This window comes from Schistocerca cancellata, chromosome 6 (assembly GCF_023864275.1).
Source record: "Schistocerca cancellata isolate TAMUIC-IGC-003103 chromosome 6, iqSchCanc2.1, whole genome shotgun sequence".
Lineage (NCBI taxonomy): Eukaryota > Metazoa > Arthropoda > Insecta > Orthoptera > Acrididae > Schistocerca > Schistocerca cancellata.
The window spans coordinates 549,115,191-549,171,614 of record NC_064631.1 but is presented as its reverse complement, the minus strand read 5'-3'; the positions used below and the strand labels follow the sequence as shown (position 1 = coordinate 549,171,614).

Sequence of the window (56,424 nt, the reverse complement as noted above, 5' to 3'; positions counted from 1 at the left end):
CATACATATTACAGCATGTTCATAAGAAGAAGCATAAATTCTGGGAGGAGGGGGAGGAAGCAAGCTCTGCCCACTGATTCGCAACACACAGGCTGCTGAAGGGACAGGGACAGTGGCTGGAGAGGGCGGAGGGGGTGGGGGCAAGCCTTGCTAATGTCAAGCAGTGCTGGCAACACACTTGCGTTCACTCACATACAGTCTGTGCTTCAAGCGGTGCTGCCAGTGCCACCTATTAGCTGCCACCAAAACAACTGTTAGCTGCTACATATTGTACATCTTCAAAAGTAAGAACTGAGACAGGGAATCATAAAAGTTTACAAGATTCACCAAATCGAAATTGGTAGTTTAATGATGAATGATGGTGTTTGTTGTTACTAATTCCATATCAGTTCTCACAGACGATTTGAAATTAGAAATAACCTGTAGTAAACCTTACATTGTGGCAATAACAAGAGAATGAGTAAAATTTTTGAATGTTTACTCACATATGTAACCCTTATTGCACGAGGGCTTGCTGGAAAGTAAAGCCACCAAATTTTGTATGTGAAAATCCTTAAAGCTTTTTAAATAAATCTTTATTAACATTCTCCATCTCTGACAAACACATTTCTCCCAACAAAAGACCAATTTGTTGATATTGTCACTGTGGAATGACTGACTTTGTTGATAGAGCCACAACCTCATCTCTGCTGGCACTACTTCATCACTATGAAAGTGAAGTCCTTAAAGGTGTTTTTTAAGTTTTGAAAACGTGAAAATTGGATAGAGCAAGCTGTGACTGGATGGAGGATAACTGATGGCTGTGAGCCCAAGGCATTGGATTGTTGCAGATGTCATAGCACTCGTCTGTGGTCCGACATCGCCATGCAGAAGGAGAGGGCGCTCCATGCATGGACGGACTTTAAATTCAAACCTCAATTACAGCACACCACTTCTCACGCATCAACAGTTATGTTACACACCACCACGTTATATGGTATATTTCAGAGATCTCTAATGGCAGAGGGCTGCAAAAGTGTAGACATGAGGAATAAAGATATAGAATATTAATAATGTTGGTTTTATTTAAAAGCTTAAGAATTTTCACATAAAAATTTCAGAGGCATTACTTTTCAGCACACCCTCATATCAATTGCTCCCAATCAGTACCATTAAGTTCCTCACCTGTGCATAATGCAGTATTGTTGCTACTGTCTAAGTCAGCAGTATTAGAAATGATTTCATCTATCATGAGCCCAATGACACTGTCACGCCTTCAGTAATCTTCTTCCAGTTATTGGATCTTCTTGCAGTACACTTCCCACTCAACAATTACTGACAGAAGGGATTTACTTGCAATCTTAAACAGAATGTGTTTGGACATGTCCTCTGAAATGTTGCACTCCCTAAACAACTATTTTACTTTTGTCCTTGCCAGTTCAACTACACTCAAACCACAATTACAGGGTGGCAAAGAGACAACCTCGTGTCCTTTCTCTTTTGCCATTTTGTCAAGACAAGAAATTTTTAGCAGGTCTATGTTCTTGAATTAAAGCAACACAGCCTGCTTCCTCATGCTTTCATTATAAGCAACACATCCCTTGTGCAGCCACTCCAACATCCTCACTTTGGTATCATACGATGTGGGCAGTTTGTACACCTGTCTGTTTTGATATGAAGTGTTGCCCATGACTGACTTTTTGGAAAGATTTGCAAGAATCATGTTTGCAAATCACCTTTCAAAGTCTCCAGAATTCATTTAACCACAGTAAACATCTTTTGTTGATGTAGCCCAGTATTTTAGTTGGGCTTCCCTTACAAAAAACCCTTCCTCTCCTTAACACTTCCAATAATAAGTCTTTTAGAAGTGGTTCCCATCCCATTACAGCTACTTCATCATCCTTCCACCAAAATTTACCAAACATCATATTACTCTCTATCCAAGTATCATCCAGATATATATTATTTCTGTAACTCCTTCCTATCATGTTTCACTTCTGCAATGAAATATGACTGCCAATCAATAATGTCTCCATACTCCAGCAGTATACCTCTTATTATGCACTTTTTTCCATATGAATCCCACAGACAACAAAATATACCTCAAATTCAGCCAGATTCCTTGAATATTGCTCGTAGCAATCTTCTGCACCATGCAGAAGTCTTCGATTGTTTGTCTCAAGATACCCCTGTCACAGTTATCCCAGATGTTGCATTAAGTGGAAAAAAGTGGGGGTCAGAACATACAAATCCATTTTATGCAGAATGTTTACTTCTAGCAGCAAGGAGAGGTCCCCAGGTGAAAGATCAATTTTTTGAAATCACTTATACTGGTTGTGGCCTCAGGTATCACATGATGCAGCCACAATTCATTGAACAAAATAATGATGGCAATAATTGCTATGATGGCATAAAAAGAAGAAAAAGAAGAAGAGGAGGAGGGGGACATGTGACAGGACTCATGCCAACTACCTTCTGCACTCCACACAAGTATCTTAACCACCACTCTACACGGGGCTTTCTGAATAACTAACTACGTTATTGTTATTGCATCTTCAGTCACCTACTGAATAACAAATTCCTTTACATACACACACAAACAAAATAATTACTTTGAAGTATGTGTAATTCAGTAAAAGTGTTTCAAAGTGCTGTCAAATTGAAATTTACATCTTTCTGCTGGGAGTTTCTGGTGATTTTCTAGGATTTTGTAAAGATAATCTATATATTCTTTTCACAGAGCTGAAGTTTGCCACTGATTATGTCATTTTTCATCTTGTCAGCTGAGAGAGAGCACCTCTATTTTTGCTCTCCTGCTTACAACATTATTAATAATTTTCCTTGCTCAGTCCATAATGTACTACCCCTTACCCTTCTCCAAGGAGTAGGAGTAGTATCTGGCATTGCCTGCAATTGGCCAGGAACCACTTTCATGACTCATCAAGCTCTGTATTACCTGTCTATGGAACACAACATAGCACAACACTAACGTCAAAATGGCTACATAGGCCAAGTTCTGTGGATAAAGTGGAGAACGCGCCAGCCAGTCCCTAGTTTTTCTTCCCTTCATTGGAAATATCTCCTTCAAGAGAGCGAGGATTCTTAATAATTTTCACGTGAAAGTGGTTTTTCGTCCGCCTTCTAAGATTTAGGACTTGCTGGGATCTGTGAAGGATGATTTGTTACTGAGGAAGGTGGGGATTTACAAAACACTGTGTCAATGTGGTATGGCCTATATAGAACAGTCAACGCATACAGTGGAAGAGCATTGTACAGAACATCAATGATGCACGCGCCTACTGCAACCCAGTAAGTCTGTAATAGCGGAACATTGTATTTCTAACAGACATTCAATGGAGTGTGACAAAACTTCGATTTTGGCTACAGCAACAACTTTTTGGGACTCCATTATCAAAGAATCCATTGAAATACGCATTGCAGGAAATCTAATGAACCGTGACAGTGGTTACCAATTAAATAACGCATGGAATCCCATCATCTCTGAAATTTGCTTGAGATGAAGTTGCCAGAAGACTTCGATAGCAGTGGCCAGCGACAATACCGACAGCAGCTGAGTACTGCAGCTCCACCAGCAAGGGTGCTGTTGCTGGGCAGTGTGGCCCTTCTGTCTCCGCAACTGCAACGCATGAGCGGCAGTACTATCAACGCACTATATAAGACGGAGTGGAGAACATCTTCGTCAGTCCTCGTTCGGCTCACCTGAAGATGGCTGGCAGTTGTCCAGCTGAAATATCATGCAATGAACTTTACGACGACCAGCTGCAAGCCCGAAATCTTTTTGAACAACTGATTCTCCGGGAAATTTTCAAATTTTACAAATCTACATCCACACCCCCCTCACTCCCCCCAAAATAACACCTTAAGTTAAGATAAATTCAAATACAATAAAGCTAGTTTACTCCCTCTCACACTAGGGATACGCAATCTTACAAAACCGTACATAAACACTTTGAATTAGTGACATCTGAATATCAATTGATCAATTCTGATATTAATGCTGAGAAACCTAACTGTTGTTGTCTACCAATTTTGTAGGCAGTAAGCAAATATGTAACATCTGAATGCAAATCCACTTACAAGCCTATTTTTTCATACGCCTTACAGGATTCCGTATTTAAACGCTTACTGTTGACTCCTTGGAGACCCACCCAGGTATTAATCGTAGTGATCCACCATTCCCATAAGCATTATGAGAACTGTACATCCCATCTAGGCAGATCTGACTCCATATTTCTAGGAAGTGCTAATACAAACAAGGTGTGCAGGTGTCTTAGAGGCTGCCTGCTGCTAACTGTTGTATCTCAACAGCCATCCCCATCAATGGTACATCCCTCACATGGAAGTTGTTAAGTGATGATCCCAACTCAATGTGCTACATAATGGTCCACTGGCAAGCCAAAGTTTGTGGTAAAATGTAGCAGAACACTGACCGGATTCTCAGTACAAAAAGCTGGATTTGCCATACCTGAATTAAACAGTCACCAAACATGTTCCCCATGGCAGAACCAGTAGCCTACAAATGCTATGTATCACATACTATTACAGAAACATACTGCACACTGGCCGCTGGCCTATAAAAAGATGAGCCAGGCATTCTTCAGCACTTTAAGAGTCTGTGAAGTTCTGGGTGGATTATTAATAACGGTAGTAGCAAAGGCCACAACTCACTATATAGTTGACACATTCTTTATCAACAGGCATATAAACAAGACAAAGAGCTGCTAAGCTTTCGTACAATGTCCTGCTTCCAACAGCACACACATTCTCTGTCTCTATAATTTGGTGATAGCTGACTTAACAGAACAAAAGTATTAACAAAAGTAACACTCAATCTATGCTAGCCCTAAAGCTTCCATTTCAGTGCTGCTCAGTTCTGTATCAGGTTTGTATCTCTGGCAGTGTTATTTGTATGTTACAATTATACACAGCAGCATGGATACCTTTACTGACGAAGAGCTGGCTGCTGTGCACTGTGTGGTGAGCTTCCCTTAATGCAATGGAAGAGTGGTCCAAGCACACTATGCCAAGCTGTCCCCACAGTGATGGCAACCATTTCACAGTACTTTTGCATCTGAGGGTTGGTGCATTACTGTGTGTTTTGTACTGCACATCTTGATAATTGCATATTACAGCTTTTTCACTATTATGAAGCTATTTTCACAAAAAACAAACTAGGGTAACAAACTGAATAAACCATTATTGCATTATTATTCTAACATCCTACAGAGAATTAAGGGTCCTTGATATCAAAATACCGAAATTTTATTGGTGGAGTGTGGGTTCACTCTGTAGAAATGAACAAGATATACAAAAAAAGAGCGAGCTTTCTTCACTTTAATAGTACTCATCAGAGCTGCAGTCTAATTTAGTTGAATGCCACAGAGACACAATATGTGATCAAAAGTATTCGAACACCTGGCTGAAAATTACTTACAAGCTTGTGGCGCCCTCCATTGGTAATGTTGGAATTCAATATGGTGTTGGCCCACCCTTAGCCTCGATGACAGCTTCCACTCTCGCAGGCATGCATTCAATCAGGTGCTGGAAGGTTTCTTGGGGAATGGCAGCCCCTTCATCACGGAGTGCTGCACTGAGGAGAGGTACTGATGTCAGTAGGTGAGGCCTCGCACGAAGTCGGTGTTCCAAAACATCCCAAAGGTATTCTATACGATTCAGGTCAGAACACTGAGCAAACCAGTCCATTACAGGGATGTTATTGCCATGTAAGCACTCTGCCACAGTCCGTACACTATGAACAGGTGCTTGATTGTGTAGAAAGATACAATCGCCATCCCCGAATTGCTCATCATCAGTGGGAAGCAAGAAGATGCCTAAAACATCAATGTAGGCCTGTGGTGTGATACTGCCATGCGAAGCAACAAGAGGTGCAAGCCACCTCCACGAAAAAACATGACTACACCATGACACCACCACTCCTGAATTTTACTGTTAGCACTACACACACTGGCAGATGATGTTCACCGGGCATTCGCCATACTCACACCCTGCTATCGGATCGTCACTCCACACAACTTTTTCCACTGTTCAATTGTCTAATGTTTATGCTCCTTACACCAAGTGAGGCATCGTTTGGCATTTACCGATGTGGTATGTGGCTTATGACGAGCTGCTCAACCAGGAAATCCAAGTTTTCTCACCTCCCGCCTAACTGTCATAGGACTTGCAGTGGATCCTGATGCAGTTTGGAATTCCTGTGTGATGGTCTGGATAGATGTTTGCCTGTCACATAGTACAGCTCTCTTCAACTGCCGGCGGTCTCTGTCAGGCAACAGACAAGGTCAGCCTGTACGCTTCTGTGTTGTATGTGTCCTTTCACATTTTCCACTTCACTATTACATCGGAAACAGTGGACCTACGTATGTTTAGGAGTGTGGAAATCTTGCATACAGACGTATGATACAAGTGACACCTAGTCACCCGCCTATCACACAGTACGACTCTCTCTTCAACTGTCGGCGGTCTCCGTCAGGCAATAGACAAGGTCGGCCAGTGCACTTCTGTGCTGTACATATCCTTTCACATTTCCACTTCACTATCACATCAGAAACAGTGGACCTACAGATGTTTAGGTGTGTGGAAATCTCGCATACAGACGTATGATACAAGTGACACCCAATCACCTGACCACGTTTGAAGCCTGAGTTCCATGGAGTGCCCCATTCTGCTCTCAATATGTCTAATGACTACTAAGGTAGCCAATATGGAGTACCTGGCAGTAGGTGGCAACATAATGCACCTAATATGAGAAATGTATGTTTTTGGGGGTGTCTGGATACTTTTGATCACATCGTGTAGCTTTGTGCCTTGACTATACAACTGGCATATACAACAGAAGACAAATAACTAACCAGTCTGCACCTCTCTTTGTAATAAATACACAGAAATGGTTTCTTTCTTTTTTTTCTTGCAGGTTATGTTACAGATGACACTCTGATTTTTTTTCCATTTATGGACTAAGAGTGGAAAAATCTGCAACCATTTGGAAACAAACGATAGGATATTTTACAGAAATTTACAGCAACATCCCTTATCTCACCTGAAATTTGAAACCGTAAATGGCACTGAGACACCTAAATGTCTTCACTTTAACGACATATTTCATTAAACTTTTATTCTGAAACCCTCAGAAATTCTCATAGTATGTTGACTTAATTGAGTCAGTTTACATATTAAGATTCCAGATACTTTGTCCATTCCATTCTTTTTGAGATTTTTCTCATGTGTTTATACGTATTTTGAAAGTTTTTTCCATGTTTTTCTGCTCTACTATAGATCCTTGCTCCTTCAAATGTTCAAGTGTGTGAATTCCTAAGGGACCGAACATCTGAGGTCATTGGTCCCTTGACTTACACACTACTTCGACTAACTTATGCTAAGAACAACACACACACACCCATGCCCAAGGGAGGACTCGAACCTCCGATGGGAGGGGCCGCGCAATTTGTGACATGGCGCCTCAAACCACATGGCCCTTGCTCCTTCCATCTGCATCAATACAGAAAATTTTCCTTATCCCTAGCCAGAACCTATTCTCATATACTGTTCCTGCATTGTCCTTTGGCTCAAGGAATCCCCCAAATGGCATCACCACCAAATTACTCATCCCCAGCTGCCACCCTTCCTTCCACAATGACCTGGATCTGTTTGGATCTTGCCAGTCCTTAATCCTAACCAACATAGCCCTGTAAAAGCAAATAACTGAGGCCCAAATCATCTTGAAATATCTCTTTTTCCATCCATAAAATTCTGCTCTGCAATCCCAAATTCCTGTATCCCACTTCTCACATCAAAACTCTTGCCCTCCAGGAACTACAGCAACATGCACAACAGCAGCTCAAAAACTCTCCCACCTGTTCACCTCCTACTCCCACCTTGGACACCATTATCCACGAGCTCTATGACAGCCTCCATCCCTTCCCCAGATCTGTTGATACAGTGGCTGACGAATCCTGCCTTGCAGACCTGCTACATTCCCCCCCTGGAACTCATTCCCAACACCATACAGAATCTAGAACCTAAACAAATCCGAAACATAAGTCATGAAACTTTCCTCCAAAAGCCTTGGTTCTACAGATGATGATGTCTCCTGAGGTCTTACTTTTTGCCCAACTCCCAAATTCAATCATCTTGGACTTGTTAAAAATCGTGTCTCCTTCTCCTGCTCCCTACAGAGGAAACGTTTTTCACCACCAACCCTCCCAATCAAACTCAACCCACTACCAATGTCAAACCCTCCAGCCAATTGTGATCCACATCTATTGCCCCTAAATCACATCCTGTTAATATTCCAGGATTTCTTAACCTTAAATTTCCCTCGCCATCAATCCCCCAAACCCCTCTCAACACAGAAGCTAACTTTACATACACAGAAAGAACCATAATCCACAGCCTAAACACTTGTCCTGACCTTATAATTCTAATTGCCAAGAAAGGTACAACCACTATGATTTTGAACTGCAGGGATTATCTGGTAGAAGGACTTCGAGACCTGTCAGATTCATCCACCTGTAGGTGACCCTATTCCAGAACTTCAACAGGATCTCCATCTCTCCTCAAATCCTTGGCTTATCCCAGAACCTCACCCCTAAATATCTCTCTATCCTCACCCCTACCACGCTCCATACTGCTGCTTTCTACAATATTCTTAAAATCCACACACTCAACCACCAAGGACACACCATTTCCTCCACCGACTCCACTATTCCTGTTCCTTTAACCATACAGTGCCCTGCTTGTCACTACTGATGCCACCTCCCTTTACACTAACGTCCCTAATGCCCACGGCCTTCACACTATCTCTGAGTGACCGACTTAAGGTCAGTTCACACTGTCCATCAAGGTGTATTCACAGTATCCGTCATGTCAAGTCAATTTAAGTCATGTGATCACAACTCGTATTGCTGTCCTCAACTGGTTTTATGCGCAAAGTACACATACACAACACAGTAGCTTATATGTGTGGACACTGGAGTCCACATTGGTTAAAAATGACATTTATTAGACTCAAATGTTTTGCAGCTTGCAATGATAGCTTGTATTTTAGAGAAGGAAGACAGAAGTACAAAACAACACAAAGAAAGTGTGTGGGTCAAAAGAAGAAAATTATGTATGAGGGTAATCCCAAATCCCCTATTCTTTTTATAAGTACATAAACATGTTTACTTCTACAATGGTTTACATCAGTTTACAGCTTGAACATTTAGCTATTTTTCGACATAATCACCATTTCTGTTGATGTCATACCAGCACACCACCATGGTGTTCAGAAAGTTAGGAACCTCTTCTTCACCTCGTCGTAGGAGCTGAATTGCCTTCCGGCCAAATGTTCTTTTGACCTAGGGAACAGGTGATAGTCACTGGCCACCAAGTCAGGACTATAGGGGGGATGGGTGAATATGTTCCACTGAAACTGTTGCAGGAGAGCAATGGTTTGCTGAGCAATGTGTGGGCAAGCATTGTCATGGAGAATGTGTACGCCCTTGCTCATCATTCCTCTTCTCTGGTTCTGAATTGCCCATTTGAGTTTTTTCAGAGTCTCACAGTACTTGTCAGTGTTAATTGTGGTCCCAGTGGGTATAAAGTCAACCAACAATACTCCTTTCTGATCCCAAAAGACAGCTGTCATGACTTTATCGGCAGACTGTGTTTGAATTTCCGCGGCTTTGGCGAAGAAGGATGCCGCCACTGGCGCGATTGTTGCTTGGTCTCAGGTGTAAAGTGGTATGCCCAGGTTTCGTCACCCTTGACAATTGAGTCCAACAAGTTGTCCTGTTCAGTTGCAAGGTGGTGAAGAAATGCGCAGGAAGCATCAACTCATTGCTGCATATGGTCCTCAGTAAGCATGCGTGGCACCCATCTTGCGCACACCTTCCGGTAGTTTAATATTTCTGTTAAAATTCTGTGAGTGGTGCTTTGGGAAACCTCAGGAGCCAATGTGTAGGTGTCATCCAGAGTGATCCGCCGATCTTCATGCATGCTTTGTTCAACCTTCAACACTATATCCTCAGAAATTGACGGTTTACTGCTCCTTTGTTCGTCATCAATTTCAGTCCAACCAGCTGCAAACATTCTACACCACTTACGAACATTTTTGACATCCACGCATGACCCACCATACACTTTTGTCAATTGGCGATGGATTTCAATCAGAGCAGTGCCCTTTGCGTTCAAAAACTGAATAACTGCATGCAATTCACACTTGGCCATAACATCAACGGGAGTTCCATTCCCAACGGCTGCCAAGCTAAGACTGAGCGCCTCAGCATGGCGTGCGTATGTTTACACACAGCGCATGAAGCACTCTTAATAACAGTGAGACCAACTGCCACACAAACAGAGTTATGTACTTATAAAAAAATAGGAGACCTTACTTTTGGATTTCCCTCATAGTACAGGAGAGGAATTTCACACACCATGAAAGGGGCTCGAGGAAGAGGAAACTGCATCTTACATTTCAAAAAGTCAAAGTGTCACTTTTTTCATTTTTTACGTCAAACTGCAGCCAGAATTACTAAAAGAAACAGTGTTACGAGCTGCCATCACATCCAATGAAAAACTGGTTTGTTTAAGGTTAAGTTTGGTTGAAAGTCCAGTGCAAATTTTTGTGCTAAAGTCATAGCACCAATACCTTTCCCTTCAAGATTTAACGATTTCCTTCACGTCTTGTATTTGGCTTTTAACAGTTCAAGTGCCTTATTTGTTCTAGAATTACTAGTGAAACCACGTAAATATTGAACACTAATGCTTGCAAAACTATTTCACACACAATCCAGAGAGCTACTTAACAATAAATAAGCCTACCACGAACACATATCTAAACAAATAATTTGCAGTGTCTCAAGGTTTCAGTCAATTTCTTTAGCAAACACTACAAATGTCTGACATTAAAACAAATTCTGCCTACTAATCAATCTGATTCTACTCCCAGCATAGTGCAATCTATTTCATTGTAAAATGTTAAATACAGTACCGTATGAATAAAAATCCTCTCTATAAATGTAGTAGAGGGCCAGTAATTTAGTATGTTTATGTTGTATAATTCAGAATGCAACCCACTTAAAAAAAAACGAAATGAAACAATTTATAACAAATAATGAACAACAACTGATACCAGCCATGGAAATCAGGATGAACTGAACTATGGAGACCCGTGCGTGGTCATGTACTAGGTGGAAATGAGCTTGTGGGTCACGTGACAACAATGGATGGATGATGTCAACTGTGAGAACTTTCTTCCTGAGAAACCTTGACAGTGATGTGATGTGATGTGACAGGATGGGATTGCCACTATGGATGCTGCCATTTGAAATGCATTGCAGAATGTTTTGATGGGACAGGATGTGACACAACATGACGGCCTGTGTGAACTGGCCTTTAAGCTCATACTCTTTCTAATCACAGTTAATAGAATAGAATAGTCTGGATATTCTAAGAAAGATAGGCAAAACTTCCCCCGAGTAGTATCATGTGTTGTGGTTATATAACTGGAAGTGGCCCATATATACCACAAATTAATTTACGTAATCAAACATATTGATACATTAAGGCCAATTCACAATGTCAGTCACGGCACGGGAAGTCAATTTGTCACGTGATCTCAGCATGCATAACTGTCTTCAACTGTTCTTTTCGTGGGAATTGCAATCTTCGCAAGACGATTTTCCACTGCTTTTATGCGCAAAGTGCACATAAACAATGCGGAGGTCCACATTTGTACAAAAATGACATTTACTGGACTCAAGTGGTTTCCAGTTTGCAGGGATGGTTTATATATTAGAGAAGGGAGATAGAAGTGCAAAACAACACAAAGAAAGTGTGCGAGTCCAAAAAAGTGACATTACAGGATACAGAAGGGGAATTTCACACATTATTACATCAAATTGTACCTAGAATTACTAAAAGGAATACAGTGTTATGAGCTGCCATCACAATCCGTGAAAATTTCGTTTAATATAATAGAGGGAAAAATTCCACGTGGGAGAAATATATATAAAAAACAAATATGCTGTGACTTACCAAACGGGAAAGCACTGGTAGACAGACACAATAAAAAACACACAAACACACACACAAATTTCAAACTTTCGCAACCCAAGGTTGCTTCATCAGGAAAGAGGGAAGGAGAGGGAAAGACTAAAGTAAGTCTTTCTGCTCCCGGGATTGGAATGACTCCTTACCCTCTCCCTTAAATCCCACATCATTTCGTCTTTCCCTCTCCTTCCCTCTTTCCTGATTAAGCAACCCAAGGTTCAAGCTTTTGCAACCCAAGGTTGCGAAAGCTTGAAATTTGTGTGTGTATGTTTGTGTGTTTTTTATTGTGTCTATCTACCAGCACTTTCCCGTTTGGTAAGTCACATAATCTTTGTTTTTTATAAAATTCCGTTTAAGATTAACTTTGGTTGCTAGTTCAGTGCAAATTTTTGGGCATTAGCCATATCTCCCTCAATATCTTTCACTTCGAGATATACAGGTTTTCTTTACATGTTGCATTTGGCTTTTAGTAGTTCAAGTACCTTATTTGTACTGGGGTTAGCTAGTGAAACCACATAAATATTGACCACTAATGATTGTGAAACAGTCACACACACACACACACACACACACACACACAAAATAAGCCTGCCATGACCACATATCTGAACAAATAATTTGTAGTGTCTGAAGGTTTCAAGGAATTTCTTTATGTAGCACTAAAAACACCTAACATACAAACACCTACTAATCAATCTGATTCTACCCACAGTACTTATTTCACTTCAAGCTTCAGCCACGTTGCAATCCATTTCATTGTAAAATATTGAGTACGGTACTGGTATCTATAAAAATCCACTTTATAAATGTAGCAGAGAGCAAGTAATTCAGTATAATGATGTCATACAATGTACACTGCAGTCTCACTGTTACAATTAATTTGTTGTCATTTATTATAAATTTTAATAAAAGAAATAATGAAACTAAACAATTTATAGCAAGTAACAAACAACTGATATCAATCACAAAAACCACAGTGAATCTAGATATGGAGATCTGTTCCTGGTTGTGTATCATGAGGAAGTGAGCTTCTGGGTCACATGACCAGCAACAGATGGATGATGCCAGCCATCAAAATTTTCCTCCAGAGAAATCTTGATGGTACCATGATGGGATGGGACAGCCAATATGGATGCAGCCATTCGAAATATATTGCAGAATGTTTTGACAAGACGTGATGGCCAATGTGAATTGGCCTTTATTCCAAACCTACTAACTACTCTGTGGTCATCATGACCAATTATATCCTCAACCACAATTATTTGACCTTTGAAGGCATCACCTACAAACCAATCTGTGGTACAGCAATGGGCACCATCCTATGCCAACCTCTTCATGAGCTATCTAGAGAAATACTTCCTACCACCCAGTATCCCAAATCCCTTACTGGGTTAAGATTCATTGATGACACCTTCATGATCTGGATTCAGGGTGAGAATACCCTATCCACATTCCTCCAGAACCTCAACACCTTTCCCATTCGTTTCACCTGGTCTTCCTCAACCCACGAAGCCAACTTTGTCAATGCTTACCTCTACCTCAAAATGGCTACATCAGTGCCTCTGTCCATGTAAAATCCACCACCCACCAGCAACACCTCCACTTTGACAGCTGCCACCCATTCCATACCAAGAAGTTATTTCCATACAGCCTAGCCACATGTGACCGTCACATCTACAGTGACGAGCAGTCCCTCTCCAAATATACCAAGTGGCACTGAGGCCTTCAGACTGAAATTACCCTCCCTGTCTTGTACATAAACAGATCTCCCTCGCCTTATCTCCCCAGTCATCTACCACCTCGTAGAGTAACACTGCCTAGCCACAATGGAGCATTCGCCTAAAGACTCGGTACCACCCAGGACTGGAGCAACTAGTCACATTCTCCGCCATGGTTTCGACTACTACTCGTCCCACAGCGGTATTCCAGTGCCACCGAACCTAAGCAATATCCTCGTCCGCACCTACTCCACCCTTGCTACCAACTCCCTGCCTTGTAGATCGTAACACTGTAATAAACCTAGATGGAAGACCTGTATCATGCATCTTCTTGCCGCCGTCACCACCACCACTACCACCACCGCCTTCCCGCAACCTCCCTAGCCTCAACCTTCATTGGTCCCTGTTTATTCACCTATCCCTTCCCTACCCACTCTAGCACAACACAGCCTGCTGCTCTACCAAGCACCCACAGTCTTGTTCCCCTCTTCTACTTCTCTCCTTTTCCACCCCCCCCCCCCCCCACCCCCCCTGTATCTCACATCCCAACTGCAGCTATTTGCCCTACCAAGTCCCCCACCACAACTCTGTATGCTTCAACAAGCAGCACATTACTGTTCCCCACCCCAGCTTCATCCTCATCTCACTACCCAGGCTGCTATTCCTGTAATCTGCAATTGCTTACAGTATGGTCTCAGTGGCCAGAGACAGTGGTCTGGTGTGTGTGTGTGTGTGTGTGTGTGTGTGTGTTTACCTTAGAAGAAAGCCTTTTGGCTGAAAGCTCACATGTTTACCAGTCTACTAGTCTCTCTGTTGTGCCTATCTGACTCCATCATCCCTATAAGTTGGGCAGCAGTTTATCCTTTTCCTAATATTATCACAATATATGATTTAGTGTCATGCCAACATTTTATTAATAAGTATATAATCAATAGAGCTTAAAGTTAAAGACAAAGGGATTACTGAAAAAAGTAAAAATATTAAACACATTTATTTCAAGATACAATTCAGACAATAATTGACACACACAACTTAATGGTTTTTGCTTTCCTTTGCAGTCTGGAGTGCTTGAGTGATATACAATTTTGCAAGAGCCTGTGAGCAAAACTGAGATATGTGTTGACTATAAGTATTTATTTGGCCAGATACTATCATAGGATTGAGTCGCTGCGGCACAGGAATTGGCCTGAACAGTTTATTGATGTCTTCTTCAGGAAGAGGTGGCTCATTTTTACCTTGTCTGTTGGCATTTTCTTGTGCCTAAAGAGAAATGAAAGTAGTAAACATTACTTCATATTCAGTGAGACCAGTAGACTGTAGTTTAACTTATGAATAAAAATATTCTATAAAACAGATGTAATAGTAATAATAAAATAATAATTCATCCAGTGGAGAATGATATTTTATGATATATAACAAACAAAATAGGAAACACTTTTCAGCTCCTTCTAATGATAAATAGCAACATATTCAAAAAATTTATACAAAGGCCAACATAACAAAAGGGCATGAATATGTTCCTTTAGAGTGTCCTTTACACAGTTTGTAAGCAAGTCCATGAATTATTAACAGCGGCTGCATGGGGCCACAACAAACAGTTACTGACCAACTGTACCCCCTGTAATGTACAATATGTAACAAGCAAATAAAAGTGCACATTATAGAAGCCTTGGTACTCCATTCTTTGCAGATGGCTTGAATATTTTTGCTGTATTATGAGGAGTTGTCTGGAGGAGGAACATAACCTCAAGCATTAAAACCTCCCAGGCATAGTAGTTGCCATACTGGCAAATATTTGTGTACATTCTGTAGTCTAATTAAGAGGTACCAAAAAACTGTAATTATTTTTTTAAAAGCTATGTATTTTCAAATTATTTACAAAACAACTTTATCCCCTTCAGAATACTCTCCATTACAACTAATACATTTGTCCCTCCAGTACTTCCACTGTTCGAAACATTTTTGTAGTCATCTTCAGAAATGGCTGACAGCTCCTTCCTTGTTTTTTCTTGCCTCCTTCAATGTTGTCAATTCAGTGTCCTTTCATGCCCCTTTTCATATGTGCAGATAAGAAAAAGTCACACGGATCCAGGTCGGATTAGTAAGGTGTTTGGGGGCAGAGGAACCACGCCACTTTTAGACAAAACTGTGTAACAGTGATGGCTGTGTGTGGGCAGATGTGGTGTGGTGGCGAAAGAACCGGTCTCCTGCCTGCCAGAAATCAAGCTCCAAGATAACCCACTAATGTCTGACAGTGATCAACTGCGTGTCAACAGTCTTTTTTCAATATTTTCTTTGATTTGGGCAGTTGATGGATGTCCAGAACAAGGTTAGTCATCAATCGACATGTCGCTGTTTTTAAACTGAGCAAATTACTCATACACTTGAGTTTTTGCCACAGTGTCATTTTGGTAAGCTGTTTTCAACAATAAAACAGTTTCAGCAGCATTTTTACTGAGTAGAAAACACAATTTTGAGGCTGCACATTGTTCACTTAAACTTGCCATCATAAAAACTGAAACAAGAACGACACAACACTAGCAAAAACAATCACTGCAGATGAACAGAACAAGCCAGGTTGACAACACTGGTGAACTGGCTATGAGTTGCACTACACACGCCTAGCAGCAGAAATGCCTACTTCATAAGCTCCACCCACCGTAATGTTATTCCAGTTTTTTTGGGTACCCCCTCGTAAAATGACTGCCTCCATTCATCCTCTAATCAGGTGGGTCCCTCTCATTCTGGGGGTCATCCTCTTTAATGTTCCACAGTCTATCCTTACCTCCTCCCCATGAAGAGAACTATTAATACTGAAGGCTAGGATAATGTCATGTATCAGCAATACTAACATTGTGTTTCCTGAATCAAGCACAGATGTCTTTTAGGTCAGCATACTTCATACGAATAATGTGCAAACTTTACTTACCCTCTTTTGTAGATATCTGTTTTTATCCTGAATCTGCCTATTAACCTGTTGTTGGTAGCGATTGAACTTAATGGCCTCTTGATTCAATTCATCAACTCTGTCCATGAGGCAACGCAACTGGTTTTCCAGAACAGACCTAAATGAACACACAAACCACACTTTCAGCAAACAATTACTATGTAATTTATATGATATAATATCAAATGGCACAGTATTGTTCTGCTGCAGTAGCAGAGTTTTATTGAACTTAACATATCTTACGTTGGTCTTTAGTTTTGCACTGAACCTAAAGGCAACATGTGCCACTGAAATGATGCAGTTTAAGCTCTGCACAACAGTTTGGTTAGTGGATGTGGAGCAATGACACAAATGAACAAGAGTTTCTGAGTGGTGTCGCATCTAAATCTAAAATTATTTGAATTAATTTTAGATTGAGATGCAACATCACTCAGGAATTCTTGTTTAATTGCATGAATCTTTCCCATAAAAAAAATCACGCAGCATGGTAGTTTTAAGCTGTCAGTGTTACTTCCTGATTGACCTGATGAAATAATTTTTACTTAATCCACACTTGGTCTTCAGACTTGGTCATGAAAAGCTGTTACTAGCAGCTATGACTGAATAATTCGCAATTTTTGTATGCTGAGACAATGCTCCTGATACTCCTGATAGCAATGTCCTGTTGAGTAGTCCCCACCCGGAGATTCAAATGGGGAACTATTTTACCTCCGGAATATTTTACCCAAGAGGACGCCATCATCATTTAACGATACAGTAAAGCTGCATGACCTCGGGAAAAATTACGGCTGTAGTTTCTCCTTGCTTTCAGCTGTTTGCAGTACCAGCACAGCGAGGCCATTTTGATTAGTGTTACAAGGCCAGATCAGTCAATCATCCAGACTGTTGCCCCTGCAACTACTGAAAAGGCTGCTGCCCCTCTTCAGGAACCACAGGTTTGTCTGGCCTCTCAACAGATACCCCTCCGTTGTGGTTGCACCTACAGTACGGCTATATGTATCGCTGAGGCACGCAAGCCTCCCCACCAACGGCAAGGTCCATGGTTCATGGGAGGGGGGATGCTATGCTGAGACAAAGGGTCAGCATTACAATCAGAAAAAGGTTATTATTTCATTATTCATAACGTAACTATTGAAAACTATGGGCGTTAGCGGACAAAATCCATAAGTATAACTATTAATTACATGATTCGGAAGTAATCATGTTGGGGTACCCTAATAATAAATTTCCAAATTCTTGGATTGCCTTGTGTGGATCAATGATTTAGTAATTATCACCACCATCTTCACCATCACTGTCAGGTCACAGCTGATTTCCTGAGTGCTGGTGATGAGCCGCTTCCAACTTTTCTGTCCGTACAGCTCACCCTCACCGATCCTGTCCCAGATGACACCACTTTCGGTGAGGTCCTTCATAAGTATGTCAATCCATCTTCTCCTTCTCCATCCAACATATTGGGCATCAAATGGAAACAACAACTTAGCAGAACACCCACAAGCACACTATTAATCAATCATGCCACGATAACCAGAGAGATCAGTTCTTTAACCATTTACAGTCTTTTCAAGGAATTTCTTGGCTATTGTGATTTCTTCCATCTGTTTCAGATATAGCCCTGTGGAGATTTTCCAGTACAATTTGTTCCTTTCATTCCTTATCCTTTATTGTTCATGTCTCAGCACAGATTTTGATTATTCTCTCTGTAGGAGCACAAGTCTTAAAATGGGAATAGAGTAGGCCCTGGAAATAGTCTTACCTTATGTGGTATTTGGTTATCCTAAAGGAGGCATCTTAATTGTAAAACTGTACACCTTTGTGTGTATGGCTTGTAATGTCACCCTGATTTAAATTTTTACAAACTATCACACTGTCCAGATATGGGAAATGTACTTCTCCTGGGGTCTTCCATTCAGCTGTAACTCAAGGCTGTCCTCCTCTGCCTACTTTTGTAGCTACAGTCTTTGGTTCACTGACAGACCAAACTACTCAAAAGTGAATGTACCATATATTCAGTTTTCTTGGACTTCATTTGTCTCTCTCCAGGTAACACCACCATCAGCAAAAACCATTGCTTTCAATTCAGTTCCATACTATTTCTTTATCCATTTCATGATGTCACTCATCACAATGATGAAGAGCTGTGAAGACAAGGCAGTATCCTGTTGGACTCTACATTTGGTCTCAAATCACTCATTCACTATTTCCTACTCTAACACTGCTGATCCATCTTTTGTAGTGCATCTTCAGTTTCTTGGTCTATTTCTGTTATCTAGGAATATCCAGATCTTGGTACACCATTACAGGCTTTTCCATGTTTAGGAAAACTAGTGTGATGCTTTTATTATTTTCCAGATTTTTTTAAAGTGTTCTAGTTGCATCAATCTGATCAACTGTACCCCCATTTTTCCTAAACCTATGTACTGTTTGTTCTTCAGGGAAACATTCAATTACACTTGGATGTCTGTTTTCTATGATGATCTCCAAAATATTTAAACCATATGAAATCAATGCTATCTCTGTAATTTTGAAGTAGTTTACTATTACCTTTCTTGAATGATTGTATAATTACACCTCTGCTCCAATAGTCAGTGATCTTGTTTTCCCTCCAGATTGCACTCAACAACCTGTACAGCCAATGGATACCAATGTTCCTGCCACCTTGATCAGGTACACATGTAATTCATCAGCTCCACTAAATTTTCCTTTGCTCATTTTTCTCAGAGCTTCCTCTAGTTCCGAATGTACTTGGTGGTTTTCTCCATCCCTTCTGTTCTCTTAATACCCAACCTGAATTTCATTATCATTCAGGATGTTGTCCACGCCTCCATTCGAGAGTTGGTTGAAGTAATCCCCCATTACTGCTGAATATGTCATGTTTCTGACTACACTCCCATCTTTATCTTCAATTACTTTCATGATGTCCTTGTCTCACCACCCATAATTCTTTATTACTTTGTAGAGAAATTTCTTATTACCACTGCAGGCTTCTGTGAGTTACTGGTAAATTCGTCCTATCATTTGTTTTTCTTATCAGCTAAAACTCAAACAGTTTTCATTACATGCATTCTTGGGTTACTATTTTGATAAGTTCTTGATTCTTAGAGTATCCATTTGACGATTCACAAAAAGATGATGTACTATGACCAAGAACTGGTGATTTACTAAAATGCGTCCACTCCCTATCAAGATCCTCATTTTATAAATGCATCACTATTTTCTTAATAGATATCCTTACATCATTCAATCAACAAAGACAGCAGTGTGCTTGAAAATTTTGTCACAGTACAAATAAAATTCTGTGTGTGGGTCCCCGTAACTCCTTAAGTCGGGAGAGTGTGGAGGCCATGACATGAATTGCTGATGATGATCTCCACCTCGACCAATCCATCGGTTTTCCAACCTCCTGTTTAAGAAATGCCGAACATCATGATGGAAGTGCGGTGGAGCACCATCCTGTTGAAAGATGAAGTTGGCGCTGTCGGTCTCCAGTTGTGGAATGAGCCAATTTTCCAGCATGTCCAGATACATGTGTCCTGTAACGTTTTTTTCGCAGAAGAAAAAGGGGCCGTAAACTTTAAACCGTGAGATTACACAAAACACGTTAACTTTTGGTGAATTGCAAATTTGCTGCACGAATGCATGAGGATTCTCTACCGTTCAGATTCACACATTGTGTCTGTTCACTTCACCATTAAGAAAAAATGTTGCTTCATCACTGAAAACAAGTTTCGCACTGAATGCATCCTCTTCCATGAGCTGTTGCAACCGCGCCGAAAATTCAAAGCGTTTGACTTTGTCATCGGGTGTCAGGGCTTGTAGCAATTGTAAACGGTAAGGCTTCTGCTTTAGCCTTTTCCGTAAGAGTTTCCAAACCGTCGGCTGTGATACGTTTAGCTCCCTGCTTGCTTTATTCGTCGACTTCCGCGGGCTACGCGTGAAACTTACCCAAATGCGTTCAACCGTTTCTTCGCTCACTGCAGGCCGACCCGTTGATTTCCCCTTACAGAGGCACCCAGAAGCTTTAAACTGCGCATACCATCGCCGAATGGAGTTAGCAGTTGGTGGATCTTTGTTGAACTTCGTCCTGAAGTGTCGTTGCAGTGTTATGACTGACTGATGTGAGTGCATTTCAAGCACGACATACGCTTTCTCGGCTCCTGTCGCCATTTTGTCTCACTGCGCTCTCGAGCGCTCTGGCGGTAGAAACCTGTAGAGCGGCTTCAGCCGAACAAAACTTTATGAGTTTTTCTACGTATCTGTAGTGTGTCGTGACCATATGTCAATGAATGGAGCTACAGTGAATTTATGAAATCGCTTCAATCATTTGTAATAGCCCTGTACATTATGATTTTAGCAAATACTTGCAAAGTGTGTGTGTTTTATGTTTCAGGTTATGACTGAATGAGGTGGTGCATTGATTGGCACACTGGACTTGTATTCAGGAGAACAATGGTTCAAATCCATGTCTGGCATGGTCCCTTTGACAGTGCATGGCTGATTTCGTTCGCCATCCTTCTCTAACATGAGATTGTGTTGCATCCCTAATGACCTCGTTGTTGATGGGATGTTAAACACTAAGTTCCTCGTCCTCCTCAGGCTGCAAGTGGGGACTGTAATACGGCCAGTATACCTCACCATAAGCAGACGACTGCTGTACCAGTTGGAGCAACAACGTTAGTTGATGGCCAGAGACCAGTAGACAATACTGCTATTTTGTTTGGAGTTCTGCATCAATTACTATTTTTTTAACTGTGCAAAGAAACGAAATGATAACCTTTTGAAGTGTTCAGTTTTCATGTTGTACCTATTAGAGAAAATTCCCTGTTTGGGAAGATGGTGCAACTGTGATTAAGACCAACTCTTAAGTGCAATCTTTAATTATTATGATCACTGGGAAAAGTGGAAATGAATATTTTATTGGCACAGTGGTACAATTAAACTACACTGTCTGACAAGTTTATTTGGTAAACCATTACCATATCTCAAAGAAGCTTTAAGGAATATTTAATGAAAAATATTTCATATAATTATGGAAAATGAAACAACTACATTGTCTAGATAAAATTGAGGATAAAATACCAGTACACTCACAATTAAAAAGGGGATAGATGACTGCTTGACATGAAATAATGGGTGATCAAGTCACTCCGTGACACATTAAAATCTTACTACCAATATTTTGGGAAGAATTCTAGATGTCACACAATCTTAAAACATGAACCACACTTGCCTCATCATCCCGTAGGAGACCCATATAAGCTCTCCGGTGATCATATAAAACACAATTAATTAAAATGTCATCAACAGCTGTGTCCCACATCTGTACACACCAGTGGCTCCTCACAATGTAAAAGAAAGTGATATGTCAATGGGTAATGTCCAGCCTAAGTCTTGTAAGGGCTAGTTCTACAGCTCATCGTGATGGGAATGAGGTACGCCACTGTCACACTGAAGGTTTTACAGAACACAGCTTATTATTCCTCACTTTCAGCCACTGCGCTTCCCATCAATACACGGTCTTCTTGGTCACAAATGAGGTGAGATCCTGCAGGTGACTTAACAGCGCGCAGGAGGTGGGAGGGAGCAAGCTTCCTCGGCAGCCCTATCAGAGAGTTTGTTTCCCCAGAGTCCCTATATGCCCTGGAACCCAGCAAAAATTATTTCCTTGTCCTACCTATGCAAGAGAAGGGGAGTTTCCTGCACTTGTTGCACCATCCGATATGCTGGGTACATCTGACAAACAGCGTGAAGGGCACTGTGGGAATATGAGTACATATGGAATTTTTTGTCATGACATTGTCTCATCTGTTCTAGGCCCTAACAAGAGCAAACAATTCCCTAAGTTAAAAACAGTTGGTACATTATGCTATGGCAAATTGTGCGACTTCAAATGACGTAACAGGAACATCAGCACCAATTACATATGAAACAATTTTCCTTCTCAATCAAAAAACAGTCAAAATTCTAACCACCCTTGTCGCGGAATAAAAGAATTGAAATTTACATATTACTGTTACAGGCAGCATTTGCAATCTACTAAACTATTGTTTAAAATCAATATAGTGTTACTTACGCTGTTCCCAAATCAAGAAATTTGGTTCCTTCTTCCTCCGGTATCATTTCTGCCAACTCTGACAACATGATATTTGTCAAGTGAGAGTTTTTAATTACAATTCGTACTTCTGTAAATAAACTTTCATAACCTATTTTCAGGTTCCGTAAAACTTCTGGGGTGAATTCGTTTTCTTTATACATTTGAATAGCTTGAGGAGTTAATCTATATGCTTTCAGAGCTAAGAATCCACGTGCTGTTTTCTGGGTATCTATAGAGACAAAAACAAAACAAAAAATAAAATTTGTACAAAATGAAAACATTAATATAACAGCAAAAGAATCATGTAAGCAGTCACACTAGCACAACTAAATAATGCATAACACACAGAAATACTGAACAACAGAGATGTGGTTGGTTACTTTGTGTGGTTGTTTTGGGGTTTATGTTCTTCAATTAGGAAAGATGTGGTAACTTGATAACTAGTGAAGTCTCTGCACTGTTATGTATTTCTAAGCAGCATGTACTATACAATAAGGGAGCCCCTTTCTTGTTTTTGTACATTGTTTCCGCCTATGAATATGCATTACAGAATCACAATTTAGGTAACATTAAGTGAACACTTCTTTTACTATAATGACATCAAAATCATGGACTTTTTCATACCACAGTATGGCTGCATCTCTTGCTAATAAATAAGCATTTCCCTCCTTAGTTACATATTCACTTGTGCAGTATGAATTGCTTACCAGATAGGATTGACAGATGACAAAGAAACCACAGAAGGGCATCTTATTTTGTATTATCATAAATAGGGGAGTATGTCATCAAAATGAGCCATGTGTTAGGGTGGCAATCCTTAAAGGTGTTTTTCAACGCAGAGAGACCTTTTCAGGAAATTTAAATCACAAACTTTCTCATCTGAGTGTGAAAGTATTTATTGAAGCCAACCAACATAGGGTAAAATGATCATTGTAATAAAATAAGATAAATCAGAGCTTCTACGAAAAGATTTAAGTGTTAATATTTCCCGCCCGCTATTTGTGAATGGAACAGTAGAGAAATAGCCTGAAAGTGGTTTGATGAACTCTCTGCCAAGCACTTTAGTGTGAATTGCAGAGTAGCCATGTAGCTGTAGATATTCTTAACGCCCCTCTTCTTGCTCATATGCTTGGGACATATTTAGTTTCTGTAACATCGAGAATACCTCCATATAAAAGGAAATCCAGGTTTAAAACCATTAGCAGCCCAAATTAACGCACTAGATCTCATTTAGTAAAATGTACCCTGTCCCTCACCAAATTTCTTCATTCCTGATCCAGCAGTTTTATTACCTTTATGACCTATATAAAATTCTTTAAACTGACTAGTTATAAATATCCCTCCCCCTTTCCCTTTTTTGTTGCTATAACAATTTACATGTGAAAGCAATACACCTCTGGATTATATAAAAGCTTACTTATTGATCATCACAGTGACAATGAGAAAAATAATAATAGTCAATTACTTGATTGTATCACTCCTGATTGGTGAAAATTTACGTACTGTTAAACTTAAGCTCCTGCTGCTGTAAAGAGAGGAGAGAATAATAATAATAATAATAATAATAATAATAATAATAATAATAATAATAATACTGACCATAAATGACAACAACTGACTCTTCAATAGATGTCTGATAGTGGTACTGGGATTCCAGAAGGGGAAGACTTAAAAAGTTCCCCACATCAGCACTCTGGTACCAACCAACATGGAAATGATCAACATTTACTCTCCGCAGTTGACGCATCATGGCCAGCTGGTATTCCTCTGTAAAATAAAGGATTACAAAACTGAAATGCATTGGTCAATTTTTATTTGTGGCCTACTATTTTATTAAGCTTTTGACTGCACTCCGCGCTAAGTATGGCTTTAGTGTTGCTGTGCTGTTCACTTAATGATGCTACTTGTGCTGAGAGACAGTATTCTGGTCACTACGAAGTACTTAACATCTGATTTTAAGAAAATTATTTGGTGAAAAAATTTGACTTTTGCACATCTTACAGTCTGATATTTTTGCATGATAAAGGACTGAATTTCTTTGTTATTCATCTTAGTTATTGTGCTGCATCAAATTAAGTAAAACATTGCACAAAATTTTAAACACTTTGCAGAGGTAAAAGTGCACTGCATAAACTTTGTGAATGGTCGACTTTGCTCACACACTGCTATGTATGAATGAAATGTCCATTCGATATCAACATTTTATTCAAAACTGAGAGCAGGACAACCTCTCATTTCATTAGTTTTGATATCTGGCTGACGGTCACTTCGGCACGCCCCTTTCCATCCCTAGGCATCAGGAATCACGTGATCATGTGGTAATAACAAACATCATTTTTCATAAATGGTTAAGAATCAAAATTATGTTTTTTTTCCCCCCCCCCCCCAAATGGCAGTGCACAAAAAGAGGGAAGTACCGTATTTACTCGAATCTAAGCCGCACTCGAATCTAAGCCGCACCTGAAATATGAGACTCAAAATAAGGGGAAAAAAAAATTCCCAAATCTAAGCCGCACCTGAAATTTGAGACTCGAAATTCAAGGGGAGAGAAAAGTTTTAGGCCGCATCTCCAAATCGAAACAAAGTTGGTCCATTGTAATATGAGACACAATTTAGGTCGAATGAATGACGATACAGTTACAGTAGTTTGGTTCGAGTCGAAAGCTTAGGAGTTAAGCTTCACCAGGTAGCTATTGCTATGCGTCAGGCGCTCCGTCCGTATTTATACGGATACCCTTCCTTTTTCACGTGCTTCGTCTGGTTTGAATCGATTGCTTATTTTGCTTTGATCTGATAAGTGCCGTTTTCAATGTTATAGGTGTTTACGTCAGTCACTGTAAGCTGAAAATGCATTACTATACTGTGTCATGCATTGTTTGTCGCATTCTGATAGTGCGTGTTTACGGCCTGTCGCTGCTCGCGGCATGGCTTGCTTTTGTGCGCGCTACCGCCGCCTACAATTAAAAAAAGAGAGGAATCGTCACATTAGCGAAACAATGGCAAGAGACTGCTATTTGTTGTTACTTACACTGCTGCTTTCTTTGATAATGATCAACAAGAACCAAATAATAGACTGCGTATGATATAACATGTTCTGAACGAAAGTTTGGCGAAAATTTTTCTCCGTTTGAAAATCTTTGCGGCCGCTTCTTTAGTACATCAAATTCTGCACAGAAATTAGTCATCTTAGATTTAAAAATCTAGTCAGTTGCCGTGCTTCATTTCTGACTGTATCGCTATTAGGCATGAGTAATACGAATATAAACATGACACGATACGTATATTCTTCCGCGTTTGCTGTTGTCTCACTCTAGTTTCGTAGTTTATTTGGCAGACAGGATTTAAATGAGATAGAAGCAAACACGAAAGAATACATGGCAAAATGTTTATATTCGTATTATTCTTGTGGTGAAGAGAATACTGCATGTGATTCACATTTCATCAGGTTCCTATTAGCAACCATCTCTTCTCACAGGTAGGAAAAAATTCAGAACGTAGAGTTGGCCATGTTGACAAAAATCCCAGTATTACCAGTCGGATTTTCGTAGTACATTGAAATTCGAAGATGAACAATACGGAATTTGTATTTACTTCGTTGGATAATGTATGAAAATGCAGTGGTCGAAACTCGGGCGGAGAAAAAGGCTCGTCTTCCAATTTTTTTTTTTTTTTTTTAATTTTGTTTACTGACGCAGAGGTTTTGGCGCCAGTATTTATCTTTGTGCCTACAAAGGATGCCTATGTAGCGCTACATATATTCGACGGCAGAAGATAGTTGTGGCGGCACCTATCAACATTTTTCAGAACTTCCGCTTGCTTTGCACTCGATTCTAAGCCACAGGCGGTTTTTTGGATTACAAAAACTGGAAAAAAAATGCGGCTTAGATTCGAGTAAATACGGTATGCTGTATAATAAACACTTAAAACTCTTATCTGTAGAGATATGGAAGAAACTCATCCACAGCTGTGAGTGGGTCAGCAGAACAGGATGCATAAACACATCAACAGTGCTTACGGAAAACCCAGAGCCCACATTTACATCCTCAGCACCAGGGTGCAGTGGACCTTGACGAATTAACTCATCGACAGCAGTCAAAGGGTTAACATTAGCATGCCATTGTGTGCGCAACTCCATTCTGTACGTCAGCAAAAACACTACTTAATTATAATCATCTCACTGACAAGCAAACTCTCTTGTATGCCCATATGCTATTCATAAACAAACTCACCAGATCTGATTATTATCCAATATGTAAATAATTCAGGAGCAAAGGACACCACTCTCCAAATAGTAGAAGCACCAAGTTGTCTACTTTAGTTCTAAATTGTTTACATTCTACCAAATCTTTCCTTGCCATATTATCCAGTATTGTTCAATGTTGGCTACTAACATTTCCAGTCATAATCACCGACATGCACAAAGTTCGATAGTAAGGAAACCACCCGATTATTACCAAGACAACAGTAGACATCTCTGTCAGTGACTGCTAGGAGGTGACAGAGGCCAAGTGCCAGTGCAGTACTACTGCTCAGGCACATTCAGCACCTGGCTCTGCATGAACTCACTTTGTCACTGAACTGTGTTATGGCTTTCTTGCCGCATGGCACCCTGAACGTTGTACTTGCATTATTTTCTCTACATGTAATTCAAAAATATTTGTCCTAGCAGTGACTGTGCATTTTATGTTGAGAGTTGCAACATAATTAGTGATGGTCATGGGCATTAACTGATTCACCAGTCCTTTGATGAAATCTGTTTTTTTCTCTGTACCTACTTTCACAGTCAGTCACTGCCATGTCACTGCATCTCATGGAGTTTTATCAGCATCATAAACAGCCAAATCCATCCTATCATGGGTGGGTAGATGAACCACAGGGACTCAGCAGGAAATGCCATTACTTCTGTACATAAGGAATTTTATGCCTAAGTGATTATTTGGGACACCATTATTTGGGGGGGGGGGGGGGGGCACTCCGATAAGGAAGCGCAGCATGAAGCTTTACAGTCTGCTGCACCTTTCTAAGACAGCTCAACCCTTTGAAGTCTTCTGGACTGCAGTACAGTGATTAGATATTGGAGGTGAGGGAGCAGCTATCATTTAAGACCCAGAAAATAAATCGGACCAAGCCGAAGTAGCAAATGTAGAATCACAGAGAGCAAACACCACCACCTTTTGATCTGGTCTTGGAAACAAGGAAAGCAATCTTGCAATCTTGCTCCCCCTCCCCCCCCCCCCCCCCCCCAAACAGGCGCATGTTTCCAGCCATGTCCGGAATGTTTTCGAGAACATGCAAGAGACGACTGCCCCGATATGTGGGCATGGCATAAGGAAGGACATTTATGTCCATATGTCAAGCTCAGGATAAATGACACCACGGTAGGACTGGCTGGACATTAATGTGATTTCTTTGAAATCCTCCAACCTGGGAGTGCCCCCTTAGAAATTGTTCAAAAGTTCAGCAACAGGTCGATACAAGCACCTCAGCATCACTGTTTGACTTCAAACATACTTCTGTTTCAAGAATTGGACGACCTCAGAAGGAAATTTTCTCTGGAGGGCTTGGCAAAATGAGGGATTTTGTGGCTCACATCACTTTAAAGGTTCAGCACACCTACACGTCTTCTGTGTGTGGCCTGTACCCGTTGCATTGCAGGATGCCATCAAAAACGAACTAGACAGGTTAATGACCATGATCATCATTGAGCCCATGTCTGTGAGTGGGTGGGTGACACTATTAGTTATTGTAAAAAAACTGATCAGGAAAACTGCACTTGAGTAGAGATATTAAGGCTAGCATTAATTTTCTGTCAGATTGACATATATGCCATATCAAAACCTAATGTACTTTTATCGGCACTTGTTGGTAGAGAGCATTTTTCAAAAACCGATCTCGCTAAAGCTTATTTGCAACTGCCTCTGGACGAGGAATCACGAAGTACTTGCAGTCAAGACGGCACATGGGTTCTATAGGTCCAAACTTTTAGTTTTCTAGATGACCAGTGTCCCAGCCATTTTTCAAAGATTCCATGAACAACTGCTGCAGGGTGTCCGCAGATGCATTAAATTACCTCAATAACACCATGCTAAAAGGGTCCTCAAGGTGGAACACTCAGGACAGCTGCAGTAGTTGTTAAACACCCCCAGTCTTCAGGCATCGAAGTCAACTCAGAGATGTCAGTTTGTTTTCAACCGTCTGAGGAATACCTATAGTATGTTATCTCCCGTGACAGTATTCTACCCACACAGAAGCTGGTTGAAGCTGTTCTCAAGTTTCCTTGCGCTGGAAATACAAACAAGCTCCAGTCTTTCTTGGAGAACATCACTTATTATGACAAATTCGTACTTGGTTTGGTGCCAATTGGACACCCACTAAATGATCTATGGAAAAAGGGCATCCCTTTTGTCTGGTCAGAAGTGTGTCAGCAGGCTTTCAGGACTCTGAAGAAGCCCTAGTATCCACCCTGATTTTCTACATTTAAACCAGTTGGCAGTGGAGAGACTGCCTCTGAATGGGGCCTGGGGCTGTTCTGGTTCACAGACACAGATGGATGGTAACATCCAATCACTTTTGCATCAAAGATGCTAAATGCCACAAAAAAGAGATTATCATAAACTTTTGATTATGTTTGTGCTGAAGGAGTTTTTGAATTTCCTCTACAGATCATAAGCCGTTACTCTCCTCCTTCAGTCCATCAGCAAAGCTCGTTGAGAGGTCTGCCTATTGCCTTCAGTGCTGGGCACTTCTCAGCAGGTATTACGAAATTCACTTCCACAATGCCACAGAACAGATGCCCTTTCATGTCTCCCAATGGGATCTGACCAGGAGTTTGACCTAGGCGAAATTTTGTGCCTCCACTGAGACAATGTGGCTCAGCAGGCAGGATATGCGCTTCCTATCATGGCAACCCGTGAGACAGCAGTTATGGCTAAAGACAACACTTTACAACAAGTGTGGTGATACATCCAACAGGGCTGGCCCGTCCAATTTTTGGTAGGAATTCCAACCTGTTGTGCCACCATTTTTACTTTTGCCACTGACCATCCTGGTGGATAGAATTATCCTCCCCGCTAATAACCAGTAGTCTCTCCAGGTGATCACACCAGAACTTGTCCCTAACAATCCCACAGCTTCTACACGAGGAACATTGGGGCGACTCATACCAAAATGCTTGCCCAGTGCCATGTTTACCGGCCAGGTATCTTGTTCGCAGTAGTTTTCAGTGCGAGCAACAGCAGGCAGCACCCGGACAGATGTTCTCTGTCTGGCTGACACCCTCCTGCCCATGGGAACAGGTACATGCAGATTTTGCGAGGCCCTTCTCGGATACAACCTGACAGACTGTAATTGATGTGTACTCCAACCTTCCCTACATGGTCAATTGTTGGTCCACATGTGCAGGAGCTACAGTCACTACTCTTGGCAGGATTTTTGCTGTAGAATGCCTTCCTCTCATGCTCCATTAGCCAGTTATCAGAAAATTCTGCAGCCACAATGGCATTCACCACCTGCTGTAGCCATCTTTCCATCCCCAGTCAATTGGCAAGACACAGATGTGAAAGTACATATCTGATGTTTCTCCTGATGAGACTTACTTTTTTTTAATTCATGCAGGTCAACTAGGGGAGAAGAGCCCGGCAGAACTCCATGACCATCAGTCCCATATGCTTTGCCACTTCATGCTGCCAACACCTGGCGACATCTCCTGGTTTCAACCTGGGCACCCGCACGTGAGTGTGGGGGTTCAAACACCAGGACAGGTGGATTCCAGCAATTGTCTGCCAGCAGTGAGGCCACTGTATGTTCACTTTGGACAAGGGGGACCACATGATGATGTGCCATCAAAATCAGATTTACCTATGGGAGGGGACATGGCCTCTCCCTCCTTTGGATCCTCCAGCAATTGCCTGCCATGACATTGCAAATGCCTTTATCCATCTTCCGTCACATCCTCTGCTTCCTTCCCTCCTGCTCCTGCCTTTGCCTTCTCCACCCTGTGTACCACCCGCAATCCCACTCTCATCTTCCTCTGTTTGTAGGCCTGAGATGGACTGGATGTTTGCAGACAATCTGGCTGCCTCTGCTGTTCCTTCTGTGCCAAGAACTGCCATGGACATGATGTAGCCTCCACTTCTTACAGTTTGAGCACAGTGACACTGACCATGCTGTGGGGTGGGAACCTTCCAGACATTTCTATCTGGCATGATTGTGAGCTGGTCAAGCTGGAGAGGCCGTCTAATGTCCTCAATGACATCAGCCTGGCTCAGGACACTGGTGGGATGAGCAGCCAAGCACAAGTCACTGCACTGAGATGCAAACTGTCACTCCCAGATGGTAAAAGGATGTGGTAACCACCAGATCACCTACGCTTCGGATGCCAGCTTATGTATCCATCATCGGTCACTACGAAGTGACATGATGGCAGAGTGACAGCACACAACTACAGCACAGGTGCTTTCAGCAGCACCTGCCTCGCACTTCTATGTAGCTGAACATAAATCAGTGCATGCTCTAATTCAGCTCTAGCTCCATGTGCAAGTCACTTTGTCTCTGAACTGTTATGGTTTTCTTGCCACATGGCATCTTTAAGATTGTACTCTATTATCTCTTGTACTTGTGATCCAAAAATATATTTGTCACAGCACTGATCGTGTGTTTTTATCTTGTGAGTTACAACATGTAGCGAGTAGTAGTTTAGTGCTCATACAAGGTGAATATTTCAATTTCATGCATTCTTCCATAATATTTCATTTTGATACCTCACTAGGTTTGAATCATATTCATTACATTTAAGGGCATGCATATTTTGTGCCATAAGGAATTGTTTGCCATATAGTTACATTACTTTTAATTCAACTGGAAACTGTGTCACTGATACATGGTACAGGACACATCACACCACTGACAGAAATTATTCCAACAGAATAAAATGTGGTAAAATACTGCACCTGTTGATACCACCCATTTGCTGTGGCCATGGTATAATAATGGACACAAAACATTCACCAAAATCCAGCATGCATAAAACACATACAACCAAACGAATCAGTTTCTCACCAGATATTGTGTACACTGGCTTCACCAACTCACAACAAGACTTACCTTACTACTAAACCTAGGCACCAGGTAACACTACAACTAGGTATTTCATCACAACCAATACTTTGTATTTATATTTGTTGGCTTGACCAACCCACAACCAAACTGTCACCTTTGAACATAGATATCATGCTATGCCACAGGTAAGTCAGCCAATTTTAATTTATTTAGCTATATTATAGTCTACACAGTCAAAAGCTACTGTCTTATCACAGATAAGAGAATATATGTTTTAAACAAACAATCAGTTCTATGACCATGTTGTCACAATTGACAATTTTGACAGACAAAATGGTGATCCAAGGATTCTGCTTATAAGAACTGGCATCTTAATCATTAGGCTACCTGAACATCCCACCAGGTGGGATGCATGTGCATTTTCATCCTCATCAATCCATTCATTAACTCCCATTTCAAATAAGTTCTTTTCTTCTGTAAGTTACAAGATGCCTCCATTAAATCAGCTGGCATACAAAATAAAAAATGAATTTAAAATATTCAACCCATGTTTCATTTCTTCAGGTGTTCTTATACAGGGTGTATACACAGACAAGGAAAAAAATTACCAGATTGTCTAGTTAAAAATACACGTTTTCCACATTAAGACAGCATACTTTCCCTCGGAACTGTGAAACTTGTCAATCCTTCGAATGATGAAGGTTTTATACATCAGCTTAGAACTTGCCAGCACTTAAAAAAAAGTGTTTTGGAAAGATCTCTGATGTGTAGCAAGATGCACTCTGCATATTTTCGTATTTCGAATGTATAAATTAAAATTTGAATTTCACTGTTCCACCAAATACAGCTTGTTAGTATCCAAAGTATTTAAATCGAGATTTCAATGCACTTTTAAAAGCCCATCGTAGCTCATATCACTCGATCTCAACAACTGATGACAGCAGATATCCAGAGCATAGGGCACATGATGCAATTAGCCAGTAATACCATCACTGTTACATAGTGTGAACACACAAATAGGAAATGCTAATGGTTTAAATTAATATACATTGTGAAGCTACAAGAAGAGCTAAGCTTTCACATACGATATTAGTCTTTTTTTGAATGTGCTACACTTTAAGATACATCACACAAACGCACCAGTAAAATTTCAAATAATAACGCAAGTGTCTAGTTTTCTGGGCTCTAAATTCTCCTAATTGGCTGATCCTCAAAGTGTTAAGTTTTAAATGAGCATCAAACACACTGTGATTTAAGGAATTAATTGCACTTTCTCACACATTACTTAATTCATCTTGCATAAAAGGAAATTAACTTTGAAAGTAATGCCATTCAAACCACCATTCGCGATACTTTCCCGCAGCTGTTGCAAATGGGTTCACTTCAGCAAAATGGTTCAAATGGCTCTGAGCACTATGGGACTCAACTGCTGTGGTCATCAGTCCACTAGAACTTAGAACTACTTAAACCTAACTAACCTAAGGACATCACACACATCCATGCCCGAGGCAGGATTCGAACCTGCGACCTTAACGGTCGCGCGGTTCCAGACTGTAGCTCTTAGAACCGCTCGGCCACCCCGGCCGGCTCACTTCAGCAGTTGCCTGAGAGCTCCACGAAACACACAGGCAATCAAGGCAATCAATGCTCAACTGCCAAAAATCATAGGAATAAAATATAGTTAAAAAAGCCGAAACTAACATCATATTTTAATCTTCCTTAACTATGTGAATGTATTTTAATTCACTTGACAGCTCCTGACCACAGAAATCCATTTTGTTTTCTTTTGATGTGAGTTCTGTAAATGAAGAGGAAATAATAAAATCATTAAAAGTAAGCAAGGGTCACATGACATGACATGACAACCCCCCCCCCCCCCCCAACAACTACTCAGACTGCTCTGCACTCATGCGCATCTGGCAGCTCGGGCATGCCAGAAAAAAGTTTGCCAGGTAGCATCTGGGTGCTTGTTGCTACTGCCAATACAGCTACAATTCAAGTGACCAGAAGTGGGAGAAGGTATCCTCATACACGACTTGACTGCACATGTGCATGAGCCTGCTACAACTGCTCAAACAAACCTAATGTAAACAGTTGTGACGTCACACTCATCCGAAGCAGTTCGTTGTTATGAAGTATTGCATGGTCTTAGTCCTAAAGCCTCTGACACATTTTGCTGTTGGCAGATGCTTGCGTGTGCACTGTGTTTTGTTGTAAATGCTGCATTTCCTTTGCAACTTAAGTTTTATTTTGATGTTTTTCACTCTTATATTTACTGCCGCAATATTATTCTGCTGTAGCAGGATACAGTAGAATTCTTTGTTAGGGAATCAGTTCTTATCAATCAAAATTACAAAAATTTAACTGGAAACTAAAACAATGAAAAATTACTGGAATCCTAAAAAAGTCCCATGGTTTTCCCAGATTTCAAGGTTGTTCTGTTATACTTAACATGACTATTTCAGTAGTCTAAATAACTTAAGAGCTATAGTAGCTGCATTGAGTCACTGAAAGTAACACAAACATGCCTTAAAATGTTGCTAACTTTCAGATACAACACACCTGGTCAGCTGCATTATGCCAGCTGATTATACAGTGATAGCACTTCATCTTGACTGAGGCGAGAAGTTGTGTTGTGCAATGAATAAGGGTTTTCTATGAGACAGGGAGCAGGAGGAAGAGTTGGAGAAAGAAGGTTGATGGCTAGGAGAGACATGAAGCATGGGATAGGAATGTGGCACCTTTCTATCAAACCCCATTGTCTGTCCGAGGTTCACTAATGATACTTTCATGATCTCGAGCCTTCCCTGGGACTCCTCAGCCTATCAGGCTGACTGGCACACTGAGGGCTTCATCTATATCTCTGTCCATATCAGACCCATTAACCATCAACAATACCTGCTTTACAACAGCTATCATGCCTTCCTTTTAACCAAACAATGGAAAATCCAAGATGGAATGTAACAATTTTTTATGAGAAGGAAAATTGCTACTCACCATATAACAGAAATGCTCTGTCAGTCTCTCTCTCTCTCTCTCTCTCTCTCTCTCTCAATCAATCAATCAATCACACACACACACACACACACACACACACACACACACACACACACACACACACGAGCCAGCCACATGTAGACAGTGCATCTGCAGTGCCAAGAAATTCCTCACCTAGTGTGCTGAAGGTCTCACTATAGTATTGCCCCACTACCTAGTCCACAGATAGATTTCCTGTAACATATCCTCACAACCCAGTAGTCATCCTACTACCTATTAAGTAGCAGCTGCAAAGAAGGCAGAAAACATTGCTGAGCACACAACATGCTCAATTTAAATGGCTACTTTGTAAGGTATGCCTTCTGGGTCCTTCCCAAAACTAGCTCCTCTAAAATATGGAGATAGAAGTTGTCGTCCTAACACATCATTTCATCCTGTAATCCTTCTGGCCTCCATATGCTCACCCACATCCATTGCTATCTCTGTCCCAGGATCTAAGTTTCACTTATCCTGCGCCTAACCACTTCCCCTTCCTTTATGCCCCTCCAACCACTTCCCCTTCCTTTATGCCCCTCCAAGTTCACTCCTGCTTGTCATCCTGCACTAAGTTTGCCAGTGCAGGTAGCTTTGCTGCATTCCTATCATGTGAACCTGCTGCCTCTTCTACCTACATTCTTGTCTAACGTGCATGCTGCCTCCATCCACCAGCCCTCAGCTACACTTCCCACACCCTGCATTTTAAACTCTTAAGAAAGCTAGGAAAGTTACTGTTTAGGTAGGCTTTGCCAAATCAACAACTCTATTACTTGGTAAGGTGACATCTATTTATTTATTTATTTATTTACACCTGGACTTTCCATTATCAATTTTAGTCATTTCTATATAAAAGAGATGACCACTGACATCACCAGCTGTCTAGCAACACTAAACAGAAATCATACTCTATCAGTTTTTTATTGTTTCATTACTCAACCTTTCTATCATAAAACTTTTGTGCAGCCATTTCATTCCTATCTCCACTTACTCTCAAGAAACTTAATTTAAGATTCATCTTGCCAACTCTGCTGTTATACACAAATAGTTTTAACTGCTCTGCCATCACACTGCCCAAATTAAAAGATAAAGGGAAAAAGATGTGAGGTGTTTCACATGCTTTTTCATCAACACAATAATTACTCTGGCATGTGAAACTTCCAAAACACAAATTTCTTACCTTCATCTATACTTTCATCGTTATGTTTTGGAAATGGAAAGCAGTTTGTGATTTCCAAACGATTGTCCACAACAAGACCAAGCAATGCACCCTGTGCCACTTCCAAGTTCCTGGTGGCCTCCTCATGGCTATGTTTAATCATCTTCATAACAGCCTGAAAAATTGTGTGTACAATTAGTGCCCAGATCGTAACACACAAAGAAACTCACTGTAAAACAACAATGTAGGAAATTTTGATTAAAATAATTGTACATTCAAAACTTTAATCTGCACAACAAAGAATTTTATATTCTTTTACACAACAAGAATTATGCAGAACACATTTTAAGACAAAAATGAGACTGGCACCATGAAAACAGTTCTATAAACTTCAAGAAGGGTCCAACATTAGAAAATGCTAAACAGAAAAATAAAACCCAAACATGAAACTTAAAATTGCCCTTCATATCCGGATGCACATTACAATAGAAAAATAATAACAATAAATAAAATTCAACTGTCCTGTTACTGTTTTGTATGACAGAAGCGAACTAAGGTGACATCCCATACAAACACGAAACATGGTAAATTAGTTGGCAATTTTAATTTCCAAATTCAACGTCAAAATACCTGTAAACATATTCATTGCATTAACCCTACACGCCACAAACTATAAAATTAGAACTTGTTACAGTTCAAAATATTTAATTTAGCACTTTTGCTCAATGGAAATTTGGAAGGTCTGCTGACTTACGCAGGACTCGCTGTAAGGGACGAGTCAAAGGTCATTAGGATATAAGACACTGTCAAGGTACTGATTGATTCTGAAGATGAATAATGCTCAGTATGATATAAGGTGAGGGACCAGCACAAGGGGTTGTCCAACATCACAATAGCCCACATTAATAATCATGAAAGTGACAACTGTATCTCTAATCACTCAATGCCCACAGTGCATTATATTTTCAATTAATGACATGTTTTGAAATACATGGACTGGTACCGTCATATCAACCATTATTACTGACATGGTATTAAGGAGTAATACACCACCAGTTCACTCCAAATTAGAATGTATCAAGAACCAACGTCACTACAAAATCTCATGGAGACTACAGATCAATTTTTCATAATGAAGGTTTCGAGGTGGGGCATAAACATAACAATGGGTCAATCGGAATATTCAGCAGGTGTCACCTTTGTCCTGCAACACTGCTGTGTGGTATAGCTTGATGTGTTGTTAATCTTTGAATATATGTGTGTGTGTGTGTGTTGTGTGTGTGTGTGTGTGTGTGTGTGTGTGTGTGTGTGTGTGTGTGTGTGTGTGTGTGTAGAAATTTTCAAATGACACCTTTATTCTACTGAAAACCATTTTCTTGTTATTATTATTTTGCAAATGTTTTATATGTCTTGTATTTATGTGTCTTTGTTTATTGAAGAAATAAAAACTGTTGTAGTACGACATGCTGAAGACCTAACTTTCCTTTCCGATTCCACCCCTCGGTTTTGACCTGTGACGTAAGGTTGTTGTGGTGTGTAATGTCACGATGGCACGGAATTTAGTTTGTGAGAGTGGCGTGTTTGTAGGTGTTGTTTTGATGTGATCGATGGTGCTCTCTGGTGGTGTGTTTATGTGTTGTGTGGTAGGTGATGTTTTTTGTTCAGTTTGAGAGTGTGGCGTGTTTATAGGTGGTGTATTGTTGCGGTCGGTGGTTCTCTCTGGTGGTGTGTTTATGGGTAACGTGTTATGTGGCGTATGGGGTTCATTTGCATAGTAGCATTGCACGAGTGTGGTGTCGGTAGTGACTGTGCTTTCAGTGGAATATTTTTCAGTGAGTTAACGATTTTGGTTATGTTATGTCGACGTTATTGTAGTTTCTTTCTGTTCATTGTGTGTGAATTTTCGTAAATTGCTTTGTTTATGTCTTTGGTAGGTATGGATATGACTGACAACGTCAACAGTTTTCGGTTGTTGGCGATGATGGGGGACAGTGCATTGTCTCTAACAAAATTTCTTCCACTATTCGGATTTTTGGATGAAGTCGTGAAGTGTTCAGTGCATCGTGAAGGAATGAGGCTTACTAAAGTTCCAGCGTCTCGGACCAGGGACGGCTATACGTGGAGATGTCGTAAGGCTAACAGGTCATGGGAAGTGTTCGATTCCAATTTTGATTTTCTAGGTGTCTTTTTATGGTAGTATTAAGTGTGGTGGTGGTGAAAGGTTTGAGATTTATAGTGTGGTATCTGTAGTTTCTGTTGACCTATAGAACTCAAGGGAAGTGTTCAATTCCAGTGGATATTGTTTTTAGTTGATTTTGGGAAGATTGTGGTTGTTTTATTTTATCGTTTGGTTTAGTGGCGTGTGTGTATTTTTAGTTTGTCCCCACCCAAAAACCCCCCCATTTCCCCCACTTGTCCCATTAGTTTCATTAAATTTTTGGAGGAATATGTGTGTGATGGTTTTTCGATCTATTTTTGTGTTTGTTGTCATGTTTGCGTAATGACGTCATAGTCGCAATATGGGAGTAGTTGTGAATGGTCGTTTCCGCCATATTGGTGATGTCTTTGGTCACAGCAGACGGGTGGAATTGGACATTTCTGATAACCCAAGTATAGTGTACTGATGAACTCTGTTAAATGTCAAAAATGTCTAAGTACACGTGGAAATAGCTGCTTGCTGCAGCAAGGAGAGATTTGTGTGGCACTACCAATAGAAGAATCTGTGACAACTGATTAAACAGGACATGGGTGACAGTAAGTACTCATTTATTAAATGGTGAGTGAAATTTTGGTGGGTGAGTGGTTACACATGTGTCTGTTTGCAGGAAAATAAATGGGACAGGTATTTTATTTGGGCATATTGATTTTGTCTTTGATTTATAGATTGAATGGTACAGTTTTTTTGTTTTTGTTAGTCAAGGCTTTTGTATGAATGGTGTTTTTTAATAAGTATGTTCATAAATTTCATTTTAGCTATACAGGTAAATTTAACTTAGCAATACCAGATCATATTACCATATTGTTTGATTTCTTTGCACATGTTTCATTCATGGTTGGCAGGTACTGTGAAGTTCATTTTATCTTCACAGGTAAATTGCTACGAATGATACCAGTTGTAAGTCATAAATGGACTTACGTTTCAGATATCGTTGTTTCGTGGGTATTGATAAATTCATTTTGGTGACATGGGTTGAGTGCACTTATCAAAATTGGCATTTTTGTGTCCCCATGCGACCCCTGCTCTTTTCCGCAGATACTGCTGTTGATTGGTATCATGGAGTGGAGTTTAACAGTGCCTTTAATTAAAGGATTTGTTAGTATGGACTTTATGTGAATGGAGTTTTGTTTAATTTCTGTATTTGTTTCATGTTTGAGGGAAGGGAAAGTGAAGGCAGGAAACATTGTCCAGTTAGTCCCCACAAATCTCATTTTCCTACTAGTACCTGATAGTTGCATACTGGTTAATGTAAAATAACCTATATATTTTATGACTGAATTGCTGTGATTATATGTTTATTATGGTTGCATGACTGAAAAAATGGTTCAAATGGCTCTGAGCACTATGGGACTCAACATCTTAGGTCATAAGTCCCCTAGAACTTATAACTACTTAAACCTAACTAACCTAAGGACATCACACACACCCATGCCCGAAGCAGGATTCGAACCTGCGACCGTAGCAGCCCCGCAGTTCCGGACTGCAGCGCCAGAACCGCATGGCCACCACGGCCGGCTGTATGACTGAAGTAATGCTTGTGATACTCATAGCTGCTCAGGAGTGCAATTTTTATGTCGACAAGTCAAAGCCACCTCCCAGTATCGAACATTTCTTTAATTCCTTTGAAATGGGCCATACAGCACATTATGTAATTTTCGTCCAGTCCTAATGCAACAGGCTGAAGTAACAACACTTAAACATTAGCATATCCCTATATTTTTGCCGAACAGGCCTACATACAAATCACACACCCAATACTATGTTCGAATAACTAAATATTTACAGAATAACACCACATTTACGTCAAATGACTTATCTCAAATTTAGAGCGTTAGTTCTTCTTTTCGTGGACCAACTTCTTTTAAAAGCCTTAGGTTTCCGTCAGGGCGCTCGGCCTGGTTAACGAAATATTCCTACCGACAAAATGATTCGGAGGAAACAATACACATCAGCAGCATGCACCGATAATCACGTGGACGACGTTATACAATGTCTTCTTCTGGAAGAGACTTTTATCTAACTCAGGTGTTCTGAATTTACTGTTTTCCGAGAGGTGCGTAAAATACGGCAAAATGCGTTAAATATGGCGCTAACAAAGGCAACAGGCTAGATCACGGAACAGTATGTGGCTGACACTTTAACACCGTATCCAAACTCCTTGGCTTAAAATTGAATCATCACCTTCCACCAGAAACTATTCGTCGGGCTTTGCTACAGAATCAGCAAGGTTTCTCCGGGAGAGGGGGGGGGGGGGGGGGGGGGGGTCTCCTATCACCCTCTGGCACCATTACCTGCCCCTGGACCTCAAAAAATATAAAGAAGAACATTTTTCTGTAATTTTTACATTAACACACCATTCTCAAGCAACAGCTTTACTTCATATTATGTAATTAAATGAAATATTTTTTACCAAGCCATCCATCTGCACGTATGCAATCGTCGAATCTGGTTCCTGTATTCTTCTCGCCATTTTTCCTTAAGCTTAAACCAAATTACTTAATACTACACAAACACACACTTGCACATAACCTTTCCAAACGACAAAAACTAGCCCTTCCTTCAAACCAAAGAACTCTACTCCTCCAAAGATGTTTTGTAGAAACGTAGAAGCTGTCACACTTTGGCTCTAGCCATTGGAGGATGCTAAAGCCCGGTCCACACACAACGATATGTCTGCGCAGACATTGGTGCAGATGTCTGTACATGCAAAAGATCGCTGCAAATGTAGTGTGTTCACACGACACAAACCCCAATCTACTACTCGCCCGCCATCTGTCGGTGTAGAAAAGAAATATCAGTGGCAAGCGACTACGCTCCCCGTAAACGTCAAAAATTTAATTCAGTTAGTGTGAAATATAGAAACTAGAAAGGGAGGAAGCTCTGCTGTAGTCTGTGTTCGCAACTTGTGTTGCAAAAAACATTCAGACCAACCGCAGGAAACAGAGAAAGCGGTCAAAATGTTGTAGACAGTGGCTGCTAAAGCGAAAGCAGTTTTCTCACCTAAATTTACTGCGAGATTTGCAGGGCGAACTTTAAGAAAGCCAAGCAGATCAAAATACCATAACGTTAGCTGGTATACTTGATCTACTCCTACATTAGATCTTCTAGATTTCTGAACTTTGGATAACTCTTTTCGGCGGTAAACAGTTCGCAACGATTGTTTATTTTTCTTCTTCTTCTGTTTGCCGAGGCGTCAACTGCCCGCAATTTTTCAATTAGAGCATTGTATGGTGCTGCCTTTTGTCTCGGTCACTATATTCTTTACTTTTAATCTTCCACAAACATGGGTGGTTTCTACATATTTCAATGAATTCGCTAACAAACTCTCGAGAACACTGACGAGTATCAGCCATTTTAATGCCCTGTGCGCACAAATACAAACACTAGACTGAGCAAACAGCTGTTTCGCGCCAGATTTGCGGCGATCTGCTGTCCACACGCTCCAACTTGTCTGCGCAGATGTGGTTTGAACAACAGATTTGAGAGGTTTCGCTCAAACCTCCAACTCCAACTTCCAGGTTTGCACACACATCAGGTTGGTGCAAAACTTCTGTCCACACGCAACGATATGTCTGCGCAGATGTGATGTGCGCAGACATTTGCGCAGACAGATCGTTGTGTGTGGACGGGCCTTAAGTTCACACAACCTGGATATGATGTGACGTCATTATGACGTATATACGCTTTAGTCGATTAACACACCTATCGACTTTTACGAACGTTCGAGATTCTAAACTGTCGTCAGCTAGTGTTTTGTTTTGACACGTTTCTGGTAACAGCTCAGTGTGCAGCACAGTCTAATATAAGACTGTGGTGTGCAGCGTATATGTATTTCGCCAAAATAAAAATAAAAGAGCTGGATATTAATAGAAATATTCCTGACCGTGGCCTTGAAAACACCACGGACAACATGTTTCGTAAAAAAGTGAAGTCTTCTTATGTCCCGACCAGATTATATTGTGTGATTGTTGTATTGAACGCTTACGCCGAAAATAATATTTATTTATTATCAATATTTTAGTATGGTTTCATACAATTGGTCTTGTCAGTACATATTAGATTGTAGTAGCATACTCTTGCTGACTTTTTTTTTTTCTTAATTTATATAGCTGAAAGAGAACGCGTGCAAGTTTGTTAGCTAAGTAATTTATATGTCCATCCCAAGATAGTCTTTTATCAACCATAATTCCAAGTAATTTTACACTCGGACCGCAGAGACAGGTACCTTAGTGTCTAGTAATGACTGATGTGTAGAATGATTGAATTTCGAACTTAAAAAGAAAAATATGAGGCATTGTTGAAGAAAAATCGTCGACCGGAGATGAAATACGAGGGGAAGTGGATTTCTCAATGTAATCTTAACCAAAGGTTAGTGTCTTGACGCATCTAAAGATTTTGGCTGCTGAGTGCTTCTTCTCACCGAGTACGAATAGCTGACGCACTTCAGCTGGGTCAGAAGTACATCAATTTCTGCTTGAGATTCACAATAACCACGCAATTGCCCGTCGTCATCGATGCTGAACTCTTTCAGCTTTTCTCTCATTAGTCTCTCGAATGCTGAACACATAATTAGAGACGAGCAAACGAAAAACAACGCACAGGACACAAACACAGTACAATACACGATTTAAACGCAAGGAACGCAAAACACATTTAAACGAATGGCCCAGATCACAGCGCTACCCTGTCACAACCTCTCGAAAGTTCACAAAAGTCGAATAGTCGATATACGGTTTCTATCGTTTTCGATGTAGCGTGTATACGTCATAATGACGTCACATCGTATCCAAGTCCGGTGAACTTAGCATCCTCCCTAGCCATGGAGGTAAGAATAATTCTTACCTCCATGGCTCTAGCCCTGTCATGTATATCTCTGGAATCTATACTGGGGCTCACTCGTTTCGATGTATTGGTCATCAACTTTGAACGGTGTTGGTGTATGCAAAGTTCATAAAGAGAACGAAAATAAAAAGATGTAGAAATGTCGTCACCTTTCGTCAGAATTCTGACCAAGCGACCAACAGAAAATCAGAAGTGGAAGACCAATCGAAGAGCACTGTATTTCACTCTCGGGGAGGATTCTTAATTAAGATACGTTTACATAGACAACATAAATGTCATATTTCTGACAATATATTCCGCCAATGTAGCCCAGCAACTCTGTGCCCACAGAAATTACAGCCAAATGTACGGCATGTGCTGTGTCAAAACACATGGGTTACGTTCGCCCTTACTAGTGTTGAGCATCCTATCCGATAACTTAATAATAATACCTGGTGGTTACTGTAAATATAAGTGTATGATATATTTAGAAAAAAATATATTGTATACGATTCAAGAGAGTCGCTGAAAAAAAAAGGCGGCGAGCGCGCGCGACTTCAGCGATGCAACAACTCACCATCGCTGGGTCCATAGATGCTGCCTGAGCGACGCGCAGCAGCCGGCCGCTGTCGTAGAGAATCGAGAGCAGCCTCGAATAATTAATTAATTTTCAAAAGTTGGCGTGGCGCTGAGTGTTTGTTCCTTTTAAATGGTTCCTATGGTATGACATAAAGAGTTAGTTAGTTCCCATGGCACCTCTCACCGAGTAAGTGGATACATCGGTGTGTGTCTAGGTGTGATAGTAGAGTGACCCACTGCGTTATGTAGTGAGGCACCACACCTAGTGGATAAGGCTTGGGAGAGGGAATGGAGTTTTGATTGGTAGTACCAGTATTTTAATTTAGGTACAGTTTGCGGAGGCAGCAGGGCTATTTAGTCTGTTAGGCCTCTGCTCATATATGTAGCTGTCACGGTTGTTTCCTCCCAACGCTGAGTAACGTAATATACAGAGATTTTGTGGGATTTTCTGAATAATCGCTGGTGATACACTGGTTTTAGCGAATTTTGGTGCACGAGCTATCAATTGATCGCCGCCTTGTGGACAGCTTCTGTCGTAAAGTTTGCTGTGGTAAATTCAGCATGAGCCTGGCTACAGAGAGAAGTAGATTGGTAGGTGCTGAGTTTTTGGGAATCGATGGAACTCATATCCTGTCCATGCTGTGCAATTAGTGGTCTCGGCTCGCCCAGAGGTAATTGGGTTGTTACCCGTTTTGTTGAAGTGGTTTGGTAGTGGTTGGTGTGTGTGTTGAAAGCCTCAAACACATGTTCCTAGTTGTTGTTTAAATACCACTATCTTACAGCAGTCCGAGCATTGGCTTGAATAAATACGAGCTGTTTCACTATATTGTGATAGAGTGCACCAGTAACTGAGTGAATAAGCGACAAGAAAATAAAGGAACCATTTTACAAGCAGCACATACCAAAAAAAAACTTGATTAGCAAAAGTGACGAATGACCGAATTCAAGTAGGGAACTTGGCGGGTCGTGTATTGTCAACCCCTGAAGAGGTTCAGCATTGTTTTAAATTGTCACCTTAAGGTGGCAATGGCACTTAGGGTTTTTGTTTAATTTTTTTATTACTGAATTTCCGTGTTGTGGGGGTTTAGTATTTGATGGCCCTCGCACACTTACATGAATGAAAGTCTATTGAAATACCTAGAGACAATAATTCAAGTTTTCTTGGGTTAACAAAAACCTAACGTGTACTCAATTAGTATCTGAAGTGTGTAATACATTTTATGAGAAAAGCATAGTGTGAAATTCAGAGATCTTAAAACCACTATGCATGACAAAAGTATGCACTGGTATTTGTAAGGTTACCTGATCAAAAGTTAATTGATTGAGTGGATTCACACTATTGATGTGTCACAAAATGGATAAACACCAGCTAGTGGAAGTCAGTGCGGTTTATTTTACTCTTATGTTACAGAAGGAATCAAGTTAGGAAGAGCATTCTAAATTGGGATTTGTGATTGTGTTGTTCTTCAGTTAGGTGCAATTACTCACAAAATTTAACTAGTGAACTAATGCTGGACAGTTAAATACTTGTTCCAGAATTATATGAGACTGTCAGAACACTATTTCGTATCTCATACAAGCAGTTTATCTCCGAATAGCTAAACCTGATACAAATGAAAAGAGTTCATGGTTTAAATAATGAAAAATTGTACCAGTTACTTATTTTTTCTTCTTAATCACAGTACTTTTCGGGAATTTATTCCCATTTACAAGTGAATTTGTTTACATAAATATCTTTGAGATGTTTGTGTGTATGATTTTCTGCCTCTCTTGCACTGTGGCTGCCTTTTTGAGGTTACAAAGTGTAACATCAAATAGACAGCTACAAAACTATAAAAAGGCAGAAAATCATACATACAAACATCACAAACAATATTTATGAAAACAAATGCACTAGAAAACGAGAAATTTTCGAAACACATCACACTAGGCATGAAAAAAATAAGCAAATGTTGCAGCTGTGCACTATGTAAGTCATGAATGACACAGTTGCAAGCTTTCCAAAAACATTGATTACAATTAACGAAATTATTAGAGTGTGTACCAGTTACAACCAGAACGATGATCGCCCTTTGGAGTTTACCTACTGATGATTTGCGCAGAAGATTAATTTAACTCTTTAAAGTGCAGAGAAGATTAATTTAACTCTTTAAAGTTCACCATTCATCAATAACCTCAAGGTACCAGAAAACTGCAGTGCTTTGGTAGAGGGACCACAATATTTCATTAAGAGAGATTTGAAATAGGAGTATAATTTTTATTTTTATTTATCAGCACACACCGCTCTGCACACTACCAATTCCTACTTCAGACATGTCTAGAGATCGTATGAAACTGCTGGTACAAAATGCAAACCAAGTGGATGAGCCACCTGCGACTCAACCCTTTCCACCCAACCTTCTCGCCTCGCATGTATCACACATTTTAAAACTTCGGAATTTTGTTATATGTTTAATCAAGTGTGACTTCCAGCTCATTGCCAACAGCTCGCTGAATGATTTTACAGATTGCCATCTTTGTATACACTGATTTTGATGTCCAGTACCTCTGGTCATGGAGGAGTTGCATTTGTAAAATTTATAATTCCCTCTTTTGTCAAGTTCTCCATTGCTGTACACAACAAACAACTTCAAAACATGTGGTTACTTACGTTAAAATCTATTATCCAACATGTAAGAACGTATACTGTTTTCTCTCAAGCACTTGATTGTAGTTTTGTCAGTGAGAGAAGTAAGATAAAAGTGAGGGGAAACCTTTTACAGCAAGAACAGATTCCTGCAATACGAAATATTCTCTACCCTTTGTGGACAACACTGGCAAACCCTCGGCAATACGTCGGGAACTATCTGCAAAATCAGCAATATTGACAAGCCATACAAACAAATTGCCATCTATGCAGCCACATAGCAATAGTGTTGATCACAATGCTATAGTGGCCATGTATTGCTATATAATATAGTTCACCTAAGGTAAAGTACAGTTAAAATATCTGCATCTTAAACTAGCAGCAATTACGTTTTTATTCCTCACTTGTCACAAATACTGACTGTTTAATCAGAATATGTCGCGATCTCGGTGTGGCTTACACTCACACCGACCAAGAAATGAGATATGTGTAGGCATTTTGATCTATCTACAGACAAACGTTTCTTGTCGGGATGTCGGGTGGCTAGATCCACTCGAAAGCTGAGCATGGGATTAAATGCTATTCTAATATATATGACAGGGCACTAGGTGGAAGAAATTTTAATATTGCTAATGTTTTCGGGACACGTCGTGCGAGGAGCATAGCCACAATAAAGATGCATGAAGTGAAGAACTTTCTTCATTTTTTTTAATGAATCAATGGTTTCGTGTGGAACATAGAATAAAAGTTCGTCGATCTTCTGTATTTCTGTTTTTAGGTTTTGTTTCCGATACTTACCGAAAATGAAATCTAAAGATCGAATTACTGACATTCAATGGTCATAAACACTTAAAATATATTTCCTTCATTGTTTTCAGTTTTAAGAAATCCAGTCTATATCCAGAACCTCTCCTATGAGGAGGGAAGTGTGGGATTGTGGGATTTTTACAATTTTAACAGTTGCTAAAAGCATCATTTCTTATGTGTCTGTTGTATTAGGTGATTTGCACGATCACTGTGTGCAATCTTTCTTCTTCAAATTTGAAATGAGTTTCTTAAACTTATAGGACATCTTTTATGCTTCTTACACATAAATAGATTAATAACGTTTACATGAACATATTTTCTTTTATTTATTTTACTTTACCATGATGTATTTCCTCAGTCAACTATAAATCACATTACATGCTTCAGGGATCGTTTTAGTTAATAATTGTGTGATACAAGAGCTCTGAATCTGAGGTCTTCTTAACTTCTGCCACTGGATAGAAATCCACCCTCCCCTTGCAGGTTACAGCCTATCTCTTGACTGTGTTCTTTTTCTTTAAGAATGGCTTGATGATGTTCAGCAGCTCCGAAATGCACAATTCATCCATTCTCAGATACTTACGAAAATCATTGGCTCCCAAATGCTTCAGTAACGGAACTTACATTAGCCAATTCTTTCTCCAAGCTTTCTCCTGGCTTTTTTACGTTGTTACCTCTAAAACAGCCAAGGCAACAGTCCCATTTTTATTTTTGTGTAAAGCCAAATGTGGTCTCATAGAACGCAGACTCAATGAACTTCATATAAACAAATTACAACAACAGAACAGCCGTGTAATTATTGAGTACAATCGGTCCGGATGTGTGTAGGTTGCCACGAAATTTGTCGGTCGGCTGGTCAGACGATACATTGGTGCATGAGTAGCAGCCTTAGGAGTACAGCTTAAAAATGAATTTGCTGTGAGCTTCAAATAGGCAAAACAAAACGAGAATACGAAGCACGTAATTTAAACTTGCACACGGGTGAAACTGTGTTTTTCGATTGGCCTCCCAGTACTGACTTTTCATTGGTCAGTTGGTTAGAGATCAGACAGCACCAACACATCAGGAGCATTTATCACTAAATCCCTTTCAAGGCAATGGCGCATTGAAGATTTATCACAAACGTCATTCTTTGTAGATTTGTTACATATAAATGTCAGGTAACGACACATCAACAGTAAAGAGCATTCAGCAGATTCTAAGATAAACAGTACTAAGGCCACCATTTGCATGTGAACGCTGTAGTCTCGTGGTCAGACACGAGTGTTATGGTGTCAGAGAAAGTGCCATTTTTGTGAGGCCCAGTCTAGCAATACTCCCAATTTCTCTAACAGAGGAGAACGATATTGAAATCTTAACAATAGAGCTAAGCAGTTGTAGAGTAACAACTGTCCACAAGCCTCCTCATGAAACGTTTAACCTCAGTCCTCCAGTGAATTTTTTAAATCACCCCACTCGCTTCATTGTGGGTGACTTTAACAGCCACAGTAGCCATTGGGGACACAAGGATGGTGATGTAAATGAAGGGGTGGTACTGGACTGGGCTGATTGCAGAAGATTAACTCTGTTACAGGAGTACAAGTTACCAACTTCATTTAACACTGACCGCTGGAAAAGGGGATATAACATTGACCTGCTTTTGGCCAGGACACAGTGTCTCATCAGTGTGTGAAGACTGTATCATCACCTGCACTTGGCAGCCAACATAGGCTTATCTAGTTTCAAGTATTTGGAGCCATCAAACCACAGGTGATCACATTCCATAGGCGGTTCAGCTTGAAGAAGGCCAACTGGAGGGACTTTGTGGGAACTCTGGATGAGGCAATACTAAGCATCAAACACATACAAGACGTCATAATGGTTTTGTAGACACTGTGGAGAGGTCCTCTCATGCTTTGAGCCCCAGAAGCTGCTGTAAGATGTCCATTCCGATTATGAACAAAGAATTGGCGTCAAAACTACTAGAATACCTTAGACTATTTGATGAAGATCGATAAAATATGGATACAGCAAAATCAGGACAGACACTATCCCAGGAATTTGCGAAAGCCAAACAAAATTGATGGATTGAAATGGTAGAGATTACTAACATGCCTAAGAGTAGGAGAGAAGCTTGGCAACTGCTCAAACAGCTCAGTAATTACCCTGTTGCATCAAAAGTAAGATCCAATATTACCCCAAATGAAGTCGCTCACAAGGTGCTGCTGAATGGCAAAACTGAAGGAAGAAAGGAAAAAATAGGGTTGACCTCACAACATCTAGGAACAAATGTGCTGTCCACTAAATTTACTTTGGAATACATGAAAGCTGGTATAGTGTAAATTTGGCAAGGCACCAGGATTTTATGATTTATTCATAGAGCAATAAAGCATTTTGGGCCTGTGACTATGGGTTGACTACTGCAATTCTAGAATGACTAATACAGTAGCACATTCCTATTATCTGGAGAAGGACAAGGAACAGCGCCATACTGAAATCCAACAAACTAGCTTTGGATGCCAGAACTTTCATCCTATATTTATTTTGTGCCATCTTTATAGAACCCCTGAACTAATGTTGCTTAATTGTCTGAGCGCTGTTACTAAGCCACTGATCCCGCAACAAGCTGGATTTAGAGCAAAATCCTCAATCTGGCACAGAATAATGAGGAAGGATTTGAGAGGGGCTTGATTATGTGAGCAGTATTCATGGGTCTCTCTGCAGCTTATGATACTGGGCAGCATAATATCATGTTTCACAAACTATATCAATTAATGAGAGAGAGGTTATGATTTTACCAGCTTCATAGGAACTCTCCTTCAGCACTGTAGATTCTATGTCAACTGGACGGCAAGAAAAACAGATGGAGAATGCAAAAAAGCTATCTGCCCCAAGGTAGTGTCCTAACAGCAACTTTGTTTATCATCTGTCATAATGATCTGCCACAACTTCTTAACACAAAATCTTCATCTATGCTGACCATCAGGCCTTAATATCTCAAGCCAAATATTTTGGAACAGCTGAGAGGCATGTAAAAATGTTTTTCCACTCTTGCAGCATACAACAAAATAATTACCTGAAACTGAATCTGTCTAAATGTCAAATATGCACTTTTCATCTATGAAACAAAGATGCTAACAGCAAAATAAAAGTCATATCCAATGGCATGAAGATGGATCTCTGTCATAATCTAAAATACCTAGGGACACACTGTACCATGTGCTGACATTTAGGAAGCACTGTCTAAAAAAACAAAAATTAGCTGTCTGCAATAACTTCTTCAGAAAGTTCACGAGTATGAGATGGGGTGCCCAAGTGACAGTATCAAGAGCAAGGACACTTGCGTTATGTTACTCTACCGCTGATTATGCCTGCCCTGTCTGCTACAGTTCTGTTCATGCCAGGCATGTGGATGTTGCCCTCAATGAGACTTGTAGAATAAAATCGGGGTCCTTGACAACAACACCTACCTACAAACTCTGGTGGAGAAAGCTCCAAAAGATATAAGACAGGAACGTGCTGCAAACACAGAGAGATATAAAGTGGAATAAAACGCTGCTCACCCATTGCATGGACATCAACGTTCCCTAACTAGGCCGAAATCTAGGAAGAGGTTTCTAAAAACTTTTGTCAATGATAGTGCATCACCATCAATGGCATGACAAAATCTATGGACAACCAGAAATGCAGATATTGCATTATTGCCCCCACCTAAGAAGCCGGGTGTGTAGAATAAAGGATAACATGGCCAAAGTGAACTATCTACGGGATTCATCAACTTTTTGGAAATGTGGAACCAGAAAACCACCAAGCACCTGTGCAATTGTCGTCAGTGTCTAGCTTCCTGCATGCTGGAGGATCTATTGCAGGCCAGGGAGAATGTCATCAAGATCCTTAATTTTGAGTCTGATTATATTTAGTGTTTTTAATATGTTTATACATATTACTTTATGTCTGTATCTCACATTTGTAGTATTAATGTTGTGTAATTGGCCTGTTTCTCTTTTCTTGTCTATTATGTACACAATGCTTTTAACATGAATAAAAAAAAAGGTGTCGAAGAAAATGCGTTCATTTCCTGCTACACGCAAGTATTCTCCTTCCCATTTTCGCTTTTGTAATAGATTCTGGTTCTGGTTATTCATGTAACTGTAATATGCTCTGCACTCTTCAATGTTATTTATGTGCAGGATGTTCATTTAAACTGCAGTCTTTGAAACATTTCGAAAACTGCACATTGAGTCAAAAAAGCTATAATTCCAATTTGTTTGTTGTGAAGGGGGACATTCAGTGATGCCACACTCGACCTCCCTTCCCATCCTGTGTGTGGATGGTGGAGGGGCAACTTTGAAATCTTCAATGGGAATCCACCATTTTTTATTGCATATTACGATTCTATGGCAAAATCAACATACGTTTTGTCTGAAGCATTTTCTTTGCTTTCTCACAAGAGGTGCTGTAATTGGAGAAATAGAAATGGGTACACAATCGTAATTTACGACTTGCCACTCAATGACCCTTGAATATCCAATGCCACATGGAAGCCCACCTCCATGCTGTGAGGGTTGGACAGGGCAGTATTTCCTAACTTATAATTGGAAACCCCATTCACAATATTGTATCCCTCCCATAAATCGAACAGGGGAGTATTTGGCTCACCACGTGGCTGTGGCCTGAGGCAAATGCTACTCTATTTTTCCAATTAAAATGTGTTCAAACTTAGTACTGCCAACTTCAATTTACTTAATTATCTACTTTTCAAATAACCATAGACAGGACATACCTGTGGGAATGTGAGCACAGGTATTTCTTTTGTGGTTGACCATGCCTTTGTAGCCTGTTGGCACTAGCTGGAACACCTTATCATTTAAATGTCCCCAAAGAAAGAAATCCAGTTCTATCAAATCAGGTGACCTAGTTGGCCAGTTAATAGGATGACCTCTGCCATTCCAAAGTCTTCGAGGGTCTCATACCTCCTGTGCTTCAGCTGCATAATGTACTAGGCAAATGTTATGTTGAAACCACATACGTTGTCAAATGTCCAGAACAACATTCTGCATTAGTACCAGTAGTTCTTGTTCCAAAGTGTTCGATATTTTCAACCATTCAACGAGATGTCGATAAAATATGGACCACTGAGTTTCTTCCCCATGATGCTGAACCATACATTATCTGACCAAGGATGTTGATGATCAGCTTTCCACAATCAGTGGTAATTGTCTACCCTCTAGTATTGCATGCTGTGCCAGTTAACACTACTATGGTTTGTGAATGTAGACTCATCAGAAAATAGTATCTTTCCACATGTGGGTTGTTTGCATTTGTTGATGTCTCCATTTGCAAAACGCTGTCTGGTTATAGAAATGAAGTTCTTGATGCAGTGACATATGGTATGGATGATACTTACAACGATGCAGTATTTTGACAATACTACCTATGGACACGTCAGAATCATGGTGTAATTTCCGGGCACTTATCTGTGGGTTGTGGTGCACTGCTTCCAGTACGACTATTTCACAAGCATCTCCTGTGAAACCTTGGTTGCATTTCCTTTTGCCAGTCTGCGTACTGCCGTCAGACACAAAGGTTGTCATAACCTAGTAAAAGAATGAACGAGAGCGAGCTTTCTCCAGAAAACATTCGGTGTACAAGTCAACAGCAGCTTCAACATTTCTCCTACATTGTTCATAAATGAGATCCATTTCAATTCTTCTGTGGTTGCAACATTCATCATTCACTTGCACGTCTGTTCTCCAAATGATAGCTGGGTGTCCAGGCAATAAACATTGCACAAGTATTGCTATCTTTAGAGCCTCTGTCTATTCTATGCCTGCACGAAATGTGAGCTCCAGTTGCAGTGTACTGGCTGTTATGAGACGTTGTAGGTCCCTACACCACATGGTGGTGCGTCGAGTAGCCCCTGTTCGATATATGAGAGGAATTTAGCGTTGTGTATGGGGTTTCCAAGTAGATATTGTGTAATACTGGCCTGTCCTACTATCGGAGCATGGGGTGGAGCCCAACATGTCATTGGATATTCAAGGGCAATTGAATAGCGTTTCGTAAATTACGATTGTGTAACCATTTCTATTCCTCCGATTACAGCACCATCTGTGACGAAAAGAAGAAAGTACTTCAGACAAAATGAATGTAGATTTTGCCATAGAATCGTAATCTACAATAAAAAATGGAGCGTTCCGATTGAAAATATCAAAGTTACCCGCCGGCGCCGATGCACAGGGTGGGGTGGCACGTCTAGTGTGGTATCATTGGATGCTCGTCCAAGAGAAACAAATTGGAATTATAACTTTTTTTGATCCAATGTGTAGTTTTCGAGATATTTCAATATCATCAGCTAAACTGAACACACTGGGTAAGAGCATCCTCTTTAAGCAAAGTATTTCTTCGATTTTATGATTTCTGTCTGATTAAAAAGCGAAATATGAAACTCCTGCAAGTGAAACGACAAGCAATGTGTGGGATTGTGGGATTTTTACAATTTTAACAGTTGCTAAAAGCATCATTTCTTATGTGTCTGTTGTATTAGGTGATTTGCACGATCACTGTGTGCAATCTTTCTTCTTCAAATTTGAAATGAGTTTCTTAAACTTATAGGACATCTTTTATGCTTCTTACACATAAATAGATTAATAACGTTTACATGAACATATTTTCTTTTATTTATTTTACTTTACCATGATGTATTTCCTCAGTCAACTATAAATCACATTACATGCTTCAGGGATCGTTTTAGTTAATAATTGTGTGATACAAGAGCTCTGAATCTGAGGTCTTCTTAACTTCTGCCACTGGATAGAAATCCACCCTCCCCTTGCAGGTTACAGCCTATCTCTTGACTGTGTTCTTTTTCTTTAAGAATGGCTTGATGATGTTCAGCAGCTCCGAAATGCACAATTCATCCATTCTCAGATACTTACGAAAATCATTGGCTCCCAAATGCTTCAGTAACGGAACTTACATTAGCCAATTCTTTCTCCAAGCTTTCTCCTGGCTTTTTTACGTTGTTACCTCTAAAACAGCCAAGGCAACAGTCCCATTTTTATTTTTGTGTAAAGCCAAATGTGGTCTCATAGAACGCAGACTCAATGAACTTCATATAAACAAATTACAACAACAGAACAGCCGTGTAATTATTGAGTACAATCGGTCCGGATGTGTGTAGGTTGCCACGAAATTTGTCGGTCGGCTGGTCAGACGATACATTGGTGCATGAGTAGCAGCCTTAGGAGTACAGCTTAAAAATGAATTTGCTGTGAGCTTCAAATAGGCAAAACAAAACGAGAATACGAAGCACGTAATTTAAACTTGCACACGGGTGAAACTGTGTTTTTCGATTGGCCTCCCAGTACTGACTTTTCATTGGTCAGTTGGTTAGAGATCAGACAGCACCAACACATCAGGAGCACTTATCACTAAATCCCTTTCAAGGCAATGGCGCATTGAAGATTTATCACAAACGTCATTCTTTGTAGATTTGTTACATATAAATGTCAGGTAACGACACATCAACAGTAAAAAGCATTCAGCAGATTCTAAGATAAACAGTACTAAGGCCACCATTTGCATGTGAACGCTGTAGTCTCGTGGTCAGACACGAGTGTTATGGTGTCAGAGAAAGTGCCATTTTTGTGAGGCCCAGTCTAGCAATACTCCCAATTTCTCTAACAGAGGAGAACGATATTGAAATCTTAACAATAGAGCTAAGCAGTTGTAGAGTAACAACTGTCCACAAGCCTCCTCATGAAACGTTTAACCTCAGTCCTCCAGTGAATTTTTTAAATCACCCCACTCGCTTCATTGTGGGTGACTTTAACAGCCACAGTAGCCATTGGGGACACAAGGATGGTGATGTAAATGAAGGGGTGGTACTGGACTGGGCTGATTGCAGAAGATTAACTCTGTTACAGGAGTACAAGTTACCAACTTCATTTAACACTGACCGCTGGAAAAGGGGATATAACATTGACCTGCTTTTGGCCAGGACACAGTGTCTCATCAGTGTGTGAAGACTGTATCATCACCTGCACTTGGCAGCCAACATAGGCTTATCTAGTTTCAAGTATTTGGAGCCATCAAACCACAGGTGATCACATTCCATAGGCGGTTCAGCTTGAAGAAGGCCAACTGGAGGGACTTTGTGGGAACTCTGGATGAGGCAATACTAAGCATCAAACACATACAAGACGTCATAATGGTTTTGTAGACACTGTGGAGAGGTCCTCTCATGCTTTGAGCCCCAGAAGCTGCTGTAAGATGTCCATTCCGATTATGAACAAAGAATTGGCGTCAAAACTACTAGAATACCTTAGACTATTTGATGAAGATCGATAAAATATGGATACAGCAAAATCAGGACAGACACTATCCCAGGAATTTGCGAAAGCCAAACAAAATTGATGGATTGAAATGGTAGAGATTACTAACATGCCTAAGAGTAGGAGAGAAGCTTGGCAACTGCTCAAACAGCTCAGTAATTACCCTGTTGCATCAAAAGTAAGATCCAATATTACCCCAAATGAAGTCGCTCACAAGGTGCTGCTGAATGGCAAAACTGAAGGAAGAAAGGAAAAAATAGGGTTGACCTCACAACATCTAGGAACAAATGTGCTGTCCACTAAATTTACTTTGGAATACATGAAAGCTGGTATAGTGTAAATTTGGCAAGGCACCAGGATTTTATGATTTATTCATAGAGCAATAAAGCATTTTGGGCCTGTGACTATGGGTTGACTACTGCAATTCTAGAATGACTAATACAGTAGCACATTCCTATTATCTGGAGAAGGACAAGGAACAGCGCCATACTGAAATCCAACAAACTAGCTTTGGATGCCAGAACTTTCATCCTATATTTATTTTGTGCCATCTTTATAGAACCCCTGAACTAATGTTGCTTAATTGTCTGAGCGCTGTTACTAAGCCACTGATCCCGCAACAAGCTGGATTTAGAGCAAAATCCTCAATCTGGCACAGAATAATGAGGAAGGATTTGAGAGGGGCTTGATTATGTGAGCAGTATTCATGGGTCTCTCTGCAGCTTATGATACTGGGCAGCATAATATCATGTTTCACAAACTATATCAATTAATGAGAGAGAGGTTATGATTTTACCAGCTTCATAGGAACTCTCCTTCAGCACTGTAGATTCTATGTCAACTGGACGGCAAGAAAAACAGATGGAGAATGCAAAAAAGCTATCTGCCCCAAGGTAGTGTCCTAACAGCAACTTTGTTTATCATCTGTCATAATGATCTGCCACAACTTCTTAACACAAAATCTTCATCTATGCTGACCATCAGGCCTTAATATCTCAAGCC

The 56,424-nt window shown here is 40.4% G+C and overlaps 1 protein-coding gene across 1 annotated transcript; it reads right to left on the bottom strand.

The window, feature by feature from the left end:
• Positions 1-14,744: 14,744 nt before the first annotated feature.
• LOC126191407 (eukaryotic translation initiation factor 3 subunit H) lies at positions 14,745-40,900 on the bottom strand. Its single transcript, XM_049932274.1, has 6 exons — positions 40,685-40,900; positions 36,078-36,231; positions 24,410-24,577; positions 22,790-23,039; positions 16,699-16,834; positions 14,745-15,029 (listed from the first exon to the last, which is right to left on the bottom strand). The coding sequence occupies exons 1-6, from the start codon at positions 40,742-40,744 to the stop codon at positions 14,802-14,804; spliced, it is 996 nt and encodes a 331-aa protein (XP_049788231.1). The 5' UTR covers positions 40,745-40,900; the 3' UTR covers positions 14,745-14,801.
• Positions 40,901-56,424: the final 15,524 nt, after the last annotated feature.

Coding starts and splice junctions, on each gene's coding strand:
- LOC126191407 (XM_049932274.1), bottom strand. CDS start 40,744: ATGGCGAGAAGAATACAGGAACCAGATTCGACGATTGCATACGTGCAG. Junction 16,835..22,789: donor TTTCTTGATTTGGGAACAGC/GTAAGTAACACT, acceptor GTGTTCATTTAG/GTCTGTTCTGGAAAACCAGT. Junction 15,030..16,698: donor ACAGATATCTACAAAAGAGG/GTAAGTAAAGTT, acceptor ATTTCTCTTTAG/GCACAAGAAAATGCCAACAG.